The sequence below is a fragment of the Rhodamnia argentea genome, chromosome 1 (assembly GCF_020921035.1).
Source record: "Rhodamnia argentea isolate NSW1041297 chromosome 1, ASM2092103v1, whole genome shotgun sequence".
NCBI lineage: Eukaryota > Viridiplantae > Streptophyta > Magnoliopsida > Myrtales > Myrtaceae > Rhodamnia > Rhodamnia argentea.
The window spans coordinates 13,851,736-13,922,539 of NC_063150.1; the positions used below are offsets into that span (position 1 = coordinate 13,851,736).

Consider the following 70,804-nt stretch of genomic DNA (forward strand, 5'->3'; position numbering starts at 1 on the left):
GGGTTAGAACATAATACATCCAAATTCCTATAAAATCATCATTAAGTTGTTCTCACTTCATTTCAAGGGAAATTTCACCTTACCTTTAAACTCACTTGTGCTTACACATTAGTTAACCCAAAAAGGGATAATTCGTTTAAAATCATTTTCACAAACGTTTGTTTAGCGACAAAGATGGATGAATGAAAAATACTCATTATCCCTAAAAATGTTTGAATATAAGTCGTTGTTGACAATTACAAAAAAGAATTCATTGGCTATATGTTTGAACGTCATAAGTCGATTGTTGATAATTACAAAAAGAATTCATTGGCTATTTGTTTTAACGTCACAAGCGATCATCTTTTTGGAAAGTATTTTCCAATGCATTCATTTTTCGGAAGACAAATGGAGCATTAAACTTTAAATGCTTACACTTTACCTCTCGGAACTCTCATCCTTTTGCTCGTTAAGCCTATCCTTTAAATCCCTACACTCTACCCTCTCGAATTTGCAAATCATCTCATTCTCTCAACCCATCCATTTTTATTTGCCCTTTTTCGCTAAAACTTGCAAGTACTTGATAAAATTGAAAAAACAAATCCAGCAATTACAAATAATCGAACTCAACTTTACGTTTTGAACAATCTATAGATAACGTAGTTGCTCTAAGTGTTCCGCATTTCCGGTTCAAGAAGTAGAGGTCCTTCCTCAACAAACCACTTACGTGCATACTCCTCTAAGTTACGATCATTTGCAACCAGTTTATGAGGCTTGTAGGGTATTTCTCAAGTACTTTAAAAATATGAATTGGGTATGAGTTGGTTATGGATTGATCAGGTACGCGTCACTAGGTATACATTGTATGAAAATAAATCTAAATAGGTCAAATAAGTCTATTGGGACTAAATCATTTTCGACTCAAACCAACTGTTTGATGGTCTATCTTTTCCTCCTTTTACCCCAATTTCACTCTACCTTTCAACCTTCCGCTACCAATAATTGCAAATTGAACTTCAGCAAAAAAAAAAAAAATAAAAATTAAAAATTAAAAAAGCTCATTTTTTAAGGGGGCACGGACTTGTAACCCTAATTTTGTGGGTCAAATGAGATTGGGCCGGTGAGAGCGGGGCTCACATCAATAATTGCAATCTACTTCTTAGAGCCAGACCTTGCGTAAAAAGCCCGGGAAATTCCTCGATAGGACTTCAAACGTATTTGAATTGAAACGACTTCCATCTAAAATTTAATGTTTTAGCATCGTCCATCCATCAAATTTTTTGTTTAGCGCGAAACCCTAGAAATAATCCAAAATACTAACATATCAACATGTGAAATGGGGCATATATATAAACTATATATATATATATATATATATGGATATATTTGAATTTGAATGGTTGTTTTCATTTTTGAATTTGAAAAACGAAAGTCATCAATTGGATTAGTACTAAGTAGTTGATGAGTTGTCCGGAACAGACACTGTCATTTATCTGCTCAAAAGGCTGTCCGGACGATTTCAGAGCAATATAGCGGTCGTTGCATTGACGATAAGATGATTAAGTTGACAAGGCTTTTCGATTTATTACAAACGTTGAGTTGACGACATGAACTGTTAGAGCGCTAACTTATAAAAATCTAAATTAGGCTTACATATTTCTGCTTTTCGGGAAGCCAGCTCGGCTCTCTGATTGTTGTTTGAAGAAATTACCAAAAAAGTCTTAAACCTATTGCAATTATGTCGGGTAATGGCCTCGCTTGCCTAATGTCCTCGTTTGGCCAGATTTGGCAAAGGCGTTCCGGCCCTAAGGATTGGAAGAAAAAATTAAAAAAGAAAAAGAAAATAAATATATCACAAATAATTCAAAAAATTATTAAAATAATATTTTAAAAAGTCACATAATGTTGGTTGACCAAATTGACTAAATTGGCATAATTATAATAGGTTTGAGACTTTTTTGGTAATTCTTCCAATTGTTGTCGCATCCGGCGGGCAAACCAAAAAAGAGGTCGACAGAAATGCATGGCTTATTGCCCCGGGGTGGTCTAAACTTCAGACGAGAGGAGACGTGACTGAGATCGGACCTGTTGTTCGATATTCAGGAATGGAGCTTGGATGGAGTCATGAAAAACTAAGCGAAGGTAAGTGCAGGGAAAGATGAATCGCGTGAAAGTAAAATGGGCGAACGATGAACTGGTGCAATGAATAGATAGACATATTGATTGTTCAAGACGAGTGCGCTTCTCTACATGCAAATGATCCTCTAACTGAGAGCACAAAACCAATCCAATTCTTGCTAGGGCTGTCCTAGAAGCCCCCGCCTACCATGTTCAGCAATTAAGAGCGCAACCAGGACCACTCCTAAGTCTTTTTGGCCAACTCATTCTCGCTTCCGTGGTTCAAATTAGCAAAAACCACAAGTCGATCTCGACGCCATTCGGTCTCTCGTGTGGTCCAGCAGCATGTGTGTCCATCTTTGTCGAAATCTCGAGCGGTCGAGATTGCTTGGACTTTGCTTCTCATTAATTTCTGTCCTCATAATTGAGGTTGTATGCCCGGTGTTAGTGTCGAAAACGAATAGTATGAACCGAAAGGAGTGGTGCAGCAGATGAGTCTGCCGAATTTTACTGCGAAAAACAGCTCATGTGTTTGAATTTGGGCGCCCGTCTAACATTCCTGTGCGAAGCAAGGCTAGTATGGATCAGGCACGAAAGCCGGACTAAGATATGGCCCGAGCTCTAGTCGCTACAGAAAAACTAAGCTAGTATGCATCAGAACGACATATTGACAAGCCGGACGAAAACTTTTCTCGAACTTAGCTGTTCGATTACTTAGGAGATCTGATCATATCGTTCCAACGTATTCACAAATCAACATTGTTCAACACAAGTAAACAGTGCCATCACAACCCACAAAACAAGCGACTGAAAGGAAGCCAAAAGATAAAATAAAAAAAAAAACAGACCACAACCTAAACAAATGAGTTTCAGCTTTGAACAGACTCGGCGTTCGATCGAGAGTGATCGCTTGAATCAAGAGATGGAGAACCTCCTCCTCCTAGGCTTGGTGATATCGACATCATCCTCTAAGTTGGACGTGTCCTTCGACCCGTGCCGGAAGGGGTTCAACTTCCCCAGAGTCTTTGACATCGAAGAGAAGAAGGTGGGGCGCTTTTGGCCACCTTTCGCCGATGTTGCCCCGTGATGATTGCTCTTCTGCAAGTCTGAAATGTACATTTTCATCTTCATCAGCTCGGACCGCAGCTCCTCATTCTCCTTTATCAGGGACGAATCGGCTTGCAGCTGATGCCTCGTTGTTGTGGCGTCCGGCCCTTTACGGTCCTCCGTGCCACTCCTCAGCTGCAGCTGATCGTAGTAGAGTGCGTGCAGGACAATCTGGACTGGCAGCCGCTTGTTCTGCGAAGCATGGAGCCGGGCTTCGTAAGATAGCTTCAGCGGGTCCATCACGCTGCATGCCTTCTCTCGCTCAATCTCATCGAGGTTCGGATGACTCTGCAAAGTTCTCTTGATTGTCATTTCTAACACTATGCCCAGAACATGTCCTATGACTAGGAAAGGATCTATGAATGTGAAGAATAATGACGATCATTGTGCAGCGAAGATGCAGGTATTACAATGAAGATTGTAGCTATACAAAGCTTATGATTCTCACCTTCAGGTAGATATCAATTGCACGATAAAGATCATCGTCAACCTTTCGGGTTCCTTTAGGCACGATATTAGCAATCCCATTGAACTTTGCGATGCTGAGCTCGCCATAGGTGGCGATCTCGCTGAGATAAGCATCCACTGTCTTAGCAACCCTCAGCATAGCAGTGGAACAGGTCTCCCTGAAGTCCCCACCGTTGAACACCGCCATGCTCTTTTCCTTCTCCACAAACCCCGACAAGATCCTCCTCACGCTGTCCAGATCGAAGAGCCTCTCGCCATCATAGGTAAATGAAAGCACCAGAAGGTCATCGACCGTCACGTGCTCAAGGATGACCGATATTCGCTTTTCGAGCTCGTTCTTGCAGCTGGTGGAGGCTTTGAGAAAAATGGCCGAACGGAGGAGGCAACACAGGAAGTTGATTGGAAAAGCGGCTTTCTCCGAGGGCAAGAGGGAAACTATTGATTCGAGAAGCTCTCTTTGTTGGGTCCTAATGTTGGGGTCATCGAAACCCGAGGACTTAGTTCCATTGCCCGTGTGGTCTCGCACAAGATCTCGCAGCGCTCTTTCCGTGTATGTTATGATGGCACTAGCTAAAGTCAGAGATTTCGCGCCTCGTTGCTTCATCGCCGTGATGATCTTTCCAAAGAAAGTAACACTCAGTATTGATAACTCCTCGGTCCACCAGTTGGTCGGAGAGCGACTCGGGAAATTGGCCTCATTACATGCCTGCACAAGCATATCCTTCCTCAGTTAATTCCATCCAAAGAATGCATCTCCAAAATGGGGGACAAATCAAGAGAAGGGAGTTGGGTCTACATTAGAACTGACTAAGTCGACGCATCTCTGGACGATTTTAAGGTCTTCGGCCATTGGAAGAAGATCTTCACACGATTTGAGCACGACAATGGCGCCGGACAGGCTCGACAAGGCCACCTGCGTGAGGAAATCGTCGGTTCGTGCCGCGAGGTTGTTGCTGCAGTACTGATCCGTCATCTGGAGGTACTCCGCCGCACAGCGTAGAGCCGCCACGTTGTGGACGGTGATCTCGAAGTTGACGCCATAGCAAAACTTTGCTGCTTTCTCGAAGATCTCAGGGCCTCCGGGGATGTTGGACAGATCTATCCTCGCTAGGTCTGCTTCTTTGGTTTCCACGATCAGTTTCCTTATGAAGTTGCTCTTCGCCACTAGCATGAACTGCCATGAAAATTGAATGTTCAGCTTCCGAGGCATGACAAAAATTACGAAACATGATTCTTATTACCTTGTGAAGGGAGAAATTCGCTTCTCCTACTCGAACGACCACATCAGTCGGAATCTCCTGAGAGAAGACCCTGCATCCAAATTTCATCAGGATCGCTAATTAGTGACTGGTTATATATGGAAACAAGAACAAGCACGATAAGATGGCCGTATCCGATTAAACGGTAAAGTACCACTGTCCGGTTCTCTCCATTGCAATAGAGAGCCTCTCATTGGCCCGGACAGGCGTGGCCATGGCTCCGTCAATTCAGGATGAAAGGAACAGGAAATGAGATTCTCGCGGCTTCAACTGGAGATCATACAACCATGAGTCTGTTTGCGCAGCGCTTCCAAGGCTTTTAGCTGGTTTCTGAGGTCAAGCATTCGAGAACGAAATTTAGAAAAGAAGAATCTCACTTTTGATAGGAACATATATAAAGCAATCGACACCATCAAAAGCAGGAAAAAGAAAATCAGTGGCAACTTTTCACTTCATCGTAAGTACTGTCATAGATCCCAACATCTTGTGAGACATACTAAGGTTGCTGAGATCTACCACTTAACCGGTAATAGGACATCATAATAGACTGTAGGACTACACAACCAACCCGCAAGCATAAGAAACTAGCGAATCGCTCCGACTCCTTTCGACCCATGCCTAATATACTTAATCGAAATGAAAACCAGAATTTTGTTCGGAAGAATAAGTAAGCAGCAGCCCAACCAAAATGATATAAAAGACATGATTGAATTGCCGGTCACCGGTACCGCAGAAGCTTCTGTACATAGTCAGTAGACTTATATCCGAATCGAGCGCGATTTCTTTACACAAGCACTTCGATGAAGTCGAGCTTTGGGCTCTAAAGATTGCAACTGGGGTTCTTATAGCATCCAGAACAGCAAGATCTCATAGATTCATAGACAAATCTGGGTTATCAAATGATCATTCCGCGACGCACAAGCACTCTTTCATGTCTGCTACATAGAGACAGATCATCAACTAGACATCATCTGCGCTCCATTTCCCGCACTAACTTCTCTCTCTTCACCTAGTGAAAGAGCCCACGAATTCTTTTTCCCGTCTTTCTTTGTTGGTTTCTTTTGCTACCAGCTGGAAAGATCGATCACACCCATAATTTTTCCATGATCAAGAACCTTAATCCCAGAGATCCCTCCCCCACAAAACAACACCAGAACTAAACTGAAGCTCAAGCCAAGAACTCAGTCTGCAAGCGACGGCGGGCACAAAACTGATCTCATCACTGACTAATTCTACGTCAAGAACATGCAAATTAAGCAGAAGCTTTACCAGTGAGAAGCTAGTGAGAGAAAGCTGAGCGAGCAGACGGATGAACAGATACACCTTTCTCCCTCCTGATGCCTTCGTATTACCGGCAAAATCCTCGGAGCAGATAGTTGGATAAGGAAAAGTGCCATGGAAGATCCTGTCTTATAGAGCCGGGTCTTGAAAGAGAGATGACCAAGAACAGACTATTCCCATTAACGTCGAAAGGAGAAAAAAGAGCTGTGAAAACAAGCGGACAGAACTCGTCCAGCTACCCGCGGCCGGAAATCTTGGACGGCGTAGCGCCATGTCATCTTCTCCGGTCCCACTCGGACACCGGCGCCGACACATGGGCCCCCCCTCACGGTCTTGGGCTAGCCAATGGACGGGTCCCACGTGGAGAGGCCTGTCTAATCTCCTTGAGGAAACAGATACCCACCCTAATGAATAATGGAAATCGACGTCTTTTTGTCATTAGAATAATTGGTAAAGACTAAAAGAGCTCTTGGATTTGTGGACGGGAAGGAAACCGATCCGGAATTGGGAAAAAACAATTTGGGGGGGAAAGCAGTTCCCAAAATTCCACTTTAGCCTCGTCTCCATCATTAATTTGATTTCAGTACAAAAAAAAAAAAATCATTGATTTCATTTTGGGCGCTTTATATTGTGGAATAAGTTTGAATCATCGTACTGCGGATAAAATTCTAATTGCATGACCATAATATGCCACAAAGGCTGGTAATTTTTTTTTTTTAGCAGAAATTTCATTTATTGGCGGCTAGCCGAAATCATCATATGTGCTTGAAGGTAAAAATTTACGAAGTAGTCGTATAATTTTATCCGCAATTACTAGTTATTTAGAAAAAAAAATCAGATTTTTTTAAGAAAAAAGAAGAAGGTCAGATTGAGAGAGCTGCAAGAGATTAGAGGCTAGAAGTGAAAAAAAAAAAACAAAAACAAGAAATCCAATTGGTTGTATATGACGTATGATGCAATATATAATTACGAGCCATGTCGTATAAACTGAATCAGGACCACCTGCAGAGGACAAAATCAGAACTTAATCTCGGTGCATCATGGGATTTGTCTGGTGCTTTAGGAGTCTCCGAACAATCAAGGGCATCTACGCTCACATTGCTAGATTATAAAAATGCTAACGTGATTTTTTTTTTTCATTGTCCTACGTGGTGCTGACGTGGTCAAAATGACATCGTTTTGGTCGAAATTCGATTTTCTAATGCAGTTTTTTTTTTATTTAGGTTGTATTTAAAAATAAGTAAATTAAAAGAAATCTATAAAAAAAAGGGAAAGAGAAAAGGAAGATGCGGGTAAGCCCTCGCTGTCACCGTTGCCCCACCATCGCCCGGAAGTGCCGGTAAGGGTGGGGGAACCGCCGCCTGCATTTTCCTTCTTCTTCTCTTTTTTGTATTTTTTTCAACAAAATATTTTCTTATTTTTAATATTAGTCAAATGAAATTTGAAATAAAAATCAGATTTGGACCAAAATTTTTTTTTTTTTTTGTTAAAAGGATTTGGACCAAAAGTTAGTCGCCACATAGGATAAAAAATTAATAAAAATTTCACGTCATCATATTCCCTTAGCGAAATTGGACGAAATTAACGGAAGGACTCGATTGACGCTAAGTTCATAAGTTTTAGATCTTTCAGTATACTTATTTTGAAAACAAATGGTACGATAATTCTTAGGTTGACCATAGTTATCCAACATTTCAAGCGTGGTTGTCCATGCACCATCGCTTTCCAAACTTTGCGTAGGTTGCACGGGTAAAGTTTGGCGATTCACAAGTCTCTCCTGTTGTTATCGGTCAAAAGCCAAAATCCTAAAGGAGATATATGGTTCATCTTCTTTTTCCCTTTTCCTTTTTTGAGGATTAGGGGAGGGAGGGGATTCACGATGAACACAAACATGGACCGGGTCTACAATTGAAGGCCAACACAAACGTTGAAAATGTTGAAAATCCACGTGAAATCATCGAGCGAGTATGTTGTGGGATAATTACGCAAATGGTCTCTGAATTTTGGAACAATATGTAATATCGTCCTCAAACCTTTAATCTGTACAATGTGATCACCGAACTTTAGTTCAATATAATATGATGTTCATCTTTTGATTTCTTCAACATGATCGCTGAATTTTTAGTGTCTTTGGATTACCATATTCAACATATATCGAAAATTCATGCATTATATTTGATAAATTAAAAATTTAAAAATGATATTATATATTGATTTAAAACTCAGGAACTATTTGTTTCATTTTTCCTGGGCAGTGTGATTAGGCGGTAAGCTTTTGCACTTCTACCGGTAGTTTCGGCGCCATAATCCTTATCCGGACTCGAATCCGAGGCGCCCAATTAGATTGGGTCGAGATTTCTGACGGCGAAAGGTCGTTTTCGGGTCAGAGCTCACGTGAAGGAAGCTGATGAACCCAGACGACTTGTCGCTCCGATGTGGGGGCAGACTCCAAGCGTGTAGGCCGAGGTGCGCAGAGGTTGGTCCCGGACTCCAGGCTCCTCCACAGCAAACGTGTGGAAGCAAATCGTTCGGATCGCAATGGAGCGCCTTTCGATGTTCAATAATGGCAGGTGGGGTAGTCGAGGAGCTTGGCCCTTTGGTCATGGACCCTCAGCATTACCTTCAGGAACTTCCTATGCACGTCGAGTCCAATTGGTACAGCTATGATTCTCTCTCTTCATTCTCTTTCGATCTCGTGCTCGCCCGCTCAATCCGTACTCTTATCTTAGTTCGAGTTGGGTACGCGCCACTAGATTTGCAGTACGATAAATGGATAATAAACGGGTTAAATAATTTTATTTGGATTGAATCATTAATGATCCAAGCCGACCCGCCTGTCTTACTGGTCTAGCCATGACCGAACTGTTCGCTCTATCCTCCCTGCATAGCAACAGCTCACATCCGGGTAAGTTAGGCGGTTTCTTGAAAGCTGTGGAAGCAGCCGTAGCTTTGGAGGTGCTGTAACTGTTGAGGAACTGGCCTGCGGCAATGTTGTATCCGACAGCCTCATCGTCTACTTTGTCTACGCAGAGTTTTGATGCTACCGATTCACGGGGCAGCGGTCCATTTCGACCGAGCAAAGTGCATTATCCGAGAGGAAAATAGTGCCATTTCTTGTAGCAAGACGCAGCTAAGTTTTGGCAAGCTTGCGAGTTTCCTCAATCTCGACGGCGAGAAATCTTAAACGGAAGGACGGGGTTTATGTTTCTCCGTCGGGATGGCCTTTTGCAATAGTCCCTAGTACTACAAACTGCGCATCGCCTGCAGATTCGTTCTATTATTGAAGGGCCAAAGTTCTCAGTAGGGCCAATGTGGAACGCAAGTTTGTCAAAACACTCGCAATTATTTCTCTCAAGTAGTTCAGGTTTCAAAAGACAAGCTGTCCTGAAACTAGAACTGAGAGGCACAAGAGATATCTCCCTACTGGCAAGAAACAAATTGCTGAAGCATGAGGGACCTTGTTGGAGATCCTGATTGAAGATTTTGCTCAGAGATTGACATTGATTGATTCTGTACTTTAGGAAGATAAAAATCATGTACATTTACTTCCTTTTATTTTTCTCTCTTGTCAATACTATAAATGTACAATCGTTACAATGCGTAACACATAGAGTACACAGAATATTTTTCCTCGGGTCTTTGTTCTTGTTCATTATCTTTCATGGTATTAGAGCTATCATTCCTGGCCTAGCTTCCACTATTCCTCTTCTCGATTATTCTTTTGCTCTCTCTTGTTGGTGCAGGGCACCTGCAAAATAGAGTTAGAACTACGTGTGAGAAAATCCTTTATTTTCCTTTTACAATGGAGAACAAGCAACAACTCACCGAGGTCAGCCATTCTGGCTTGGAGAATGTGCCTCCCAAAATTCCTGAAGATGCTGATGTTGAGAGCAGTCACGTCACAAAAAATCAGCCCAGTCAGGGCAATCCCATTTAGGCTCAGCCCGTTCAGTGGCAGCATTTTCAGGCCAACCAGGGGCAGCCCATTCCGGGCCAGCCCATCCAGTTGCTGCATATGCCATCTTCATCAGTCCCATGGTACAATGTGCCTGCTCAGCCCGCTATTTTTGGGTCATCATTGCCATTGTCAATTGAAGAATCACAAGGACGTATGCAGCCCGGGGGAGGCTCATCAGCCGGATATGGGGCAAGACCAACCCCTGGGCCCAACTTTCCTTATGCGGGCCAAATACCCGAACCGGGTATGGCAACGGGTTTTGGAATGGATGCATATCTGTCAAGACCGTACCCCCGATCCTCCTCCTTGGATACCACTTGCAGCAGTCCGACCTTAAGCATCGGCTCCGATCCCTTAACATAAGCATCACCCCTATCCACCATCTTCAATGGCTAGCTAACCTACTCGATCACCTAAAAATGGTTAGATCCACAAGGGTGAGCCGAAGCTCCACAAGTAATACTTCTAATCAAACCACTAAACAATCTATTACTCGTTCGCTCATCTCAAGTCCAAGCAGACAACAATACACCATAGAAATCACAAAGCAAACATATCTTAGCCGATGGTTAGTCAATTATTAGAAAGAGAAAGTATTTACCCCACAAGGTCTCTGGAATAACAATCTGTAGCTTACCATCGAACCCCTTCACATTTTCCCGACTCCATTCACAATTGTCCCGGTGAGAGCAAAACAAATAGAATCTAAGGTTACTCACTTCACGTCCCATTGTGAAGAATTATCCAAGAATCCTACTTTCGCAAATCACTTGGAGCACGAGTAACTCCTCCGAAGCTCACGGCTCAATCTCTTGCAGATTCAATTTCCATTTCAATCTGCTTCCATCTAAACCACGCAACTAAATTTGCAGCACTAACCAGCCAATCACGAGCTACACACCTCAATTCCTAAAGTCCATGGCTGAACCGCCCCTTAACTACGATTCGCATAAAAAAAAAATGACATTCAGAACGATCGGTGCACGTATACAGACATTTCCGCTAGATTGAACTATTAAGGGATTGTCTAGTAGTAAGGTTTAGAAGTCCGCTTGCCTCAGATCGTTGCACGAAGAAGACGAAGCCTGAATCGATGTATGAACAAGTCTGGTTGGCTCTCCCTCCTTCGCACCGTGCAACCGAACAAAAGACATCTTTTGTTCGATACAAATTATCAAAAGACACCGTGCAATCTAAAGGTTAGACTATTTCCAAATTATCAAAAGATTTCGTGGTTGCAACGATGGCAAGGAATACTCACATTTCGGTTTTACTGAACAATTCAATCTGTCTCATGAAAATTTCACAATAACCAGAAATTACGGAACCTAAAATATAATTTCATTATACTTTTCAATGATTGTTCGAATTTCTCATGGTATACCTCATGAGATTTTCATGCATCTATACCTTTCTCATGCAATCAAATAGATGGTTAATTGTCGGAACGTAAACATAGACATCTTTTGGAGGTTGCAAGAGTCTCTCAAATACCAAGCTTTTATTCCTGAGCAATTCTTGGGTGATTTTGTGCGGTTCACTGCTACTTATTTGATTAACCGCATGCCGAGTAGAATCCTTGATGGTAGTGCTCCTTACAAATTACTTTATGGAAAGTTGCCTTCCATTGATCATCTGCGGACATTTGGATGCCTATGTTATGCGATAACTGTGGGGCCTCGGACTAAGATGGATCCTCGTGCCACCCCATGTGTTTTCATGGGATACCCCACTCTACAAAAGGGCTATCGAGTCATGGAAATATCTACTAGATATTTCTTCATTAGCAGGGATGTTATTTTTCATGAAGACATTTTCCCTTTTCAAGATGGGATATTTTTATCTTCGGCCGCTCCAAGTTGCCCGAATTTCTTTGAAGAGGATGTTTCAGCTTCTTCTCCTCCATATTTTATTGCTCCGCCAAGACCGACTGCACGAGCTCCAAGAGAACGTACGGAAGCAACATCTCCAACATCGGAATCATCTCATGCGAATGATCCCTCATCACTTGTTACTGAATCTTCATCGTCACCAATGGCTTCTTCACCGGTTTTTTCACCAGATATTTCTTCACCAGATTCACTAGTTTTTTCATTAGATATTTCGTCTCCGGTTCCTCCAGAGCAGCCATGACGTTCTGGACGCACTTTTCGGCCACCTACATGGACCAAAGATTATATATGTTCTGCATCCAAAGCTTCAAGTAGTCACTACCCCGCATCATCTTACGTATCTTTTAGTCGCCTTTCTCCTACATATATGTGCAGCATTAGCCGGATTTTCGAGGAACAAGAGCCCTCCTCATACCAAGAAGCTGCATGAGATCCTCGATGGCAAAAGGTGATGGAAGCAGAACTCAATGCACTCATTGAAAATCATACATGGGATATTATTCCTCTACTTGAACATTGAAAGCCCATTGGATGCAAATGGGTAAACAAGATCAAATTCAAGGTTGATGGGTCTGTTGAAAGCTACAAGGCTCGTTTAGTGGCACAAGGCTTCACTTAGAGGGAGGGTTTCGATTACCATGAAATATTTTCACCAGTTGCGAAGGAGGTTACCGTTCGCACATTCTTCTTAATCGCGATCGCTTGAACCGGTCTCTTCATTAAATGGATGTCAATAATGCTTTCCTTCATGGAGATCTCAATGAAGAAATTTACATGAATCTCCTACCGAGATTACGCAGACGGGGGGGGTCTCATGTATGTCATCTTCGCAAATCCCTATACGGTCTCAAATAGGCTTCCAGGCTATGGTATGCCAAATTTACAAATGCTTTAACAACAGTAGGGTTCTAGCACTCAAAACATGATTATGCTCTATTCACAAGGACCACAGGTACTGCGTCCATTTATTTGCTGATTTATGTTGATGACATACTTATCATGGGAAATGATGAGTCTAGCATTGAAAAGTTTAAGAGATATTTGCATTCTACATTCCACATCAAGGATTTAGGGGCACCAAAATATTTTCTTGGGATTGAGATTGCACGTTCTGATAAAGGAATCAATCTTAGTCAACGGAAGTTCGCTTTGGAAATTGTGTCCGAAGCTAGTTTATTAGGATGCAAACTTGCTATTATACCCATAGAACAAAATGTCAAGATGACAAGTCATGAATATGATTTGGGGATTTCTGCATCCATTGATGATTCGCTACTCAAGGATCCATCGGGATATCGGAGACTTGTAGGAAAATTGATATACCTTACTAAGATAAGATCGGATATATGCTATGTTGTTTAGATATTGAGTCATTTCATGCACCAACCAAAACAATCTCATATGAACGTAGCATTGAAAGTAGTAAGGTATCCGAAGGGATATCCAGGGCTCGGAATTTTCTTATCTCACCACCGCAACATGAAAATGACAACCTTTTGTGACACCGATTATGCCACTTGTCCAATGCTAGAAGATCTATTCCTGGGTTTTACGTAAAGTTGGGAAAGTCCTTGATCTCATGGAAAACCAAGAAGCAAACAACAATCTCCTTGTCATCTGTAGAAGCAAAATACCATGCCATGGAAAAAACTATCCGTGAGATAGTTTGGTTACGAGGATTGCTCTCTGATCTCGAGGTACAAGTAGAGGGACCAACTGAATTATTTCTGTGATAATGATGCAGCACTCAAGTTGGCAGCAAACCCAATTTTTCATGAAAGAACGAAGCACGTTGAGGTTGATTGTCACTTCACTTGAGATTCGAGAGGGAGTTCTAGTCACTAGAGGAATTGGGACAGTGGAACAACCTGCAGATATATTCACCAAACCATTATGTCAAAGGGAGCTTGTGTATCTCCTAAGCAAGCTTGGCGCCCTGGATATATATATAGGCCATCAACTTGAGGAGGAGTGTTGGAGATCCTGATTGAAGATCCGATTGAACCGATTGAAGATTGTGCTCGGAGATTGACATTGATTGATTTTGTATTTTAGGAAGATAAAAATCATGTACATTTACTTCCTTTTATTTTTCTCTCTTGTCAATACTATAAATGTACAATCGTTACAATGCATACCACATAGAATACACAGAATATTTTTCCTCGGGTCTTTGTTTTTGTCCATTATCTTTCAGACCTTTCAGCTCAGTGGGTAGATGAAAAGTTACACAACATCTAGATATCCTTTCTCAAGCTTTTAAAGATCAAGAGGTTTTCCTCTTCGTACAACTTGCACGGTGGAAAATTTCAGCAGCGGCACGAAGTCGATTGCACGATAATTTAGTGGGACCATAAGTCCCGAGGAATGCCATTTAATCGGGTGCCCTTCTCGAAAGAAGAAGCTTCAAAGGGAAGGTCCCTGAATTCATATACAAAAGGACTTCACCCACCTGATATTCCATATCTGTAGAGTGCATTGTTGCGAATGACCGTAATCCTTTGGCGGGATGATTATGATACAAAATTATCCCCTAGCTAATGTGTGCCCCTTCTCATGGAATGGGGTGTATCACTACCTTCCCGCTCGCTCTGTTCGTCTCGATGTAGGAGAAGGCCTCAGCAACCTGAGAAAAAGGGAAGGGTCCCTTGGGGTCGACTACTGGCTTCACCTTCCCGCTTTCGATGTACGGGTTCAACTTCTTCAGGACCTCTCCATTGGAAGTGACTACAAATCTGAATCCCGGTGGTACCACGGCGCCGGTTAGGGCCACCACGATCCCTCCCTCTTTTATGGCTTTAACTGCCCTATCACATTGACCTGTCGGAAAAAAAAAGGGTATTCCTTAACCCGATGATACCATAGGGATAGCAAAGAAATGCAAGATTTAAATCGACTTAACCATCATAAGCACGAGCTACCAAATGTCTAATACTCTTGACCTCATCAAAGATGTAATATATGAAAGCTTCTATTGTAAATTGGTTTGCATCCCTATACTTAACTTCATTTATTGCTGTCTTCACCACATATTTTCTTTTAAAAGGATAATTAGGCTCAATGCTATTGCTAACTAGGATAATGGCAACATGAAAGAACCCAATGTTTGAGATAAATCGAACCATCGTGAGATAATCACCTCCATATGCAGTAACGAAAGAATTTCGCTGAAGTAACATCCTGAATTTTTTGCTTCTAAGAACTGGAAGGGTATCGGATCAATGATCATGCATCTTACCAACAGCATCATAGACTACGTCAAACTTTTCTGGGAGGTCTTCGAAGTTTTCTTTTGTGTAATCAATAGCCAAATCAGCACCCAAGCTTTTCAACAATTCCAACTTTCCAGTGCTTGAAGTGGCTGCTACTCTTGAGGCACCGAATACATGCTTTGCTAGCTGCTCAATTCAAAGGAAGGTAAGAGTTACACATTTTTTTTCTGTAAATAGAAACTTTTGTGCATTTCCTCATGGTGGGGTTTCAGGGTGGAGAGAGAGAGAGAGAGAGAGAGAGAGAGAGACCATGGGTTGGTTGAGTTGACGCAGGCCAGCTTGCCAAAAAATTACGCTTGTATTCAAGTATCATATACCTCAACTACCACATCATCTAAATGAACAATTCAACAAGCGTAATTCAAAATTAAGTTGCTATACAATGGAAAGAACTGCCTTGCTTGGTTCTTGAATTATTTGGTGTCCTAGGCAACTGCAAGGCATAAAGCTAAAATAAATCAGACTATCTGATGCTACACAAGGATGAGGTGCAAAGTTCACAACTATCTCACTCTAAGGCCTGCGTTAAAATGGTTTTTCAAAACTTGGGAATGGAGTATCCAATCAGAACTATTTGATCCTCGTAGCTAGACGAAGGCCAAGTTACTAAATGCAAACATAAAGGTTGTTACCTGAACAAACTGCATAAGATCTGCCATGCCGCACCAGTATTTACATGAATTTACCCAATCACTGGCACAGAGCAAGTGCACAGATACTAGTGTTTTCACCTTTTTAGAGATAGAACTCAGTGCTTTCTTCTACTTGGAAACAAGTATCAGGTATTTATTAAAAGAAACAAAGTACTGCATGACTTAAGGTGGAAATGACCATCTCCAAGAAAATACCTGGATGACGAGACTCCCAACTCCACCAGCACCGCCTAAAACAAGAATTGATTTACCAGCGGAGAAGCCAGTCCTCTCAAGACCCTCATAGCCCGTCTCGATGGTGAGAGGAAGTCCAGCAGCCTGAACAAAATCGATGTTCTTGGGTTTGAGAGCCAGTAACCTCTCTTCCACTGAGGTATACTCCGCAAAAGAACCGAACTGCTTTGGCCCTTCCAAGGCCTTCTCATTTAGGTCCCCGTATACCTCATCGCCTTCCTTCAGCTCCTTCACCTGGCTTCCGACTTTTACCACCACGCCAGCAACATCGTAGCCTGGAACAGTCTACCAAAGGGAAAGAGAAAAGCATGGCGGAGTAGAAAATGTCAAAATCATTCGGTATCATACAACTAAATATGTTGATTGAACGGGACAAAAATTCTCTCGTTAGAACAAAGTAAGAGTATACTAATTGACGTTCCCGGTGAGAGATACAATAGAAGATTTATCAAAACAATCTCCCACAGTAAGCTGGTGCTTTGTTGGCAATTTATCCTAAATACCTCACGAATAGACAAGCAAAAGCACCACATGATATGTCAAATTTATGCCTGTTTCCTGTACTATTTAATATCTCCTATAGGTTGGACATCAATTTTCTTTTAGCTTGTGGATGCTTGACTTCTGCTCTGTCCCTGTTAATACGGACACTCTGGAAATAAAATTACTTTCCATGCAATCGAATTTACCAGTTCAAAGAGAATCCTGAAGGGAAATACAAATACAAGCTTAGAATTGCAATGTTGGCATTCCGGTTTACGGGACCAATCGTAATTCTTTAGTAATAAGGATGGAGAACATCAACAAAAGTATAGCTGACTGAAATGCAGCTGAGGATGCGCTGGGGAAGTACACAGTAAATGGCCTTCAAAACAAGGTTCACTACTGGTGATACATATGGGACAATGCTTGACCACCTTATTTAACATCTACCGACAACCACCAATGGACAACTGATTAGCTCGCGCTACTGCGAGAACCAGAATCATTCCTATACATTGTCCACTAAAAGGAACACTGGAACAGTTCACATTTAGAAGACGGTGTCTCAACTAAAGTATATTCTCCCCTCAGGTCCATTGATGACACTTAAACTCCCATATGCTCGTATCATACGGACATTCCCCTATGCTCGGCCTTCGTGGCAACAAGTGCTGCGACAGAGCCACCACATAAACAGGCCAGGCAAGCGAGCCGCTGATCCTCCCAACTTCAGGTGGGATGCCTAAATTGTTCCGGCACCAGTTAAGCTCTCGCTTCACCCACAAATTCGAACCAGCTTGTACAGTCTGTACATTCTGCTAGCAGTATCCACTAAGTGTCACTATGTTGACTGGCTATTCAATTCCCCTCTCAATCCTCACAAGTGTAAAACTTTCACCTCCCACATCTTCTCTACAGCCCACCAAATTTCTCTCCCCTCACCGAATTTTCCCTCCAACCAACTAAACCCAAACTGTCTAAAACAAGATTAGGAAAAAACCGAGGAAGAGCAATTCATTACCGGGAGGGGAGAATCGGTGGCCTTGAACTTGCCCTGCCTCCTCTTGGCGTCGACCGGGTTGAGCGCGGCGGCAACCACCTTGATCAGCACCTGATCCTCCTTCACCTCCGGCACCGCCACTTTCGGGTCAAACCTGAGCACGTCGACCCCTCCATACCTCGCCGTACACCCACGCCTTCATCTCGCTCGGCGCCCCGGCTGCCTTGGCTGCCTCAGCGGAGGCAGGGGCGGCTTGGGAGTCAGCGCCGACTCGGAGCGGGACGGCCGGGTTCGCCGGTCGCCGCCGCACGGCGGAGGAGGGGGCGACCGCTTTCTTCCTGGTTTGCCGGAGAGTGGGAGCGACGGAGGAAGAGAATTTGAGAGGGAGGGAGGAAGAAGAAGAGGAGGAGGAGGAGGAGTGAAAGGCAGTGAGTTGGCAAGTTGTGGATGTGAGGATGGTCTCCATTTCACCAACTGTTTCTCGTTAGCTTATCTTCAATGCCCTTTTATACTTTCCGTTGCTCCCCTCTTTTCTTTTTTTTCTTTTTTTAAAATTATTCTCATAAAATTTTCATATTTTTCATTAGAAATTGTTAGCTTAACAGTACTGTCATTATTTCTGATTCCATAATATTTCAATTAATGAATACTTTATGTAAAATACGCGATGATGATACGTAGATTTATGGTTAGAAATAATTAATAGTATTATCATACTACCAATGAAAACATTCACGTTTTTTATTTGGGAAACAAGATATAACATTTTGATGGTAGGATAAGTTATCTTAGGAGCTAATCCACTATAAATTGCAAAAATATTTGAACTTTGCTTTAATCTTTTTTCTTCCAATTAGAAGCCCACGCATTGGATCCGTAGTTACTAGACATTTATATTTGGCATTCTCTCAATATCCTTGCTTTTTATGCGCGTGTGATAAGAATTTATCAGACCGATGGCATGTAACTTTGACCTAGCTCAAGATATTTCACCCAGTGCAATTAATCTCGTTCGAAATTGTTGAGCTCAATGCAATATGAAAGCTTTGTGAGATGATCATCGAATTAATGTGCAAGATATCGACTATAAGCCCTTTTGCATGTCCAATTTAAGGGCAGAGGCACGAACGTCTTCTGAATGCTTTTCAGCATGGAGATCATGTTTCGTTGCCTGCTGCTTTGAATAGCTACAGCACGAACGCGTGCCTTATTCTTGTCCCTCCCTCCCCATTTTAGCCGCCACAGATCTCAGTTTTTCCTGCTAAATCTTCACTTTCTTAAAATTTTCACTTTGGAATATCTGCAGATTTAAGCTGCATTTGTTTGTACTTCACATCATTTTTTTTTTCTTTTTGGGACAAAGTATCCGCCATACACGTTCGATAACATTTTATCTAGATAGTCTAAGCACGCGGATCTCGAGCACACATAGAGAAAAGTGCTCGATCAGTCACAAATTTATTGTACATATATCAATTTAGTTCTAACTTCTTCAAATTGAATCAAACCGATCCTAAATTTTTGTGTGAAATTTCAATTTCTACATGAGATCTCGAGCAAAAATTGGCCGGAGAGATTACACTGAAATTTCGGACAAAGATTTCCGATTAAACCGACAAAATTGGAAAGTTTATAACTAAATTGATATATGTACAATAGGTTTAAGATTGATTGGACAATTTCCCCAACATATGCTTCAAATTGTAGATTTCAGAAATATCAAGTCCATTATCATTATATCCCTAGTTAGTAGCTGCCGGAAATAGCGGATTCTCTCCAGATTTTCATGTATCACTTCTTAATAACTTATGTTCATGTTTAAATTTAAAGGAGATTCTGTTTTTATGTTCACTATACCTTATATTTTTTCTTGTGCAACGCGAAAATAAAATACTAATACATAATTGAATGGAAAAATATAACACTAATATTATTGAATGGAAAATAATGTTTGATATTGTTTTTACTAATTCACTATTTCTTTTTATAGAAAGCAAATCTGTGAATTAACGTGTCGTTGTCATTCCAATAACTGGATATAAACATTTACTGAAAATTTTGGAAACGGAAATGAGTGAAGGATGAAGTGGGAAGTTACTTTCCAAGGGTAATTAAGGATTTCATGAATGACTCCGTTTGTTTTGCGAAAAATAAATGATTTGAAAAATATTTTCTTAAAAATGATCGGTTGTATTGCTTGAAATAAATACAAGCGATTATTTTTAGGAAAATATTTTCTACATCATTCATTTTCCGCCAAATAAACGGAGCAGAAATGCAAGTTTAATTGGAAATTGAATAGTTAATTATATGAAGATGTTCAATATAGTTCTTTCACTAATTCAAGTTTAAGGGATAATTTTGAACATTTTCTTATAGTTTAGGGACTAAGTTAAATATGTTTCAAAAGTTTAGGAACCATATTGAACAAATTGAAAGCCCATGGATCACGTTGCATATTGGGCTAAAGTTCATGGGCTATGTTGGTCAAATTAAAAGTTTAAAGATCACATTACACATCGACTCAAAGTTTGGGAACCATTTATGTTATTTTTCCATTGTGTGGGCATACATATATGACATGTAGACACTAGATAAGTAGGGAAAAATTACATTTTTTCATGTAATTTTGGAGGAATCTATTTTCTTTTTCCTTATAATTTGTTTGGCTATATTTATGGCTAATAGATTGTTAATCCGACGATATATTTAAGTTAATCCGTCAAATTTGTGCTCGAAATAGGCCGAAAATTCACTGGGCGAGCACAAGTCATTGAATGCGAGTCTTGCTAGTGCGAATCTCTTAACAAAAATTACATTTTTTGTGTTCCTGTGCTTTTGAGAATGTTCAAATTCTATCTATGTGCTTTGTTTTTTATAAACACGGATGACTCTCGTAAAATTTATTACCAAATACGATTTGAACGACACGAGCCTTTTTGACAGCCCTTCAACAATAAATGACACATATTTGTATAAGTCCTTAAGATTAATATCGACTTCTTTATATTATACAAAAACATAATTACGGAGCATTTTCCACTATTTATTTATTTATTTATCTCTCATCAATGCTTCGGAAAACGCACCGTTTTTCTCGCGTCCGTCCGAACAGGGAGGCCACAGGGCGAGCCCAAGACACGTGCTACGCACGTGATCCAGACTCCGAACGTGTATAAAACCCCACTGTTTCTCTCTGTCGCGCTCCCTTCGGACGATCCCTCCCGCATGCACCCGAATCTCTGTCTCGGTCGCTTGATTCATCAAATCGATTGATTCTAGCCAGAAGGAACTCGGATCGATCGATCGAGGTAGGTGTCCATTCCTTTGTCGATCGCTGCACGAGAGATCGGTCGTTTTTATTGATTTGAGCTTCGGATTTGACAGCCACGGCTTCTTCATCCGGATCGACGACTTTCGTTTTGCTCGAGCTCCGTCGATATACACGCGACACCAGGTAGTTTCCCCGCGCGCTGTCTATCCCTCTCCCTATTTGATCTCGTTTCGGTTGTTTCGCCGTGCACGGGTGGCGTGTGTGTTTTGAAATCACTAAATGCGGTATGTTTCGTCGTGCTCGAGAGATGTATTCCAAAGGGAATCAGAAGGTAATGACCATGTGCTCGTTTATTTGCTAGAGCGTATAAGCTCTGCATGCTTTTGTTGAATGGATCGGACGGTTTGAGGTCCCAGTGACGTGGGAGACCCGAAGAAGTTCGAGTCTTGTTTCTGTAACGATAAACTCTTTTGCGATAATCAAAAGAGAATAACTTTATTTCTTGAACCGTGAGATCCGTGAATCGGGATCCAAATGCATGGAGATTCAAAATGGTCCTATGGGAGAGCAAGAATTTGCAGAAATTTTGGGAACGTGTCGTTTCTGTGAATGACCAAATCAAAGTCTGAATTACTTGACCAAAAGCATTCGAAAAATAGACAAACATGGCGATAAATCTGCAATGTTTGTTGTCCAGCAGATCTGCTGAAAATGGCTGAAGCATCCAAACCAGAAATGAAAAAGGCTGTATTCAAGAAGGTTTGTGAGCTCCGTCCACTTGATACTGGGATAAGTCTCACAGTGAAGGTTGTTAACACGAAGGTGGTTGCACCAAGGGGTCGACAGATGCGAGTTGCTGAATCCTTGGTGGGTGATGATACAGCCATGATAGTTTTTGTTGCAAGAAATGATCAAGGTACATCAATTGTAACAATAACTTTTGGTTTTTCTGATGATACCGTGTCATACTGTATTCTTCTTCTGCTGCTAACCATGAATAGCCCGTGATCCTAACTTGTGGTTGTGAGTAGATACATAATTCTTTCTCTAATAAGTTATGTGATTGATGATGCATGATTAAAATGTGTTCCCATTTCTATGCTTATGGTTGAATGAAGCAACTTAGTACTTAAACACCTTATATTATTTTAAGAGAAGCGACCATTATTGCTCATGATATTTTAGTGGAAAGGAAGGATTATATTTGAGCTGATTAATATATTCTAATAAATGCTCCCACTGGATCCAATGGAAAAGGAGCATGCTTGACATTAACATGGCTATTGCTGCTTCGTGTTGCTAATTAGCAGCCTGTCAACTTCATTATCTGGATTTTTTATGGGATACTTTTATCTTTAACCAAGTATATCCGTGTGAAAGAACTCATTGTGTCCCATTTTTTGGAACTTATTGGCATTTTCGTCTGGCATACGCATGTACTTTTCCTACATTCTTTTAAGTCACGTGTATAACAAGAGTAGAAAATACTTCTCTTTCACTTATCCTTGTTTGATTCTTGTTCCATAATTAGGAATTGGACTGTATGCTTTACTCACTTGTTGCTTATGGGATTTAGCTCTCGCTTCTGAGTTGACTGTCTCGTTGTTTTCCCTTTCAAGTTTTTCTGCTATGTGGACTGGACGTTTTAGATCATTGATTGAGTCACTCTCTACCTTTATCTTTCCATTTATTTAATGTCACCTTTAACGTTGTTTGAACAGCTTAGATACTTTGATTTCTTTTTGTTACTTCCATAAGTCTTGACGAAGGATTGACCTCAGGAACTGAATCCCTGATTGAACTGGATAAGCAGAAATGTGGTTAATTATCATAAATCTTATTGTTAATGGCCAAAATACGAGCAAACAGGTACTACTAAATTGCAAAATGACATTTTGTAGATATATACAAATAAAGCTTAGGTTAAGAAGCATGGGATGCTTCTGTCTTGTGGTGACTGCATTCTGTGGTCAGACCATTGCTTGTGATATTGCTTGTAGTGGGTCAGAGGCATAGAGAGATCAGAGAGTTGGAAACCCTAGAGCTTAGGAAGAGGATCACATACGGGATAAAGTGCTCGTGCACACTTAAGCAATCAGGATTGCCTTCAAAAGCTTTAGTAATTGGCTTTGTTGTAAAACTAAGATTTGTAAATGGGTTATCCCTTTAAAAACTTTGGGTGCAAAGAAGGCAAGTCAAGGACCAAAATAGAAAACATATGGGCAACCTCTTTTGAGACACAATTGATGAGGCTCAAGTGGCTTAATCTTTGTATCTGTTGAAAGCAATCAATAGAAATAAAGGTTCTTCAAGCACTCAATTTGTATGTATCATAAACTAGATGAAGTGTCCACTACTGCATCTATTATATGGATACTTATCAGATAAATCCCTGTGTTTGATTTTTCGGAAAGCCAAATCAGACGCATGGATCTGCACCTACACTTGATCCTTGCACCTGAGTCCAGTTAGCTTGGATATGGAGTAACGTATTCAAGTAATCATACAAATTGTTGCAAATCATTACTCTGTTGCTAGATTGTCAATCTGTTACCGTCATCCAACAATACGATCTTTTATTCTCTCCATGTCTGGCATTGAAAATAACCTGTCTGAAACATTTAAAGGAAAACTACGAGGTTAAACCTGAGTATATTATGTCGGATCCTACATGATATAATAGGTTTGAATAGGCTAGTGCTGAATTGAATAGCTTGATACTTTTAACTTGAATTGATTGATTCTCTTCTTGTTCAATCTTCCATATATTTTTTCATGATATTGCATTCAATTAGGCCATAAAGTTCGGTGTATTTTATCCATCGCGTTGTGGATATTTAGATTCTGGTTACAGTGGCTGCCTTTGTTGGACCTATATTTTCTATTTGAGTTGTATTCAATCTGATTGCATCAAGGATGACCTATAGATCTCGAATTCTAACAAACATTGTCGGGCAGTAATTATTGTAGCTGATCATATCATTCTTTGCCATGTCTATGTGGTCAATCTTACCTGCTGTGGAGTATTAGTATCGTTCTCTGCTGTCAATGTCCTGCCTGCATTTGATGAAGTCTTGAAGGGTTCAAGTGCTAATCGGGCAAAGTTTCAAGGCCACAAAATTGACATTGAGTATTTACGCTGTGTTATCTGAACTCCGGTTTGGGGATCGGGTGTAGGTGCACATGTGTAAGACTGCCGTTTAGAAAATCTTAAATCACGGGGATTCATCTGAAAAAGGATCCGTAAAATAGACATGGGTACATGAACACTTCATGTAGCATGTGACACATACATATAAAGTTCTTGAAGAGTCTGTATTTTCTGGTAATATCTTTCAAAAGATGAAAAAAAATTCAGTCCTTTGGGTCTTGTCTGGCAAAATAGAAAATCGGGGTGCTGTTTTGAGTAGGGTTTTACATAGCCTATTGATAGTATTAGGCTTGTCCAGTGTTTATAAAGGGTAGACCATATGTTTCCTATTTCGGTCCTTGATTTGAATTTTTAGGCCCAAAGTCTTTAAAATAGATGATCCAATTATAAGTCTTAGATTAAAGCCCAGCCTAATCACTTAAAATTTTATAACCAAGCCTCATTGCTTAAGTGTGCATGTGATTACTTTTTCCCCGTGTGATCTTCTTCCTCAGCTCTAGGGGTTTCGAACTCTCTGGTCTCTTCGCCTCTCACTGTCTGCTTGTTTGAAGAACTATCATGCTTGCAGCAGGAAAAATTTAGCCAAGAAGGCCACCCTTAGTCTAGGAGCTGTCCCATGTTTTTCCAGAATTGCATAGATGGTTTTCCAAGAAACATGCTGCTAAACCTATTTTGGGACTAATAGGAATACTGAAGTTTTAACCTTTTGCCTTTTCCATGTGGGCTTTGTCTTTCACACGTGCACGCGCATGCGCACTGTCGCGCGTGCACACACACACACAGCGACCACTGTCATACCCCACAGCCACCATCGACTCCTCCCAGCACCATTCCTTTGTAAAGAAGTCACAAGTTGCTTGTGGAAGGCCCATGAATGACAGACACATATGCCTTGATTAGAGCGCCACATAGCCCATCAATGTTTATGCATAGGCTCTGCATAATATATCCTCAATTTGGTATTGAGAGGGGCCATGTCTGTGTAAACTTGTTGCTGTTAGGGGGTTATTTCTCTGATACACTGCAATGGTAATGTAGATGGAATGCAATATAAACTTGTTGTTAGGGTCAATGTTGGGTCATCTTGCCTGTTCTTAATAGGAAAAAGCGTCCCAGTATTTTACAATTCTGTCAATTCTGGGTTTTACTTTTGAATCGTCTTTTGCTACAAATTCTATGTGAGGAAACAGGATGGATTCTTCAGGGTAAATATACATATATTCTTGCAATTATTTTTATGGAAATGATGCATTTATTTTATGACAGTATTGTTTCCCTTTTTCTGATTGTCCTTTCTGACACTCAAGAATTCCTCTCGCTGTTTCACCACTCTTTACACTAGAGGTTGAAACACAAATCCTAGGTTAACACTTTTTCTCTTGAACCGAGACGTGAATTAATGTGCACTCGCAAGCATATGTTTCGATTTTGACTCCATATCAATGGGCGACAACTAAGCATTATGCTGTCGTTCTCTAGTTCGGAAGCATTTGTCTGATTCATCTTTTTTTTTCCCCCCTGTTCTCGATGTCCAGTTGACCTGATGGTAGAAGGCAGTACCTTAACCTTACGAAATGCAAAGATTGAAATGTACAAAGGGTCAATGAGGCTTGCAGTAGACAGATGGGGCAGAATTGAAGTTGATGAACCTGCCAGTTTTTCCGTGAAGACCGACAACAATATATCGCTGGTTGAATTTGAAATGTTGAATGTTGTGGAATAGGGAGTTCTTTATTTATTTGTCTGGGTAGCTACTTCTCCCTTCATCGTATCCAATGCATTCTAAACTGATGGAACTTTCATCCAAGTGGATGTGGTGGCTTTTTGCATCAGAATTCAATGTAATGTGCCTGTTTGGGCCTGATCTTTTACCAACTTCTTAGCCTAGATGTGAGGCTTTTTGTATTCATTATACAATAATATCCCATGAAGTCACAAGGTTCTTGCAATCTTATCATGTTCCAAAGAGTCCATATTGCTGATGTGGATGTCTGTTTATGATTTCAAATAGTTTGCTGGCCATCCATCGCTTGTGTAGTTTCTGGACCCTGAGGGCTGAATGGCGAGCTGATCAATGTTGCAGTATATCCACATAGGTATATTATGATCGGAGTGTGGAGTTCATCGGTTTATCTGGAGTTTGTCCAATAAGAAATGTAATTTCTTTGGTTTGAGTAGTCTTTTAGGGTGAGAAATGAATGCTTGAGCTATCGACTTACTATTAAGTGATCAGGCTGCTTTGTTGATAGATACTGTGCTAGAAGCTCGAACACAGATTGGTTATCCACAGTCTTACACAACACGACACGGTTAAAGCTAGTTTGGCTTCTAATGAGCGCCAACAAGCCCCTTAAGCTTAATTGGCAGATATCGACCAAAGTTGTAGCTTCTATCTTTTTGACAGTTTAGCTCCATTGGGTTTTCTAGAGCTCTTGGTAAATTTGTAAACGCATTAGAATTGAACAAAGCAGGTGATACTAAGGCCAATTTCTTCCCATGGAGGAAGAGGACAAGAAGATGGCAGACCCATCAAAATTTGCACTGATTTGTAATAAGGAGTCCCTTCTTTACAAGAAGTGTGTACAGTCATATTTGCTCAGTTACACTCGAATGTATCATTCACTTTATGACGTGAGGACAGGTTTGTCTTACATTTGGACATTTGGGGCAAGAAAATCCCCTAGATATCTTATTAGTTCAAGTGCACAAGTGGTAGATGGCATGTTAGAAGTATTTGCCTTGAAACACCCATCGTTAGTACTATGGATTCTCCAGATCTATCGTCGGTTGCTACAGCATTATCTTTCATTCGGATTCATTGCAAAACTCTGTTAAATACATAAATTATCAGTTAACTTATTTTATGGTTCTGGCCATTTTTGCGATGATCGGTGACCATGGAGGTGGTTGCTACTCCCTGGCACGACAGCGGTCCTAACCCACGAGGGCTTCAGACATGGTCTGCTGTGCAGGTTGCGTCAGATCTATCCCACTGGAAATCACGGTGATAGAGGCGACCACCATCGATGATAGGTGTAAACCGGCGGTCATATATGTGGTTGTCGTCGATAGACCCGATCATAGGCCTGAATGGCTGGCGTGTTTGCTTAGGCTTAGCCCAAGCCACGAGCCTGAAGGCCTTTTGGGTGGGCTTGGGCTAGGCATTTAGTGAGAAACCCACCATAACCACAATGAGGCCCAATCCAAGCTAAGCCATGTCCGAAGATTGGTCTACAAAATTTCATTCTGGACTATCTCGGGCAAAATTTTAGGCCAGACCTTAATTGGTAGCTTCCCGAGTAGATTGACCAGACACCAAGAAATTTGGACAATTTTCTTATCTCGTTTTATCATGTCTAAGTAAAATAATGTGAAAAACAAACGAATCTTAATATTAAAGTCAAATATGAAAAAAAGAAATTTCCAGAGAAATCAATGATGAACAATAAAGAATACAAGAGATGTACATGTTCGATTTGAGTATCGGTACCTACTACATGGAGAAATCTAGCCGCAAAGAGCCCACTAATCAATTAGAGGATTATGGAGTTGTAATTGCCCAACCACTCGAGTATTTCCCCAACTTATATTATGCATAAACCAACCGTGTTTAGTTTCACGCAATTGCTCGATAAAATAAGTCACGAAGTATAATCTAGCGGCTTAAAGCACTCATGTCTTCACGAAGAAAACAACCTATATTGCATTTAAGATCCTCTGCACAAGTCAATGAGTACAGAAAGCTTCTCTTGTGGCCTTCAAAAATAAGTTGAATCCACATAGAGAAGTAACCGAGTCGGTGAAGAATTCGGACCAACTCGAAGGACATCTTCTAGTAAATGCCACACTTTCAAAATTGGTCATAGTTGCCCATCGATCTACATACTCTAATCATGTCGACTGCCGTACACGAACTCAAACTCAAGATAATTTGACAGTACGTTTTCCTAATCTTTTGTAGTGGCGATCAAACACAACATACATGGTTTGAGATGGATTGGATTTAATTACCGACAAAGTGGTCATTGGGTGGGCTCAACCCGGCTTCTAGATAAGGCCTAACTGGTTAATATTTGTGATATTTTAGAATACATAAGGTTCTCAGATTATTAAAACTAACCCTAGCAGGCGAAAACTTGTTTTAGAGATCCAGGGATGAGTGCTCCATAAATTCTAAAGCTTGTCGCGAAAAAACCCAACACCGCTCTTCAACCATAGCGAGCACCTCTCTTCAATTGCACCTACTTTTATCCATGGTAGAGAGCACCCCCTTTCAAGTTTTTCTCCTAAAAATGACTGACGTAATTGCCATGTTAGCTGCTCTCTCTTCGAGAAATAATATAAAAAGCCACGCTAGCCTTTTCTATTATCCAAATTAAATGAAACTAACAAAGGGACTCGATGGCGACAACTCGATACGTTTCAAGATTCGATTGCACTTTTCTAAAGTTTTAGGACTCGACCGCACTTCCACGATAAGTATTAAGACTTTTGATACGCTTAAGAGATTTATATCTCTAGCAGCACCTCCAGTTATGCACAATATCAAGCAACTAAAAACCAAACCACGATTCTTAGTTTACGCACAATTGGTTCCCCCACGCGCAATCGGGATAGTTTCGAACTCCATATAGGAACCATCTTGGGTTTGAACACGAAGGAATGTTCAGATTGAATTTGGGACCTGGACGAGATTGATTACTAGCATGGACCCATGTGACCGCCATACCTACAATCCGACATGGGTATATTGTCATTGAAAGTTGTAGTACCTGCTTTGAATAAACTTAAGATATTTTGAAGTTTGAAATTATTGCTTCTTATAAACCGATTTCTTTACATGTCATTGTTACATGTTGTGACCATCGTACGAAGATAATCTCTTCAAAAAGTACGAATTTAACTTGTATGCGCCTTGTTCTCCTCCATCATTTCCTCCAATCATATTGGTGGGTCATATGTTATGGACGAACATAGAGTTACGGATGTAAACTCATGTTTATATTGAGTAAAGTATGATGTGAGCGCTGTTTACAACCGGTGATCCCCAATCAGAGGCATGATCTAAAGAAATTTCCACTTATAAAGGTTGATTGTCAAGTGAAATTGTTGCAAGATTTGGGTTAGTTTCCGCACGTTATATTTCAACAATTGGTATCAGAGCATTAAGTTCAGATATTCTGGATTGTGATTTGGGGCTTTTGCTTGTTTGATTATCTGGATATTCTGTGATTGTAATTATGTATGGAGTGAAAGCTGAAATTGAGAAGTTTAACGAGAGAAACAATTTTGGGTTATGGAGCCTCAAGATGGAGGCGTTATTGATAACCTAAGGTTTAGTAGAAGTATTAGAGGGCAAGGCTGAGTTGCCTGAAACGATGACAGATCTTGAAAAGAATGTGGTAATGAGGAAAGCTAGAAGTTTAATTCTGTTGAATTTATCGGATGGAGTGTTAATAGAGGTAGGCGAGGAGAAGGATACCGCAACATTGTAGGCAAAACTTCAAGCGCTCTATGTAACGAAAGGTTTGAACAATCGCTTATACATGTTGAAGAGGATGTTCCAGTTCGGATATATTGAAGGTACGCCTATCAGAACCCACCTAGATGAATTTAATAAACTCATGATGGATTTGAAGAACGTTGGTAAGACACTTGATGATGAAGAACATGGCATGATATTGTTAGCTTCTCTACCAAAATCATGGGAGCACTTTACCGATTCACTATTGCGGGGGCGTACTACAATTACTTCGGAAGAGGTATAGTCCGCCTTATTTTCTAAAGAGTGGCAGAGAAAGTTGCGAGATGACAGTCTAGCGCAGGATGTAGCGCGAGAACTAGTGATTCGGGGTAGAGAACAATAGCGAGGGTCCAGTAGCAACATAGGTAAAAGCAGATCTAAGTCACACCATAAAAAGTCCAAGGGATGCGTGAAGTGCTTTGAGTGTCACGATGAGGGGGACATTAGAAGAGATTGTCCTAAGTTGAGAAATAAAGATGATAAGCGGAAAGCCACAACCAATGTGGCGAACATTGCTGAGGAGAGCACTAGTGATGTAGAAGCCATCTTATGTGTGACTACGGGTTCGTTAGAAGACGAATGTGTGCTAGATTCGGGGTGCTCTTATCATATGACGTCTCATAAGAACCGGTTTACTACTTACCAAACTGCAGATGGTGGTAGAGTTATGTTGGGGAATAACGCATCCTATAACATTGTGGGGATAGGGACAGTTCGGATTCGGATGCATGATGGTGTAGTACGCACATTGACAGACGTGAGACATGTACCAAAGCTCAAGAAGAACCTTATTTCTCCGGGGACACTCGATGATATCGAGTGTAAGTACACCGCTGAAGATGGAGTGCTGAAGATCTCTCGAGGTGCCATGACGGTGATGAAAGGGACGAAAGAAAGTTCTCTCTATCATTTATTAGGAGAGACCATGATAGGAGTTGCTGCAGTTTCATCGGGTGAGTCAGATTTTGATTTAACTCGTTTATGGCATATGCGTCTAGGGCACATGAGTGAGACATGTATGACAATGTTGAGTGATAGAAGGTTGTTAAAGGGTCATAAGACAAGTAAGTTAGACTTATGTGAGCACTACATCTTTGGGAAGCATCACGCATGATTAAGTTTGCTACGGGTATTCATTCAACCAAGCAATCGGTAGAATATATTCATTCGGATGTCCGGGGCCCATCTCCAGTTCCTTCGAAAGGAGGTGCCCATTATATGCTGACATTTATCGACAACTATTCCAGGAAGGTATGGGTATACTTTCTAAAGCACAAATCTGACGTGTTTGATCAGTTCAAGAAATTTAAGGCATTGATTGGGAAGTAGTCAAATAAACGGATCAAGTGCCTAAGAACCGATAACGACATGGAGTTACGTAGTAAAGATTTTATTGAGTTTTACGAGAAAGAAGGGACTGTGAGACACCGCACAGCACCCGGGATACCACAAATGAATGGCGTGATAGAACGGAAGAATAGAATTTTACTTGAGCGGGCTCAGAGCATGCTTTCGCATACCGAAATTGGCAAGGAATTTTGGGCCAAAGTAGTGAACATTGCATGTTATTTGATTAATCGATCTCCATCATTTGCTATCGTGTGGAAGACTCTAGAAGAAATATGGTCGAGGAAACCCGTTGATTACTTCGGATTAGGAATATTCGGATGTCCTACGTATGCTCATGCGAGTGATGGTAAGCTTGAGCCGAGGTCGAAGAAGTGCATATTTCTAGGTTATGCACATGGGGTGAAAGGCTACTAGTTGTGGTGCATTGATCCCGGATCACCCGGATTTCTAATCAGTAGAGATGTGATCTTCGACGAGATTACAATGCTTCGACAGAGGAGTTCCGAGACACAACCAGCAGAGTAGACAGGTCATGATGTTAGTAGTGAGGTGAGCTTTAGGTGGAGACTCCGGAGACCTCAAAGGTAACAGATGTTGAGGCATGAGATGAGGCCGCAGGTTCGGAAGTCGGCGACGGTGAACAACCAGTACAACCGCAGCGTAGTATAGCCACAGCCAGACAGAGAAGGAAAATTAAACCATCGGTACGTTATGCTTATACAGATTTTTTGCTTATTTTTTGACAGTAGGTGAAGAGGTGGAGACAGATGAGCCTTCGTCTTACTCCGAGGCGATGGTTAGTTTTGAGTCATCGCAGTGGCTAAGGGCTATAAGTGAAGAGATGGAATCACTCCATCGAAATCAGACATGGGAGCTAGTTAAAATACCCAAGAGCTAGAAAATTGTCGGAAGTAAATGGGTCTACAAACGGAAATAGGACATTCTTGGTGTCGAGGTAGTGAGATATAAGGCGAAGCTTGTTGCGAAAGGGTATACCCGGCGGGAGAGTATTGACTACAATGAGGTGTTTTCTTCTGTGGTAAGGCATATTTATATTCGTATTTTACTTGCCTTAGTTGCTGCACGGGATCTCGGAGTTGGAGCAGCTTGATGTAAAAACGGCGTTTCTTCATGGTGAGTTGGAGAAGTAGATTTACATGAGGCAACCCGAGGGATTTGCTATTCCGGGTAAAGAAGACCATGTTTGCTTGTTAAAGAAATCATTATATGGGCTGAAACAATCTCTTAGGCAATGGTATAAGCGGTTTGATGCTTTCATGACTAGTCAAGATTATTTAAAAAGTCGGATGGATAGTTGTGTTTATTTTAGGAGATTGGAGAACGGGTCTTTGATACATCTGCTATTATATGTTGATGATATGTTGATAGTAGCAAAAAATATGTCTCGATATCGATATGCTGAAGAGGCAGTTGAGTGCCGAGTTTGAGATGAAAGATTTAGGTGCTGCAAAGAAAATTTTGGGTATGGAGATTTTGTGTGATAAGACTGCAGGATTATTACGTCCGTCTCAAAAGAAATATATTGAAAAGATTGTCGCACGTTTTAATATGCAATCAATGAAGTCTGTGAGTACACCATTAGCAAATCACTTTTGTGACATCCAAATTTCGACGCGATTCAGAACTAATGAATGAATGAATATCCGACGATGTATTCCAATTATATCCCGCCCTGAACTGATCAATCATGGGTTGACTAACCGAAGGGGAAAGGCTGATTAGGAGGTAAGACGTAGACCAAGGAAACTCGCGTGAGAAATGGCACTTAGACCCTATGAATTGTCGAGGAAAAGTTTTGGGACCGTTAAGGACTGGTCTAAGAACGATTAAGGAATATATGGCTAGTGTTGTACGATTGGGGGTGGTTCCGTCGCAACGTACATTTGCAAAATCTCCTTAATTCGAACTATGACGATCGGGATAATCGGAACTAGCGACGAACCCTTGCATTCCGGGACAATCGAGGTCGCCAAATCTCGAGTATTCTAAATAGTGATGAGAATCACGCGGTTGCTACGGACGTGCCTAATAAGCCGCCCGTTAGTTCGAGATAAATTGGAATCAAGATCTGTATTCGGAGTGAAATTGGAATTGGTTCGGGATCGAATTTGGGAGGTCCAACGAATAAATTTTTGGACATCGTCTCATCGAAGATTTGGACCTTAGAATACCCCTTTAAATTTTGGTTAACCCTTAATCTCGATCGATTTAGGGCCTAATTACTTAGGGTAGGTTAATCGCGTTTAGGGAATATTAATCCCCATGTTAGTGAATTCTAGAAGCCACCAAACCCTATGTGCTTTTAGATTTCAAGATAGGACAACCCTTGACCCATGGACACAAATTGATGGACTAGGGGATAATACCCTTGATTGACTAGAATAGTCCTCTTGATTAACTTGATTGACTAGAATAGTCTCTTGATTGACAACCCTTGATTGCTAGAATAGTTTATTGATTGACAACCTCCATCACTATTCACCATGGAGTTTGTGAAGCTTTGGAAACACTCTCCTTCTTTTCTTTCTTCTTCTCTTCTTTCCTCCTCATTGCGACCATCTCTTCCTCACTTTCCCTATTTTTCTTCCCTTCTCATTCTCTCCCTCTGGCCCTCTCTGGCCGCCCTCCTCCTTGCTGCCCTGCCGCCCCTTTCGGCTTTTGCGCGAGGAACCACCACCACCAGCACCCTCTTAGAGTTCCTACGTGCCGGCCGTTGAGTCGCCGTGGGGTCCGAAACCCCGGAAGCCGAGAAACCTCTTAGCGCCGAAGCCGATCGAGCTAGTGTTCCTAGGGCCCTGTGTTTAAAGCCTATCTCCTTGGTAAGGCCACTTTGAACTCAGCATGAGGTTGCTTTTCCTTGGTTAGTTGTGGTTTCACTTTTAGAGAGTAAGGGTGTTTTTCTGGTTTTTGGCGAACCCTTCCAAACCGCCGTTGATGAACCCACGCGCTCGTTGGCGCCTCTCCGTGAAATCTCCTTGGCCATATCAAGTGTAAGTGGTTCTAATCATTCCTTGGCTTGAGTACTAAAGAGCATGTTAGATGGTGAGTTTGGACCTAATAGAGGCGTTGTGTGAGATTGGAGGAGAAACCGGTTGTTTGGAGTGCTGTTAAGACCCAAAATTTTGGTGAGTAAAATGGCTTGTTTCTATGTTAGTTTGGGGGTGAGAGGGTCTAAGTGGTGGTTTGGGTTGTGATGTGGGATTCTTGTTTGGGTGTGTTTGGGTCAAAATGACTTGTTTTGTGGAGATGTGTGTAATGGCCGACTTTAATGAGGGATAATGGTGAAATTGCTGAGTTAGGACCCTATGTAGTCCATTGAACATGTGTGATGTGGTATGGAGCGTCACAATGCGATGGGAAAATTAAACTCAATTCGGACTAAATGGACTCCATGTGATTTGTTGAACCAAGTGGAATTTCTTGCATTTGTGTGCCATGACCATTCTAATGGTTATGTGATCCCTGGTTATGTCATGATTGAATTTGGTCTAAATTGTGATGCGTGGACCTATGTTGGTAATACGTCGGATTGTATGTTAATGAAGTTGTAAATGGAATTTCCTAGTGGATTTGTGTGAATGTCCGATGCGTTAACGGGGTTTATGGCGATGTTATACTATGACATATCTGTATGCACATTGTATCCTTATGCGTTAAACGGGGTTGTGCGCGATGCGTTAACGCGGACCGACGGGCGCTATCGCGGGTGAATTGAGCTCATTTATATATATGTATCGTATGTCGTATAGCGATGCTTTCGCGGGCCTAGTCGTTGAATCTTATGCTTGAGTGAGCCTGAGACGGCGAATGTTTGAATTGTCGAGGTTGATGCCATGTGTGGTTGAAATGTATGTGAGGTTTGATGATTGAATTGAAAGTTTGTGTTAATTTATGTTCTAATTCCTTATTTGGTCCGTCGGGGGGGGTATGGTATGTCATGTTGCTTGGAGGTTGTAACCTAGGGTTGGTTGACCTACCTTTTGGGATGTTATCTCATCCCTCGTGGGACCACATTTTATCTCGCTTTGACCGCCGCGATGCCGTACTTTTTGATGACTGGTTTGGCCGTGATCCGGCTGAGTGGGACCCGATGCTATTATCGAGGTTAGACCTGGATGGCGGGGACTCCGCCCTTTTCTTTCTCTCTTGGACCTATAAGGATGAGACTTTGTATCCGGGCCACTAAGGGAGGAAGTGATCCCTGATATGTCTTGGATGGCCGGACCTAGACTTGACTCCCTCGAGACTCCCGTCCTTGGCCGTGGTGGACCGATTCCCGCCGAGGTCCCCATCCCGGCGCCGCTTGGATGGAGGGATCTTGGCCGTGGACGCGGATGGACCCCCGATGCTTCCGAGCTGTCCCGAACGTAGTCCATGTCGTAGATCCGGGGACCGGCGGATGGGCGGGCCCGTGGAGAGTCGAGGCGAGGCGAGTGGAGATCGAGGAGGACCCGAGTCCGGAGGGCTGGCGGGCGGACGTCACCCTTGAAGCGATTGCCGAAGATGCTCCCCGCCGATGAGACCCGATGGGACGTCGACCCTTGGAGTTTGAGACCCTCATCCCTCTTTGTATCCTGTGTGCGCACTTTTGTTTAGGTGGTTTCTTTGTGTTCTCCATGTCGTGTCTCAGTCGTAGTGTTGTTTTCGGTGGTTGTATGAACCTTGACTTACTAGTTGTGTTCATGTCTCGTGCTCTATGTCTTCTTGTTGTTGTATGGGTTGTTTTTTTGTGTTTTTTGCATTCTATTCTTTGTTGTGGATCGTGGTTGTGGTTCTGTGACCTTACGGGTGTGGGCTGGGCTGGCGGACAACTTTAAACTTTTAGTTAAGTTATCGCCCATGGTCGAGGAGGAGAAGGAACATATGTCCCGTCTTCCTTATTCTAGTGCCGTGGGTAGTATTATATATGCTATGGTATGCACTAGGTTTGATATTTCACAAGATGTCAGTGTAGTTAGTCGTTATATGAAGCATCTTGGTAAAACTCATTGGGAAGCTGTGAAATGGATCCTCGGATATTTGAAGGGGACAGCAGACGTTTGTATAGTATACCCGAGGGACAGTAATGGCAGTGAGACTACCGATTATGTGGATTCTAATCATGCAAGTGACTTGGATAAGTGCGGGTCTTTAGCGTGGTACGTATTTACGCTTGCGAGTGGTGCGGTTAGTTGGAAGGCATCCTTACAAGACCACGTTGCCTTGTCGTCGATCGAAGTAGAGTACATGGCACTAACTTTTTGTAGCGAAAGAGGCGATATGGTTACAAGGTTTGCACTTGGACTTTGGATTAGAACAGAAAAGTGTTGATATACACCGTAACAACCAAGGTGCGATTTATCCGTCATATAAGCTAGTTTATCACGAGCGGACAAAGCATATCAATATCGGGTATCACTTCATCCGAGATGTCTTAGCGAAGGGTAAGGTTGTTGTGAAAAAGATTGCTACAACAGAGAACCCAGCAGACATGATGACTAAGCATGTTCCTTTAGCGAAGTTCAAACTTTGCTTGAGCACTATTGGCATCTACAGAGAGTGAGCACTGTGGGGGCGTTGGGAGAGTTAGCATGGATGATGAGCATTATTGACTTGGTTTCAAACCTCGAGCTAAGGTAGAGAATTGTTAAATTATCTCGAGTTTAAACTAGCTTATGAAATCGATTCGAATTGGCTGATGCAAAACAGAATTATAAATCGGATCTTCGGATATTGAAGAATATATTGTGGCCTTGTTTATTATCCTCAAAGAAGGCGTGCAGTAGCTTCTGTTCTCAGAGCCTCATCATTAAAGGAATGAGATAATTTGGTGAGTCCCAATCAAAGTTAGATTTGTTGACTTTCTTTTAAAAGAGGCACAAATAAATAACGTGGGGATTTGCTTTTACTTTATGATGAAGAAGCCGCACAAGCGAAGGAGCTGCACACAGGAACGCTTCTGATATTCGCACGAACTTTGAACGAGAACGAAGAGGACGTCTGGGTTCTCGTTTTGTTGGCCGTGCGAACGTGCTTCAACACGATTGATTTGTGTTTGTGAGTTCCATTTATTATATCCACTTGTGAGTTGTTTTATTTGTAAACACTTAGGGTTTGGGTATAATCTAGGTGCGGGAAACACAAGCGTATTGAGTGATTATAACTACGATTATCCTATCATAGTGGATTATTTTTGTTGAAGCTCACACGTGAGAACCCACCTAGATGAAAGTATCGGGCTTCTACTATACACTCTCAACAAATGGTATCAAAGGCGATGGTTGATTGGTGATTGGTGGGCCTTCAATGCATTTCGGTGTTTCGTGAATATCTCAATGAAGGAATCCGGTGACTAACGCGATTTCCGGGCAGGTGTGGCGTTGTGGTGTAGCAATGTGAACCGGATAGGCGTTGATGGAGATTCAAGTTGAGATATGTTGGTGCAGAAGGATACTTGGATTAAGGGGGAGCAGACATAACACTAGAGCTCACATCCGAAGGGGAGATTGTTAGAATGCACGTGTGAGTTGTGTTAGAGAAGTCCAACATTGGAGAATTAATGTGGTGTAGAGCAATTAATAGATCCAAGTTGGTCCATAACTCATTATCTTAAGCTTTTGAATGAAGGTGGATCCAACTAGATATGTTAATGGGCTTGGACTTAGGCTCCCTCTTAGCGATCTCCTCGGGTAAATGTATTGGACTTCTGCTACGCGCTCCCAACAGAAATCATCTACACATGATGCAAAGCAAACCGGGCCTCCTACCTTTGACCGAGAGATCTCAATTATTAACTTTCTTTGTATTATGTATTTTACCAAAACTATTTTTTTCAATATTTAATGATTCAAAATATTTAAGGCAATTTTGCTTATAATTTAATAAGATGACATTATCATTCACAATCATTCATATGAAACCACATAATTCTCTTACAGTGTGGTCATACCGTACTTTACAAACATGCATGAGTTGTTTATAGATTTTTTAAATAAAAATTGAGATCAAAATTTTTATAGGATTGCTTCATTAATAGTAATACAACAATATTTCTAGAATGGATTTTTTTTAAAAATAAAATATTTGAAAAATGAAAGATAAATACCCACGGCGACCAACCAATTTGGTCACAAATGAAAAAAGGAAAAAAAAATTAAAGAAACACATAATCTCTCTCTCTCTCTCTCTCTCTCTCTCTCTCTCTCTCTCTCTCTCTCACACACACACACACCACACACACTCAGCTGTCTACCTCCAGTTGTACCACCCATCATCTCTGCTGCCGATCGTCACCATCGCCCCTCGATCACCTAGAGGTTATACCCGGTTGGGTGAACCCATGGAGAAGCAAGCACATCGAGAGGAATTTCACTTTATTTTTAAGTTGGATCGAGTGAAATGTTTATTTGATGAATTGAATTGTTTTGCTGAGTTTATTCAGATTTGACACAATGAATTTATCTTATTTTTAAAACTCATGAAGCAATTTTCAAATACACCAAGAATAAAAATATGATTATGATCAAAATTATTTTGAAAAAAAAGTGAACGAGGTCTAAAGCGGTGAAAGTAAATATATTTATCTCCATGTCTAGTCTAAACGGTTAACCTAATGCAACAAAAAACTATCGGTCGCCTTTGGAACCTAGTTCACCTTAGAAATTGAGCGAAGATGACAAGTTTTTGCCACCGTAGACTCAACAAATGAATATGTGTCGCCTTTGAGCAATACAACCTTATTTTGTCACCTTCGACTTTCAAAAGCGACAAAAGTTATTTAAAATTATGTAAGGGAAAATTTCAAATAAGGCCTGAAGTGCGATCATCTTCTCAAATAAGGGTTTGAAACGGTCCTTATTTCAATAAGGGCCTGAAAATGCCATGATTGTTTCAAATAAGGGTTTGAATTGCCATGATTATTTCAAACAAGGCCATGAAGTGGCCATAATTGTTTCAAATAAGGGCCCGACCTGGCCGGTTAATTGACCTTGCCAAATATTCCGGCCGGTTAAGGGCATTTTTGTCAAAATAAAAACTAAACCTAATTTTTAGTTAAATTAAGAATTAAAAAAAATAAAAGTCACAACAAAAAAAGAAATACACTCGGGAGGACGGGGGTGATGGTCAATGACCCCGACAACTAGAGGGAAGGGCCAACAGGCCCTCGCTAGAGCAAGGAGAGGGTCGCGATGGGCAGCGGCCATAAGGAGAAGGCTGCCTTCCCACTTGTGTGTGTGTATACGTGTGTGGGTTTTTTTTTTAACTTTTAGATTTTTTAATTTCTAAAAAATAGAAAAAGCAAAAAATAAAGAAAAATAAAAAAATAAATGGCGAAAATGCCCCTCACCAACTTGTGAGTCGGGCGCTTTTTTGAGATTGATGTGATCACTTCAGGCTTTTCAAGCCTTTATTTAAGAAAATAAAGGAACTCCATGCCTTTATTTGAAATAAGGTCAACTTTATGTTTTTATTAGAAAACATAAGAGTACTTCGGGCCTTTATTTAAAATTTTACCATTTTGTAACCTTTGAACAAAATTACAAGAAATTGTTGCCACAACAATGGATTGATGCGTGTCGGCAGGATGTATGCAAGATCAAGCTCGACGAAAAGGATTAGGGCTAGGCCAATCTCAATGAGCTCGCTCCGACTCGAACAAGCCACAACTTTCTAAAATGACCCCGTTGGACAGGTGGAAAAACTCGGGATTCCACTACCAATCCTAGTTTATCCCGAGTTTAGCTTTACCTCGGCGGATCAATGCTCCATGAAACAAACCAACAACAAAACCCGGGAAAAGTACACTAGAAGTGCCATAACTTGTGTACGACGTTTACTTGAGTGCCATAACTTTCAAAACGTTCACTTAAGTGCCATAACTTTCAAAAATCGTTCACTTGAGTGCTATATCGGACCAAAATTGTTCACTTGAGTGCTACAGTAACTTTTTCGGCATGCCACGTCAACTTTCCGGTGTGCCACGTCATCTTTCCGGCATCTACAATAACTTTTCCGCACGTGCTACAGTAACTTTTCCAGCGTCTATAGTAACTTTTTCGGCTGCCACGTCAACATGGCACTCAAGTGAACGATTTTTAAAAGTTATGGCACTTAAGTGAACATTTTGAAAGTTATAACACTCAAGTGAACGCCGTACAAAAGTTATGGTACTTCTAGTGTACTTTTCCCACAAAACCCTAAACAAAGAGCATTTGCGATAGTGGTTTCGGACAATCCTTACGTGCTATCAATCATTTATGGATATCATCTTTTATGGAATCGATCCCCTTTAGCTGTACAAGAATATGTGGAGCTCAGCATGTCTGGAAACACAAAAGAATGTTGTTTTGAGGATATTATTACCAAACACGAGAAGACGAACGAGATCCATAAATTTGACGTGGTTTGAGAATTACGTCAAGGCAACAGAATCGAGATCTGCATGGGCGAGTCCTTCCAAGTACCAGAGACAAAACGTAGCAACAAACATTTAGGTGAAGAGAACATGATCTTCCTAAAGTCGTCCTGATCCATCTCTTCTGTTTTTCCGTTTTGCCTTAGTTTGATATAAAGCACCGAGTTATCTTTTGATGTGCTTGTCCTCTCATTTTGCCACATTCACACAAGCTACATACAATCCCTCAACTGGAGCGATTCCTTCGAACAAAAGAAGAGTGAAGAGTAAAGATCGATGTGTTTGCAATCTCAACTTGCTAACTTCACGTCTCTTTCGATTCTCTACAAGCTACCCTCAGTCTGTGACGACCTGAGTATCGTACCCCCCGTTCTTCATGAAGTTGACAAGGAACAAAGTTGTGTGTATTGGAATGGAATCGAAGTGATTTTAATCTCTTTGGTGTATTATATTGCTAGCACCAGCGTCAATTTTCCTCTCCATATTATATTGTTATGTGAAGTATCATGCATGATAGAGTTAACTTTATGTGGAGCCAAAGTATTATTGTATAGTACGAAAAAACATAAAAACAGATTCATTAAAAAAAACTCACATTCTCGCGGAGTTAATTTTGCTACTTGGTACTTTAGATATTAGTACTTAGTTGATCAAATATCCATGACAATGTTGATATTTATTTTTTTTTTAATTTTCCTCTGTACTTTCACTGTTTTCTTGAAAGTACCCTTAAGTTTTCACTTGGAAAAGAAATTACTCCATTCATTAAAATTCAAAGCATTTAATGAGCGCAAAAGTTACTTTTAGTATTAGGTATATTTTGCTGCTTATTACTATAGATATTTTAGCTAAATAGATGTAATATCTATAAATACGTTGGTATTTTAAAAAAGTACGTCTTGATTCTTTTAAAAACATTTTATCGTATGTGCAAAAGTCACTTTTTGTTTATGTATTAGATTAGATTAGATTAGATTAGATGTTGTACACAAGAGTTTGTGTAAATACTCACAAATTTAATAGGAAAATTACCAAAAAAAATCCTAAACCTATTATACTTGTATCAATTCAGTACTAAATCTTTCAATTGTACCAATTTAATCCTAAACCTTTTGGGGATTTTCTAATTTAGTCATAAACTTTTCAATTGTGTCAATTTAGTCCTAAACCTTTTGAAATTTTGCCAATTAAGTCCTAAATCTTTCAAAATTTTGCCATTTTAATCCTAAACCTATTATTTGAGTAATTGACCGGACTAAATTGATTACTTGTTAAAAGGTTTAGGACTAATTTGGCAAATCACTAAATCGTTTAGGACCAAATTAGCAAAATTGAAAGGTTTAAGACTGAATTGGCAAGTTGTCAAAAATATTTATGACGAACCGGCCGCAAGTACAATATATTTAGGACTTTTTGGATAATTTTCCCCAATCCCAATCATACATATATTAGCCATGCCTCTTTAAAATAACATCTGTTTATAGTAGTCCATCTCTTTTAACACAAAAAGGGGTCAAAGCAATTATCTTCAAGCAATCGGTAATTGGTATAACATATGACAACAAGATGACCTAAGCTTTGCGTCATCATTTTTTGTTGGTGGGGGAAAGGATGTGCTATATCATACAGAAAGCCCATATGACATGGTGCTCTTATTGGCTACATTGGTGTACAATCTTATCTTTGGCAGTCCTGGCCAAAAGTAAGATCTAACTAAAATAGGATGAGATATCGATCGATTTGTTTTTTTCAAAAAAGAATATTTGAGATCTTGTGGTTCGAGGCAATATCATTAGGTTAGATGGTCCTCCTTAATCTTTCTCGAATCAAATATAATTACCGGCTAATTGAAGCATAGTATGGAATAGCAGCAACTGCCGACTAAAACCTCATCTTAGTAATTACTCAGCGTGTGTAGGACCAAGGGTCGGAGAAAAATTATCAAGAAAATCATAAACCTATTGCAATTGTGTCAATTCAGTGCAAAAACCTTTTTTTTTTGTCAATTTAATCATAAACATTTTGCATTTGTGCCAATTTAGATCATGCACCCAATCTTGGCTAAAAATCGTTGATGTGAACGCTGATTATTCTACGTGGCACGGTTCTAAGTGTAGAAAAATAAAAACAGTAAAGAAAAAGGAAAAAAAAATATAATTTTTTTTTATAAATTTATAGAAATATTGATAAAAATGTCCACGTCAGCGCCCATCATGTTTGAGTGGGAGATATTATATTACAATAAAACATTTGAGATCTTATGGTTCGAGGCAACATCATTAGGTTAGATGGCCCTCCTTATCTTTACCAAATCAAATGTAATTATTGGTTAATTGAAGCATAGTATGGAATAGCCGCAGCTGCTGACGGAAAACTCATGTTAGTAATTATTTGGCATGTGTAGGACCAATGGTTGGGGAAAAAATTATCAAGAAAATCATAAACATGCTGTAATTATGACAATTCAATCCTAAATCATTTTTTTTTTTTTTGCTATTTCAATCCTAAATCTTTTGCATTTGTACCAACTCAGTCCATCCATCCAATCTTACCGAAAATTGTTGATGTGGACACTAGTTGTTCTACTTGGCTTTGGTCCTACGTGCAGAAAAATAAAAACAGTAAAGAAAAAATTGAAAAAATCAAAAATTTATTGCAATATTGATAAAAAAAAATGTCAAGGTCATGGCCCATCATGTTCAAGTGGGAGATATTATATTACAATAAAACATTTGAGATCTTATGATTTGAGGCAACATCATTAGGTTGCATGGCCCTCCTTAATCTTTGCTGAATCGATCGTAATTATCGGCTAATTAAGTGTACTATGGAAAAGCAGCCGGTCCCGATGGAAACCTCGTGTTAGTAATTACTCTTTGTGCGTAGGACCAAAAGGTCGGCCACGTTAAAAAAAATAAATTGTATGCATTTTCATAGCCACATTGAACTTTTCCTCTCTGCTAAGTGGACGCATTTTCATAGTCACATTGCGACTGTAGATCGTGCACATGTTCCCACCATTATTGTAACTTTGACTTTGGAAATCTGACGGATCTTTCTTTACTTTTATCGTGGCTTCGCTGCTTGGACGATTTTTTCTTGTCAGGATGATGATCCATGACCGTCTTGGTATACCGGAGAACATGGCACGTTCAGAAGCTGGGCCGACCTATTTCGCACTGATTAATAAAAACGATTTCCAGTCATTGCAATAATGTGGACAAACAGACTTTCGAGGACGTCCAGATTTTTTTGGGTGTGCGTTAACGTGGGAATTGATAAGTTCGACGCCAATGTCGTTCAGAAACTTAGGTCAGAAGTTGAAAATGTTGCGGATGTAAAAGATTATGGTTATTCCAAAGTTGGACTCCACTGGATTTTCATATAAGAAAACCTTTGCAGCGTGCCTCCTCTACTTTTAATTTTTCTTTTCTTTTTTTCAAATTTGGTGGCGCATGCCCTTTGATTCTTTTCAATCGTAAACCCTAAAAGATTCACAAGATTAAGTGTTGTGCTAATTATCTTATCGACATTGTTATTTTTATTATCCTGTGTTTGGAAACCAGCTTATTTCAACAAAGCAACTAGCAGAAAAACAGACAAAAACTCTAAACATATATGCATAAATACAAACATAAGTTCCTGCATTTTCGTGTGTTTGATTTACATTTTTGGACACAATGGATGCATTATGTGTAAGCCATGAAAATGGCACTCCAGGAACACCATAGCTAGAATCCATAAGCACAATAACAGGGAAAAGAAATTTGTGCACCTAATTTGGAATCCATTGTTTTTAATGCGGAATAGTAACGATCCAAAGCTCAAGTATTTCTTCTCTATCGTCCTCTGTATCACTGGCTCAATGAGAAAGCCTCTCACAACGTAATTCTCAAGCTACTTCTTATGTGAGGTGGTTTCTATGCTTGTAGAGTTAGAAGAGAAACTTGAACACTATTTATAGAATTTTGAGCCAGGCCTTCTCATCACCGGCTAGGCTCAACTCGGCCCACACAAGCCATACTCATATTTGACTAATTAAAAATCATTATATCTTAAATTATTAGACCAATTCCGTAAAACGGCAAAATTACAATCTTAATTAATGTAGCCCACATCGGACAAACTCTTACATCATGCCCAAACATAAAAGCATAAATCCAAACATAATCTCATGCATTTTTGTATGTTTTATTTGCATTCTCCAGAAAGTGATGCATGCATTACAATTTAACTTTGTATCTAAACGATATGCAAGCTTTACATGTTTCTCTCTACACGTTGCTCTCTTTTTGTTCCCTTTTTCTTTTTCTCAAAAGGAAGTGAGAGGGCCTTGCTGAGATACTCTGCAATCTTTCATGCGCACATCCTTTTTCTTTGTTTGGTTCTTTTTTTGAGTTTTTGGGAAGCAGCAGCGGCACATGATTATCAGGAAAACCGTCGGCAAGGCCCAGTAAGGTTTGGTAGAATCTTTCTGGATTTAACTATATAACTAAACCTAAATGGGGTTTGTCCTTATCCCAACAGATGGCTGTTCTTGTCGCTTAGCATGTGATCAAGGAGATGACCCTTTGGTTTAAAAATCATTTTATTCACAGAATCACATCTAATCTAAGAACTCTCCCCCAAAACACAAAAGTCTTCTAAGAGGCTGTGTAGAACTAAATGCTGAACTTTTTAGGGGTGAAATGTGTCAAGAATGTAGAAATTCCATATTTTAAGTTATCAAGATAGCTTAACAGTTCCAAAGGTATAAAGTCAACAAACGTGTTAGAACAGGTTGACGAGGATCTGCTTGCGCTGTCCAACCATATGATTCTCGATCCGGAACATTTTCAAGAACAGGTTGAGCCGATCACTTTGTGATCTGTTACAGACAAGGGTCAGAAATCCAGCTTGTTTAACAACTTAAAATAAAGAGAAAAAAAACAAGGGTCAACCTTTTTGAAACTGTCTTCCTGTCACTTCATGTGATCCTTGAATGTTTGCAACAAGAGAGATTGGATTAGGTATGCTGTTCAGGTTGGCTGCTGCAGATTTCAAGGGAAGAACACCCCAACCATGTGAGTTTTGCCGGAACTGTAACTTACAGAAACAAGTTTCTGATTTTCGCAAAGAGAGACAAACGTGGACTCGCTTGCTCATTGTCCAATGTACATGTCAGTGAATCTAGCAGTTTGTCTCAGCTGGTTCTTTCGATTTCTGTGTGCCTAAACAGGACGGTTTTTTCTATGCATACAACTAGAGAAAGATGAATATTTTACTACATGCGACGCAGGGAACAATGGGTATGAATCTTGGGCTCCAGATGCTTAAGAAACTTAGGGTTTATGGCCATTAGAACACTTTGAGAGAGAAAAAAGGTCAATGTTGTTGGGAGGGTGCAGCACAAACCCAATATCTTCACCTGAAAAATCGCTGAGAGGAAGGAAAAGCCCAAGTCCGACCCTATCAATATATTAAGTTCAACCTTTCTTTACTCAAAATTTTAGATCATTGAGTTATGGGCTACTCAGGATATATTAACTGCTCAACGTCACATTAATTTTTTTATATAGGACTTCTATAACACAGCTTAACGTGTATCTCAACGAATGTGGGGAGCGGGAGCATGGCGTATATCCAAGATAAAGTTAGGAAACAAGTGCACAAAAACTGATGATCACAAGTGGCAGTGGTCAGGAGAGACCAGTAGAAATAAACACAGAGAGAGAGAGAGAGAGAGAGAGAGAGAGAGAGAGAGAGAGTCAACACGGTTTGAAGGTCTCAGTGAGCAGTGGGAAGAGAACTGATTGTTCATTATTTTATTTATTCACTTACTTGTTGATTTTGATTTCTATTTATGTGTGTATTTTATGCATGGAAGTGTACGCATTGCACAAGTTGCATCACCAGCTCCTCCATTCTTGCCTCGACTTTCTTCACCTTCTCCTTTTTCTTTTCCTTTCTTTTTTTGGCATTTTTCCTGAACTTTTTAGCTATTCCTTTTAGTCTATGCTTCTTAGCTGCTACCGTTCAGATCGCTCACAGAAATTATGCGATGAGAAACCTCATGAGCTTCTTGCTGGGGATCGGGATGAAGGTCCGGGAGAGAGAAGCGGCAAGTTGCGCGTCGTTTGCATCGCGTGTATGGCTTACGATACCTTAGATTAGATGAGACGAAGCCAGTGGATCGTCACTGAGAATAAGGTGGTGTGGTTTGTCTGATGTCAAGGTCGAGGTTTGGGAGCTAGTAAAATTAAGAGCTGTCCATTAAGACAATTTTTTCCGTTTGGGGTGACGTGCATGGAGCTCCCCGTTCCCTTGAAATCTGCAGTTTGACTGGCCTTTCTTTGAATAGAATTGGAGTTTAGAGGAGTCTTTATCTCATAGCAGACAAATGCTGTTGAAGGGAAAGTGCGAGGATTTTAAGGATAGTCATTAATACAGAGGTCGTATCACTTGCTTTTACATAGGTTGTGTCACAGTCAATACCTGTGTGATAATGTTTTTAAGTATCAATTTACTGCCACGTGTCGTTGCTTTTCACCGTAACAAGGCCCGGCAGAAGAGAGAATTAGGTAATGCCGAGTGTGATGGCCACGTGGTAAAAATATCCCGTCTTCTTTTACGAGGTCATAACTTCGAGTCATGTCGTGAGCCCCGTAGCTGACTCTTATGCTCATCTCTTACCATTTTTAGATTTTGCAAAAGGAAAAGAAAGGGAATTGAGCAGCAGGCACAAACATTGATGACGTGATATTTTTCTCCATATTTGCCTCAAGATTGTAAAGAAGTCACAATTTTGGTATTTTTAACAATTTTTTTTTTCAAAGTTTGAGGGAAACAACATAATGGAAAAATAAAACACTAAAGAGCGTACATTAATCTCTTTTTGAGATGAAATCACATGCTAAGTGCTTAGTTAACTCACGGAATGACTTGCTTTGAAAAATAACAATACTGAATAATCTAATCATAACCTACTTTATCAAAATGATAACGAGCATAAGAAAGTTAAAGATGACCGGATCTCATATATTTTCTAAGTTATAACATAAATTTTTGAGAGATGAATGTATGGTTCCCATACGTTAGTTAATTTAATTATGCACCTAAAGATAACATATGTGGTGCATACTAAATGTGCCCTATCGATTAGTACGCATGTTTAATTATATGTCACTAGTATCTATTTTTGGCTAAAATCTAGCAATTCAATAAGCATAAAAATATGCACTTAAGCTAAGAATACCATGGAAACATGTAGTTGGATTGATATGGAACTCATAACGTAGAACAGTAAAAAAGCAAGAAATCACCTATGATTTATGAAACGATAATAAATTAACAATAATAAAGAAATAACTTGACAGGATGTATTGATAAATTATGCAAATTCATCTATCATGGAGCACATAAAAAGAAAAGGAAAAGTTATGTGAAAATATGAATGAATTCATCCATCAACCGACCGCTTCCTTAAAAAATGTCGCGGGGGGAGGTCCGTTACGAGACGACAAACGTAAGCTCGAAAACAACCAAAAGTCAAATAATGTCGTTGCATCTGTTCTACACAAAAGTCAAACATTTACGTTGGATTTGCCTTAGTCAGTCGGCGTTTCTCAAGGTCTTCACGCGCATCACGAGGAATAATTGTTCAAAAAGTTTTAAATTTATTATGCGTTAACCAATTCAGTTCTAAAATTTTCGATTGTGCTAATGTAGTTCTAAATCTGTTAATTTAGTCCTCAAATTTTTCACAATTTATCATAGTTCTAAATTTTTTGACAACATGTCAATATAGTCCTTTAGGCTAATTATCTTAATAATAGATTTATGATTAAATTAGTGAAATTTCAAAAGGTTTAGGATCAAATTGAAAAAAATTAAAATTTTTATAATTATATGTTTTTTTTTCCGTTCCTGAGGGAGAGAATCCCCCCCCCTTCCTTCCTCTTCCTTTAGATCTCCTTATTCCTCTATCTTTTAGATTGTTAATTTCTTGGATGAAGCGATCAACATCCTTGAGCTCTGAAAGATCGAATCACGAGTGTCTTGCAATAATTTGTTATTTTCGTATCTACTCGGTCGTTTTGGCTCCGGGTGTTTGCTCTAGATTGTCGAGCGCTCTGTAAGTTTTCGAAGCTTCTTTTCCTGTCTTCAGCAATTGACTTATCTAAAAGTGATTTTGTGAGCAACCGGTATCTTTTTCTAGCTATTCTCTTTCGATCTAAAGTTAGAATTAGATTTGAGTGCTCTTTTATCCAGATCTAGTTATAGATTTGGGATTCATAAGGCGTTTTCTGTACTTTTTCAATCTATTTATTTTGTTGTTGCCTCTATACGTTGATGGTGCTAGGAACGCCGAACATAGGGGCACGCCGCCTCTTGGAAAGGGATTTCTCATGTGCTCATCACCGATAATGATGCGAGATTCGATGATCGATCACAGGTTGTGTCTGAATGCTGCGACAGATTCGTCTTTGAGGAATGAGCGAGTTTCTACCGGCTGTATCAAGTCGATTCACTTTTTAGATTTACTTGTTTTGTGAGATTTCCGTTTTCATTTTGAAGTGATATATCTTTCTTTCATGTGAAATGGAATCTTCCTTTATGATACACCAATTCAACGACATGGCGAACAAAATAGACCGCCATTGAAAGCACGCCCACCTTCGATCATTCCGTCAAACCTAGCATGTGCATCAGAAAGCAGTGGCACCCGATGGACCCGGAAAAAAACATGCGAGAATGAACGCGACGAGGGTCCATCCACAATCATCGCGAGCGGTATGTACGAGCGGGTCGATTGAATGCCGGTCGATTCCGAATTGTCCATGCCTTGTCGGTGTCGTCGAGTCGGTTCACTCCGTCAAACTTCGATGGATCAAAGCATTGAAACGGCAGTAGGAGAGCGATGGCTCGCTCTGGAATGCAATGTCAATCAACGTACCAAGCTTGGATTTTTGTCTGTCGCGATGATACGCTAGTAACTATTCGGCGACATGTGGTACCCGATTTCGAGGAAGTGACGACATAAGCATATGGTGCGATCGACCGGCCATTCATACTTATCCGCCCGACATGCATCCACGACCAACTTTTATGTTAAGTGTCTTAAAAACGCTTGCTTCCTATTGACAAGCTTGACCCACGTGTCACCGTCGTGTCATTACAATACGTAAGGAGGGATCTCTAATTTTTTTTTTCTCAATCCCGACAAACTCAAGGCGTGCATGACAACACTTATGAAGTAGAATTTGTGCTCCAAAAGCAGTTTTAGAGCCATTTGAAGAAGTAAAAGAAATTTATTTCTTCCCGAAAGTTGATTTCAGAAAAGAAGTGTTGCCCCGCGCGTCACTCGTTGGTCGGAGTTTTTCATACGGATGCAAATGGAAAATTCAGATTGAGCGTACATAGTACCTATGGTCCACGTGTCATGATTTGTGACCATCATGACCAAATAGTTCGTGGACCAAACCCGTCCTGAAACGAAAATTACGTAAAACTCAAATTTCAATGTGGGCAATGGCACATGGACTGATGGACCATTCTTTTTCTTTTTTTTTTTTTTCGAATTTCTCCTCAATTTTAGAATTCAATTATCCAATTAACTCCAAACGCACGCGTCGCCTATACAATGATGATCATCGGCGGAGGACCAACACTGACGATCAAAAGTCCCAAAACTCACTGAATTTTCAGCAAAAAATACTGCAGACCCGACCCGAAAGGGGGCCTATTGTCGAAATTGCCAAATTCGCCACGCATTTTTCTGTGTAATTGCCAGACTTGCCACCGTCATGAGGTCGTCAGTGTTCGCACATTCTAATGAATAAGGGCACGGTGGGAAAAGATGGATCTCGAAAAGGATCCGACCCGAAGAGGAAAATGTTAAAAGAGGTGGAACTAAATAAATAAAATAAAGGATTAATACTGTCAAAAATCCTAAACTAGTACATCTATTACAAATTTACTTCAAATTATTATTTTATGACGAAAACTCACAACCCATTACACATTTGATAAATTTATCCCAAACCATCAAAAATCCTAAACCGGTACACTTGTGACAAATTTATCTTAAACTAATTTTTTTTACCGTGAAAAATCTCAAATTGATACGTCCTTAACAAATTTACCCTTCGTTAAATTGGGTTAATATTACTAAAAATCCCAAATTGATATACCTATAACAAATAGAGGGTAAAAACTCTAAATTGGTATACCTATGAACTGTCATGTGTCATTTAATTCAATAATTTGATGGTTAAATTTAACGAAAATTAATGAATGGTAAATTTATCGTAGGTGTATCGGTTTGAAGTAAATTTATCACAAACGTATTAGTTTGTGACTTTTTATGGTCAAAAAAATAATTTAAGATAAATTTTTCACAGTTATATCAATTTAGGGTTTTTCCGTGATATTAACCCTAAAATAAAATGGAATACAATAAAAAAAATTAAGAGGGGAAATGAAATGAAGAAATTGGGGAGAGTTTCGCAGCGTAAAACAAATTGGGCTGAGTTGAGTAGCTGCCGCGTCAAAATCCAAGGCGAAATCGACGCGCGGACCAATCGGAGGGCGCCACCTCAGCAAAACGCGGCATCGAGAAAGACACGGGCCCGTGTTGATGCTCACTCAGCAGCCCACTTCAATGCCCTTTTTTTTCCTTTTTTAATTTTTTTAATGGGGGAATTTCGTTTTTGTGCCATCTTTTTTTTTTTTTTTTGGGGGTCAAAAGTTTGTGCGATCTTTCAGTCGTGGTTTTACAGCAGGGGTAGTCTGTCCTGTCCTCGCGCAGAGTCCCACTCTGCTCGACAGTTGGTTCATTCGATCCCCTTTTAGCATTATTGGTAAAAAAGGAGAAGATAGATTGTATTAACTGAGTGTCCTAAATGCAAATGCCTAAACATTCGTGACGCTATCTCGTCGACAATCAGAGGATGTTCGTTCCGACTAAGATGTTTCTTAGTCAGAACGTATTACATGTGTAAACTTTTCGATTTCCAAACTAGTAAGATCTTTTTTTTTTTTTTTTTTTTCGGGACGCGTGTTGTCGGCGTTTAAGAAAGTCGAGCGAATTTTCTTTTTTTGATCGGCATACTTAGACGGCGACGTTAAATTGCCCACCAGCACAAAGCGTGATGGTAACGTCTATTTCGTTTCTACAACTGGCGCTCCCAATTCAATAATTGTGTAACTAATATTTCGTTTTCGAGCGTGGTACAACACGACTTTCTCTCGGCGAAATGCAAAATATGTGACTCGGACACCGTGAGTGGGGTTAGAATTCCCTCATTGCTCCGTGGGGATTGAGGTCCTTTTCCAATCAAGGAAAAGAGTACGCTCTAATTCGAGGCGGAAGGTTCTCAATCCATCCGCCGATCCGATCCCCTAATTCAATAATCGTGTGTCTTAGCATTTCGTTTTCGAGAGTGGCACGACATGACTTTGTCGAAATGCAAATATGTTACTCGGACAAAGCGTTACCACGAGCGGTAAAATTTCCTCATCTTTCTATGGGGATCGAGAGCTTCTTTCAATTAGGGAAAAAGGGTATGCTCTAACTTGAGTTGGATGATTCTCGCCCCATTCATCGGTCCGATCCCCTAATAACAATTTGCCACTTTAATGCTCCTCTTGGCGGTAAATTCTTCTAATCGACGGGACGCACGGGTGCGGAAATCCTTAATGGCGGGATGACCAAGTACATTAGGTCTAATTTTTTTTTTTTTTTTTTTGGGTCTAACATTAGGTCCAAATTCACTTCCCCCAAATTTTGAGGTAATCAAGGGCGTAATTTTCGATAATGCCCTAAATATTGGACACCGTCGGTGGGGGGTTAACGATAACTTTCGACCGTTCTACTTAAGTACGTGTATTTCCCATTCAATGCTCCTCTAAACCCTTTTCGTTTCCCAGCCTATCTTTTTAATAACTCCTCTCAAAGCAAGACGTCATTATTTAAGCTACGCTTTGCCTCTCGCCTCCACATTCACACAGCAACAATTGTAATAATCAGCGGTTCCACGAGAGTTCTGCACGAATTTTGCCCCGATTAAGGAGGGGATAAGGCCAAAAGAAAAAAAAAAAAAACGAAAGAGCGTGTTTGGAGTCGTCGTCTTCTTCTTCTTCTTCACTGGATTCATCCCCCATCTGGCCCATCACATTCTCTGCATTCTTCACCAGCCTCTTTCTTCTCTGGTGGGAACAATGGCTTTATAAATCCCTGGCCGACAGGAACAACAGACGCCAACATAACATCCTCGCCATCGCCGCAACAGACCTCGCTCGTTCGCCCTCCGGAACGATAATGCTGGTCCGAGTCAATCCCGTCGACCCGCTCTCACTCCTCTGCTGCTGCTTCTTCCTCCTCCTCCTCTCGCTCCTCTCTGTAAGTCTCTTGCTCGTTCTCTCTCTCTCTCTCTATCGATCCAATCTCTTCCTATGTTGAATCTCATTATCTCCTTGGCCAATGCAGGTGGATCTGGCTGGCGCCGGAGGGGCCTCCGACAGCCCGTTCGCCCCCAGGGCGTACCTCCTCCGGTACTGGAACAAGGAGATCGCCAACGCCCTCCCCAAGCCCGCGTTCCTGCTCTCCAAGGCCTCACCGCTCGGAGCCGTCGACGCCGCCGCCTTTGCCAAGCTCGCCGCCAAGGGCTCCCTAGCGGACCACCTCCCGGCCTTCTGCGCCGCCGCCCGGCTGCTCTGCTTCCCGGAACTCGGCCCGAGCCTCGAGAAGCACCCGACCGACGCCAACTTCGCCGTCTACAGCAACAAGAACTTCTCCAACTACGGCACCGACCGGCTCGGCGGCCTCGACTCGTTCAAGAACTACTCCGACGGCGAGAACGTCCCCATCGACACCTTCCGCCGGTACAGCCACGACTCCTCCGGCCACGGCGACCAGTTCGCCAACTACGGCCCCGATGGCAATGTGGTCGACCAGAGCTTCAACAGCTACGGCGGGGGCACCACCGGGGGGACGGGCGAGTTCAAGAACTACAACCCCGACGTCAACGTGCCCAACCTCAACTTCAACAATTACGGCTCCGACGCCAACGGCCGGGCCCAGACGTTCGCCGCCTACACCGGCAGCACCAACGCTGGCTCCGAGAGCTTCAGCAGCTATGGCAAGAATGGTAACGGGGCTCCGAACAAGTTCACCGAGTATGCCTCCGACTCCAACGTCATCAACTCGGGATTCAACGGCTACGGCCAGGGCGGCAACGGCGCAAACAACACCTTCACGAACTACGGCAACAACGGGAATGTCCCGGAGAACGACTTTAAGAGCTATGGCGACGGAGGGAACGGGATCAGCGACGGATTCGCGAATTACAGAGACCAGTCCAATGTGGGCGACGATTCGTTCGAGTCGTACGCCAAGAACTCGAACTCGGCGAAGGTCAATTTCGCGAATTACGGCAAGTCCTTCAACGAAGGCACGGACAAGTTCAGCGGTTACGGTCAGGGCGCGAAGGGGCAGGCGATTGGGTTCAAGACCTACGGCGTCAACAACACCTTCAAGGATTACCGCAAGACCGGCGTCACCTTCGCCCAGTACGCGAACGCCACTGGGGTAGCGGCGGCGGGCGATGGCGATCCGCGGCAGAGCTGTGAATAGGTGGGTGGAGCCAGGCAAGTTCTTCAGGGAATCGATGCTGAAGAGAGGGACGGTGATGCCAATGCCGGACATTAGGGATAAAATGCCCCAAAGGTCGTTTTTGCCCCGTACAATCTCGTCCAAATTACCCTTTTCGACCTCGAAGCTCGCGGAGCTGAAGCGGATCTTCCATGCGCGGGACAACTCGTCGATGGAGGCGATGATGGCCGACGCGCTGGCGGAGTGTGAGCGGGCGCCCAGCGCCGGGGAGACCAAGCGGTGCGTGGGGTCCATCGAGGACATGATCGACTTCGCCACGTCGATCCTAGGCCGCAACGTCGCGGCCCGGTCCACGGAGAGCACAGCCGGGTCAAGGCACGATGTCATGGTTGGGACGGTCCAGGGGATCAACGGCGGGAAGGTGACCAAGTCCGTGTCGTGCCACCAGACCCTCTTCCCCTACCTGCTCTACTATTGCCACTCGGTCCCCAAGGTCCGCGTCTACGAGGCGGATCTGCTCGATCCCAAGACCAAGCTCAAGATCAACCATGGCGTGGCGATCTGCCACGTCGACACATCGGCGTGGAGCGCCACCCACGGGGCGTTCTTGGTCTTGGGGTCGCGGCCGGGCCAGATCGAGGTCTGCCATTGGATCTTCGAGAATGACCTGACTTGGACGATCGCCGACTGAAAGACTCGGAATTATTGGTGGGTTTATTGTGGTGCTCGGGATTTGACAATTTGGGTCCGGACCATTGGCTAAAATCATAAAAAAATGAAGAGACATTAGCTGCTGGCACGAGCCCATTTTGTAATTACCTCAAGTAATTTTTATGGGGAAATTAATTACCAAATTACTGTTCTCTCATCACAGGGATTAAAAATCTAAATCGTGGGTTCTTTTCCAATTTCTATCTATCTTCTGATTGGATTCCTCAATCAATGGAGGGCTCAAACGAAACGAGCCAAGAAGATTTTTGAACTTCCTCTGAGCCTCTCTGAACTGGCTCTCAGCCTCCTCTCACTCTTTGGTCATCCCATTCCCATACTGTCCTGCGAAAATGTCTTTCTCCCATGCTTTCGGGGCGTTCGAACGGCCTGCGAAAAACTTACAACGAGATGCGGTTTTCGGCCGAGAATGTCGTGCCGCGAAGGTTTGGTTCTGCTAGAGAACAAAAGGAGAGGGAGACAGAAGAGGATCAGATTTCAATTGTTGTGAAGCAGTAGGGAGGGGGATGAGAGACCAGCCAATCAACCAGGGAAGTGTCCAAAGAAGTTTGTGGCTGAAAGATAGGGGTTGGTCCGGATAGAGCAGCCAAAGTCATTTGCTGGTGCCCCCTGTAGTATTGTATTGAAAGGAAAAGAGTCACGAGACTCTTGTTGTTTTGGGAGGGGGTTGCAAATTGCAGCATTTTTTTTTCTGTTTGCCCTTTTGTTCCCATTTGTCATAGAAGATATTGCAAATTTTTTTTTTTTTTTGGAGGGGCCGCGACTTGAGTTGCAACAAAGGCGCCGACCGGGTCATTCGTGCCTTCCGGTTTCATTTCAATTTTGTCTTTGCCGGCCAAATGAGAGGGACGGGGGACAAACGAGATTTTAAGGTGGAATAGTTGTCCGTGGTCTAGACCTGGATGGGGTGTTAATTCATCTGAGAGTTGAAACCCGGCATCATGTTCGGATTCGAAAGTAAAATGAGGTGGTAACTTTAGTTGTGGGTCATCTTGCTTTATTCTTTACCCACTTTTAAGACAATGAAAAGGAGAGAAAGGTGAGAAAAAAAATAGATAGAAGGAGAAGAGGGGAGACTCCGCGAAACCAGGGCCACAATAGAAAGAAGAGAAAGTCATGAGGCGGGACATGCGAAGTCTCTGAGATCTGCTTTGCCTTTTGGGAGTAACATAGTCATAAACATAAGTGGGTACAAGGAAGAAGAATAAAGCCACAGTAACGTTCATCATGTTTCTTGGTAAATGTCCATTTTTGTCAACGATTCTCGCAAACAATCACTAATTCTAGCGCCCACTTGGCGCTAGGGGCAAGCGGTCATACTATCGGTTTAGGTTCTACTTGAAATCTACCGGTCATCACCGATTCTTTGATTTTTGGTACCTAAAGCCTATTATGGATTCTTGAGAAATATCTATTGAATTTTCATTTATATTCTCAATCTAACAATTGCAGTGAATCCTTATTTTAACGCTCATCATTTGATGCTACAATCCACGACAACAACTCATATTTAGACGCACGAATAAACATTAACAAAGTAAATCTCAGTCATGGATATCACCTGAAATGGAAACATAGACTAATGATTTCCAGATTACACACTCATTATCGGATGTCATGAAATCTCGTAGGATCAATCGAAGACATAGAATAAGAAAAACACAAAAACTTGTTGTAGGTACTTGGTAAACCTATCCATTAAAGCATGTTCCCCAAATTTTAAAACCCGAAATCTACCATGCATAGCCTAAAACCTATAATCGGACTGGCTTTCCACCGGTTTGGTTCTTCGATTCCCGATTCTACACGTGGAATCATACTCACCCCTAGTTGGCGTAGCTTGTCAAGGCGTCAAGAGATTCCCAACTTAGAAAGTTAGAAGTCACTAGTCGAAACCCCGCCAAAGATCAAGGCTTCATTGGTTCACGAGGTTTGTAGTGTCTCTAGGCTTGTGTATTCGTACCAGAACCTACCCTAGAACCTAGAGTTTGAAACCGGATCGGTTCTTATGGATCCGATTTCCGATTCGACCCTAGAACTATGCTCACCCTCTTTAATTGGCGCAACTCGTTAGGAGATTCCCAATTCAGAAAGTCGGAAATCACCGATCCAAACCCCACCAAAGATCCGGGCTAGATTGGTTCACGAGGTCTGCAGGGTCTTTGCGCTCGTGTATCCAGACTATAACAAAGAAAAAAACTTCCACAAATTGACACTTCAACCTTTGAAACATTGTGAAAACAAAATGGGCGGTTTGGTCAACACTTTTCTAGAGGGAGGTGAATAGCAATTTCTCTTCGAGGGCATCCCAACGTGCTTAATGGGGTCCAACTTGGAAGCAGAGCACAAACACAAATGCTAATCTATCATTATACCTCTGATCCTCATCCAGTTCCACTGCACTGTGCTTTACGTGTCATAACCCTCATGTGATTTAATTATTTTATCATTGATTAAAAGCTAAAGTAATCGCGTACTTTTCCAAGAATTTGGTGGGGGGTCAATTCGGATTCTCTTGTTCCGACGTTCTTGTTCGTTGAATTCCAGTAGTTAGTGCATGAACCAAATCCCTGAATCTTATGTTAGGTGTGATGGACAAGCATTTGGAGGGAATCCCAAGACACAATCGCATGTCGAGAGTGTGATCTTCTTCAAGATTAACTTACATTGATTAATCCCAGCCCTGCTGGTTAACTGTCAAGGTTCAAGACTAAGGGTATGTTTTGTTTCAAGGGAAACGGTTTTCCGGGATATTATTTTTCGATTTTTCGATGTTTGGATGACGGAAAGATGATCGATCTATGAAATACGTTTTCTATGGACCGAAAACAACAAGATCGGATCTTTGTAAGAAAGAAATCATTTTGTTTAAACCACCAAACAAACGAAAACAAACTCATTTTCCTAGAAAATAATTTTTATAGAAAATATTTTTGTATACCACGAAGTTTTTTTTTCAGTGAAACAAACGCACCTCAAGGCTCCATTTGTATCGCTAACATGAATGAACGAACGAAATTATTATCAACTTCCATTAACTATTTCAAGCGATACATTGATGAAATCGAATCCTGGGTCGCGAATAAATGGAGTCTAAAAGTATAATGACACCCGGTGAATTTCAAATGCTGCCGGTTTATCTAATTGTGCAATGCTTATGGTCATAGGCTTATGAGTAAATGAAGAACTGATGGTGATGCCCATTGAGTATATCTACAATTTGCAATAGCCAAATAGGCCCCTCTTAGCCATCAAACTCTTCGGAATGGTCCCTTTCATTTTTTTCATAATTTCGTCACACCTTGATTGTCCCAACAAGAAATCTTAAAGCCACCGATCCGAATCCTCACCCTTATTCATCAGCGCACATTTTGCTTGAGTACCACATGAGAGAATCATAGCGGGCTTCACTCCGACTCGCATCAGGTGATGCGGCGGTGATGGGTTCGCTCAAAATAACACGTAACTATGTCCGAACTAAAATATTTCAGTCGCAAATGTGGAACTCATATGATTTTGTCGAGGAGGGTCGCCAATGTTGATTTTTCTTTTCATGCTTTTTGTCTTAATAAGAAAAATAAGCAATTCTATAGAGTTGAATAAAAAATTGATTGATGATTCGGACATCTTATTTGAGCTACTGGATTTACGTTTTTAATTTCCCTGGCATCAATTCTTAGAAAATCTCGAATCGGACCATTTGTACCGTTTCATGGCTTTAACTTGACCTATAGATCTTACTGCCCTGCCGTACTCCAGCTTAGTAGTTTCCATCGTATGTTCAAGATTTAGCCATGGGCCTCATTAACCCATACTGCTCTCGAAAGAATACCATAGTTACTCTTAGAAAAAGAAAGAAAGTACTAAGCGCCATTGAGAAAAAAATTTGCATAGTGTGAATGTCCAACAATCAAGGCAAAGCAGATGGTGGGTACTATTTTTAAATTGTAACTTAGAAGATGAAAACATAGGAAGAGACGCCCTGGCAAAAGAGACGCGCATCCACACGTGGGCTCATAATCCCATCACGGGATTTCTTGCTTGACCCGCTTAAGTAGTGCGTTGGGAGATTAGGGTATAACTTTTAAGCGTCGTTGATATAAAACAAATTAATTTTCGTGACAAATCTTAAAATATTAATAATTACATCATCTAACAATCATTTGAGAACACTTATAAACAAAACCCCGATATATGGTCTGTGCAATATGTTGTGAACTCGGTGCAGAACTAGACTAATTATGAGCGCGAATGGCAACTATTCTTTTCCCAAATTCTATTTCTATTTCTTTGATGAGTTTCTGAGTAGAGATACGTGTTTGATAATGACACGGAGTTTTTGTTCCCGAAACAGCAATTCATTTGATAATAGCAAAAAATTTATATGGTTGGGCGGTCGGCGACCGGTGGATGGAGATTGGCAATCGGATGACGAGGACCGACGGTTGGCAAATAGTGGCCACCGAATGGTAGCCGGGGATCGGAGATCAGCAGCGAGCAAACGGCAGCAAGGACACAAGAGAGGCGACCGACGGCAAGGACAAGAGAAAAAGGGAGACCGCATGCGAGAGAAAGGGAATAGGCAATGAGAAGAATTCTTATTTCTGTTTTTGTTCGATAAATAAAAAAAGCAGAAAATTTATACTTCTGATTTCTGTTTCCAACTTGTTTCTAGGCCAAAAATTTATTCTTGAAATAGAAAAATAAAATTGCATTATCAAACGGATTTCTATTCCAAACCTATTCATCAGAATAGAAAATGGGAAAATAGAACTAAGTATCGTTTTCGACCAAAAAAAAAAAAAAGAACTAAGTATCATGGTATTTAAAATTTAAAGGAAAAATAAGCTAAAGTGCATATCTTGCAAAAAACTATAATTCGTATTCATTACACAATGTCCTCCTATTGTAATTTATAAAGATGATTTTTTTTTACCTAGAAAATGAATATTAAAAGAATAATCACTGAAAAATTTAATAAATTCAGTGTTCCTCTTTTCGCGTGACGTTGATAGGGACTCATGCAACATTTTATTGGATCATGATTAATTTCATTTCATTAGAATGAACCAAATAATGATAATTTATGTGTACTTTTGGACTTCTCAAAAACTAAGATTAAAGTTGTGATTGGCGATTGGGTAACGAAAGTAACCAAAATCGAGGAGCCGATGATCCTCCTCTACCTAAATACTAGCAAAAATGCAAACACGCGGTATAATATGCAACAAAATCGATATTTTTAGCAAATTTTACGAAATTACTTTCTTCCGAAATATTTGAATTATGGCTAATGAAAAAATTGTTGACCTAATCTAACCAAATATCATACTTATATTTTGAAAAAGGAAAGAAAAGGACTGCGGTCCCATAAAAATAGTAGGTCCCTATATTTCATACAACTAGTATATATATATATTAATTTTTTATATCACCACTGAATTTCCTAGCAAGCTAGGCTTTCCAGTCAAACATATCATCATTAGTGGATATGATTAGTATAACTTTATCTTATTTGTATTCTTGTTTGTGTCATTGGGATTCCTACAGCAATATTAAACATCTAATCAAGAAATTTTTAGTTATTCCGACAAATAAAGCTGTAATGATGAGGAAGCTTGTCGTTCATTCAATTTGCCAATTAATCAATGTTATCACTTCTCAATTTTAAAATGGGAGAGAGCACAAGCACCCAAGGGCAAGAACACAACCTAAGCATCCGCACTCAATTTGGTGGATTCCCATCACGTATCCACCAACTTCCCTACAGGTAGAGAAGCAAAGCAACCACATCATTAAGCGAAAATGTAAAAAGTATTCTTTTACTTTCTCGTCAAAATCCAAAAATATTTTTCAAAATTTCGGGAAATCATAAGAAAAATTACGCGTGAAACTGTGTATCGACATTCTAAGTGTTGTGTTAGTTTCAGATTAGATGACAAAAAAAATTTCAAGGAGCGAGAGGTGGAAAATTCGAACGAAGTAAAAAGAAGGAAGTAAAAGTAAATCTAGATAAATCCTTAACTCTATCTACTTCTTTTAGCATACATCATGCAATTTTTGAAGTTTCATTTTTTATTCGGCCCAATTGCACTCCAATTTTTTTTTTTTACAAAACTACCATTTTATGTTATGGAGTGCAATATATATTAGATTGCAGAAGATGTAAAAAGGCCGGTCTCCTTTTCTCGTCGAACCTTGTGTAATTGGTTAAATCCAAGAAAAATATTTTCCATCAATGAAAAAAACACCATCAAAAGTGAGGAAAATGATTTTCTCTTTTTAAAAAAGAAGGAATCATTTTTTGTGGAGACCAATCTCTTTCTTTTTTCTTCCTCTATCTACATGCTTGGATTCTTTTTATATATAATTTATTTATTTATTTTTTAATTTTTTCTTCCTTTTCTTGTCTTTTTTTGCTAGTCATTGGGCCTCGGTGATTGGCCACGGTCGACGCTCGGCTAGCTCTAGGCTCACTAGAGGTCGACGAGTCCCGAGCTCACTAGATCCCGATGATCTTGGGCTCCATCGAGGTCGGCAAGCTCAAGCTCGCTTGTGGCTATCGTCGGGCGAGCCTTGAGCTCACTAGCGGCTGTTGTTGACTAGTTGCGGTGGAGGAAGGAGGAAAAAGAAAAGAAAAGAAAAGAAAAGAAAAGAAAGAAAAAATAAAAAAAAGAGAAAATTAATTAAAATTTTGGTTTTGGAAAAAGAATAGAAGAAATTATTAAAAAAGAGTGTACGGAGGAAAATCAAATTTGATTTTCCATATTAAACAGGTGAAAAATATTTTCTAGTTCATTTTTGGATTTCGGCCAAACACTCAAAAATATTGATATTTTCCTGAAAAATAACTTTCTAAAAAATATTTTCCTGAAATATCACATTTTTCGTGAAACGAACGAAACCTAATGATAGTTTCACTTTCATTTCCTTGTATTTCTCATCCAAATCACCTTAACAAATGATGGTAAAGGTAGAATTTCATCACTCTTGTTTTAAGAATGCCACGCATATGAAGACGGAACTCTTAAATTGGTATACTTAAGCAACATAACAAATTATAAGTAAACATTCAAATAAGTTGACCATATTCTGCCTTCAATAACAGTTTACCTATCTCGAAACAAACATAGCGTTTCTCTTCGATCTTTAACCGAAAATTCTAGATAATTTGCTAATTGGTAATTTCACAACTCGCAAACACTTTTGCTTTGAAATATTCGACCAAATCCGTAGCAAGTGCAATATTTGCTCTCCATTGTTTCAATATGGTTCTTTTCCCCTTTCTTCTTTCAACATATTACAAGTTAGACCATCCTTAAAATATATTTTCTAACTTTGAAACCCCTCGGTCGAAAGTTTAATTGAGGATAGGATCGAGATCCTCTACCATTTAGGAGGTAAGCTGTGTGGATGACACGTCAGCCCAAAGGGAAAATTGCAACATATTCCAAAATGTCAAGGGCCAGATTGCAAAAAATTCGAAATGTCGGGGGCCAACTTGTCATGGCTAGAAACTTGGGGGTGCAAAAATGTAATCAGGCTTCTTCGGTCTCTCTTACTTCGTAGCAGAACATGCCCGTCGGGCCGACAAAGAAGCGAAAAGAGGCCAAGCCCAGAAGCCACAAGACAACCCTTCCCTTCCGGTTTCCTTCGGCTTCGCAGGTCTCGGGGACTCGGCTCCGAAGCAGGCGAACATGGCGGCTGCCTGCGCGAAGACGGGAGTGCGACTCAGTTCTGCTTCTGCTAAAACGCTGTTGAGCCGTGCGTCACCATCGTCTTCTTCGTCTAGTTTTTCCTCGGCGACGAGTAAGCTCAGGGGTCTTGCCTCTGCTACGCCGGTCTCTTCCTCGTCACGTTTCTGCACGGCCGGACGAGTTACCCTCTCGAGGTTAGTTCCTTCTTGATCTCGGTTTGCGGGTCTGTTTGTTTTTTTTTTTTTTTTGGTGTGGTGATTGATGCATAGGACAGTAGAAAAATTTAACTCGTGGACCTCTAGTTATGAAGTACGATCTTGCAAAAAGCTCGCATTTTTTGGTGCGTTTCGAAATGCACTCGTGATGAAGCCTGGTGGGTCGGGTGAGAAAGTTTGAATGGAGCTGGTGTATCTTGGTGGACCCCAACTCTATTGAATCAGAGTTTGTTCTATCAACTTGGGAGATTGTTGGGAAATGTTAATCATCAAGTTTCGCTTTTGTCTCAGGCTTCCCGTGGAGTTGGGAGGAGCATTGTCGATGATGCCATTACACAATGTTACGGCGTCTGCTTTGTCCACTTCATTGCTGTGTTTGAGCCGTCATAGTTGGGGTTGTCTATCTGAAGGTAGTTTCTTTTTCTTATTGCTGGTGTTAAGCTGTGTATGTGGCGTTTTTCAATTGACTGGTCTCTTCATTCTTGTTCTTGAAGTACTTGTATTATCCAATACCGTCATGAATTTCGTCCCAAGATGTTTTTCAGCTTGGCCTCTGTTTCTTATTTTATATCTTAGCCAAAGTTAGCGGTTTACACTACCCTGTCATTTGTGATACATGTGCTAAAATATTCAGTGAATCGGACACTGTCCGAATATAGAAAAAGGTTTTCCTTGAAATGAGGCTTGTGCTTGTGTCTCTGCCGCACGCTATGAAGTAGTTGGAATTTAGATTCATTTGTTGTATTTATCCTAGATGTGGAGGACCGTGTGTCATCTTCTGTTTCCGTATCAGGATGACATGGAACACATGTCTTACACGAACATGTATGGCTCTTGTGCTTTCCCTATGGTGAAGGGCATGTCTTGGCAACTAGCATTCCATAAACATCGTGGCTGAAGCCTGAATCCCTGTTTTCTTCTTCTGAATTATTTCCATTTTTAAATTGCCTCAACGGTGCTTACCAAGGTTCTAAATTTTGGTAGTGGCCATAGAAGTGGTCGCATGACTTGCATCGTGATTTCTATGAAATGTTTGCCAAATTGCAGATGCTGTGTGCTGAGTTTTTTTCAGTCATGCATCACAATGCAGCTTCTGATGTATTCTGTGAAAATGATATACTCTTAATGTTTACTCAGTTATGGGGTTTCTAGAAAGAAAAAATTCTTCCGAAAAGTATGAGAGTGACAGATTTCATGTCTATGACTTTGACTTGAATGATATATTAAAATAGAAGACAGGTTAGAGATGCTAGTATTGAATAATTGTGATGACCATTTCAAATGAGGTTTTGTTTCTTTTGTCATGCTTTGGCTACAATAACAAGTTGAAACGATGCAGCCAATTTCGGTTACTCTAGGTAATCTTCGTTGGTATTCTCTGTTTAATCTAGAAAAAGGTCTTGTTTAGAAAAGGTTATTCTGGAAAAACAGGACAAGTAGTATTGTCATGAGTGTTTCCGTGATCACTGTCCTGTAATATCTAGAGCTACAACGCCACTGTTTCTCCATGACATGCAAATTACATCTGGAAGTGATAAGACGGCTCATAGCGATGGCGCTACCCTCCCCACCCGGACTGAGTTATATTGATCTGCTGCTCAGTGATCAGAAAATTGGAAACTCTGATGAGTTAACTTACCGTTTACCGAAAGCAAAAAATAGACACTGCTTTATCTATAATGTTTTTTCTGCCCTTAACAGACTTTCTACCTAGCTCCTACAAGTAATACTGCTTGCTCTTCATATTACTGCCTTTTGGTAGTCAATGATAGGTTCCGCCAGTTATATACCACTTTAACTTGTGTTTTGCTCAATGTTTGCAGGTTTCGCTACACCTCTATAGCATGGCAGCTTACTTTTCTTCTTCCGAGTTTCATCAGGTTCAGGGGCTTTAAGACTGTCAATTTTGCTTAAAGATGTTTACTTGGGTCATTAGTGTCCGGCCTTTTCAGATTGCAGCAGTAATAACCGCATACTTTCACCATCGTTAAGCTTGTTTTGAGCTCTTCTACGGGATAACTTAGGAGATGGGAAAAAGAGCATGCCAAATTATCTTTGCTCGGACGGTTCAGCTTTTCTGACATCATTTGATGCTTCCAGAATGTCGATAGCGTTTGGTTCTTTTCATTTGTCATCCCTTTCTATCTCTGTAACTTGAATGACTAGAGCCATTGCTGATTCAGTCACAATGACTGGATCTCTGTAGAACTGTTCGTATAGAAACACAAAGCAGAAGTCTTACGTATGGAGAGATGCACGGTGGAATCAGACAAGTTTCATGAAATCAATTGATATAAGTGATCATTTTGTGAAAAATATTTTTCTCATCATTCATTTTCCGTGAAATAAACACATTCATAGTTTTCTCTTTGTTTCCCCCTCTGGAAGTGGAAAGATAGGACATTGTATGAGAAGCTCCGTTGGATAGTTGGATTATTGCGATCCTGTCAATCAAAGTTGTGCTGGTGGCATTAGGGGTGTCAAAAAAGCTCGAGCTGACCCGGCCCAAAAATTCACCAAATTTTTAGGACTTTTGGGGCTAGGCTTCGGTACTTTCCATGTAAGGCTCTGGTCGGGCTGGACCGACTTCGGCTTTTATTTTTTTTTTTTTGAAAAAAAAAAAAAAAAAAAAAAAAATGGGGCATATATAATTCGGGCTTAGGTCGGGTCCAGCGAGACTCGTGTTGACACTTCTAGGTGGCATGACTGTCCAGCGATGAGGGCTGGTGGGGCTGAGAGTGCAATTGTTCAGTGAATCTAGTACGTGCACTCAAATGATTTTGGATCTATAGATCTAACGGAATGGGAAAAGGAGAAGCAACCAATGATGCTTAGGATTAGATTCCTCAGTTATATGCAGGAAATTGACCTTAGACTTGGTGATCGCTTGTTCTTTTTTGCCGAATAAATTCCTCTAGAAAAGAAAATTCTCTGTTAAAACTATTTCTACTCGATTTTTTTTTTCCTATTGGGTTAAGACACACCCTTTTCAGTTCACTGACCAAAATGACTCTCTAAACATCTACTTCCGACCCCAAAAAAAATCTACTAAGTCATCGATCACCAAAAAAAAAAAAAAACATTTACTAAAGTCAAGCATGAACCAAGTATTCACATGTGTGATACGATTAATAAAGAAATTTTCAAAGGAAAAAAGTCACTAAAAATACTAGGCCGACAATGACATATTTACCTTGATTTTTTTTTGACATAAAAAACCTCAAACTATATCTACTGTAAGACATTTACTCTAATTTTTTTCTTGTTACATAAACAATCTCAAAATTATACCTATATGGCACATTCATCCTTGGTCAAGGTTCCGTCAGATGAGTTGTTAAGTCACATGGGCATCATGTCAATATTGTTTGCTTTCCGGCTTTCATGTAGGCAGATTTTTAGCAATCCTCATTGATGAAACTTTAACGAAGGGTAAATGTGTCACACATGTATAAGTTTGAGATATTTTGTGTCACGAGAAAAAGTTTAGGGCAAATGTGTCATAGTGAGCATAGTTTGGAGTTTTTGGTGGTTTTTACCCAATTTTAAATAACAGGTAAACAATTGATGCCGTAATAATAATGTTATATTGTATGATAAAATATTAAAAATATTCATAATGCAGTGATTAGCATGATATAAGTTGTTCACAATTAGGTACGATTATCCCAACTTTCATAATTTATGGATTGTCTTCATTCCTAATCATATGAATTAGTGCTCGAGTGGTTATGTAATTACGGTTCCAATCATACTATTAATTATGTAATACATAAAGAGCATCGTTATATGATCGAATTTAAATGATAGTCATACTACGACGTAACAATTATTACATCACAACCTTGTTTCATTCCTTCAACTGGTCAATTAGTACATTCAGGAAAAATGAATCTACGGTGCTCATTCGAAATTCACTCTTTTCAATTACATTGATGTGCATTTGTCGGGGTTTTGCTAGTACAACCGTTTTTTTTAAAGGGAGTTTTATAAGAGAAGCCACATGTTGGGGGCTACAAATTCATGAAAGAGCAGACCCCATAACGATTTTTAATCTTTTATTATTATTTTTAGATTGTGGGCTACAAATTATTTTTTTAATTATTTATAATTTTCTTCATTGATCATGCATCATTTATGGCATTGATCGTGAAGCCAAGGTTGACGACATAGGGACAGTCAGTCGAATCCTATTTACTACCGCATAAGCGAAATTAGACGAAATTGAGCAAAAGAAAATTTTAGACCTATTGCATCTGTGTTAATTCGGTCCTAAAACTTTTAATGTGACCGATTTACTCCTAAATCTTTTGACAATTTACCAGATCACTCCTACCGCTCGGTTTTGATCGGATATTGCGGACGTGGACAATATCTAATTTTTTTTTATTGTTTCTTCGCTTTTTTCTTTTTATTTTTTTTATTCTAATCCCGGCGAGAGCCGACAGGTAAGGAATGGCCGACCCTTGCCGACCACAGTCGAGGCAGCGACCCTTGCTGGATTTTGTAACAAAAAAGGAAAAGAAAACAAGAGTTCGGATTGTAGCACGAGTGTTTCACGTTCGGACAATGAGAAAAATCTCCGTGATGGAGAAGTCTAGTTGGCTTTGGAAAATGATTTTGGATTATTATGAAGCGTCAATCCGATTTTTAGGATTTAAGCAAAGACATTTCTCGCTTTTTTTTTTTTTTGTCATGAAAAAAACACCAAGTTTAGTTCGTGCTCCAAATCCTGGCCCAATTTTTTTTTTTTTTTTTGTCTCGTGAAAAACAACTTTAGGTCAAAGTCCCGATTCCGACTCATAAAAAAGTACAAACTTTTGGTACTCAAATCTGGTATCGATTAAGTTTCCATCTAGTGATGACATTAAATATTCGACTTGTCAGTTTGCACATATTCGGCGTAAACTTCATGAAAAATTGAGGGGAGTCAAATTTGAGTAGTGATTGAAAGTTTATGCTTTTTTATGAGATAAAAGAAGTTCGGCCTAGAGTTTTTTTTTTTTTATTTTTGGGTCAACTTTGGGCCAGAGTTGAAGCGCTGCCTAAAGTTAATGCTTTTTTATGAGACAAAGAAGGTTTGGCAAGAATTGAGTCTGGAACTAAATTGTTCATTTTTCTTTTCAAGGAAATTGGGCCCTTTTTCCTGCACAACACACACGATAAAAAATGGAGGAATCGATTATTAACGATTTGCTTTCCACGAAACTAATAAGATCTTAACTTTGAACAATTGGTACGGGAGCCAAGTCCAAAATTTCCCAATACTTAGGTCGAAATGATCCAAAAAGCAAAACATTCGAATATGAGATCCATAAAACAAACAAGCAGAGACCGAAATGACCCGAATTCAACCCCAACACCGGAATTTTAAGAACCGAGATGACTCGTATCCAAATATGATCCAGAATCAAAATAATCGAATCGACCCGCCCCGATTAGAAGAGATCCAATATAGAATAGGCCACCTTAATTTCTTTGGCTTAATTTGTGTTTCTTATATTACTAGACAAAATTGTTTAAGTTGATGAGAGACATCAATCCAAAGTTAGGGAACTCCTAAATCGCACTTGTTTTTAGAAGGTAATGACGCTTAGCGATCTTTGAACATGACCAGATTGTTTCGGCATGATCGAAAGTATAAAAAAAAAAAACGTTCCCCATTTCTCCATCGAAATTCAAAACTCTATTGAAATTTCAAAAATTAATTGAAACATTGCAAGTGAATTTTACATGTCGACTTTTGCATTCTGTGAAAGTTCTAAGCGTCTCAGAAGTAAGAAAAGTCAAAGTGCCTAGGCAGAAAGACTTCGCTTTGAAATTAGAAATCAATTGGGCCCGACCATGTTAATGTTTCTCGCACAACAGAAAACCCTAGTAAGACACAAACTCTTACTATAGCCTTACTATAGCCGGAGGTATAATACGTGGTACGTTACTAGATTTTATTTCTTCGCATAGATCAAATCCATAGGGGAAGGATTTCTACACTTGTGTTTTAACAAGAACTCCACGTGCATATACCAAAGTTATCTTGCGATTTTTCTTTCCTTTCTAGGGCATGGTTCACTTCCTATGATCTGATTTTCTTCCACATTAATTACTATATTGCGAATCATTAAAGTTAACAAATTCAAAACATATGTAATATCCTCAAATAGACCTAGAATTAATTAAAAGCAACGAACGTAATATTCTCAAATAGGCCTCGCCGAGATTTGGCAAACCTTGCCATAAGTACCACGGATATAAGATAAGAGAGCTGCATCACCCGATCACAGTGGAACTTGGAGCTCCACCGCCATGAACTGTGCATGGCCGGCGGCCAGACCTTGGTGGGAAATCGACGGAAGTGAGGCTTACGTGAAGGACATGATCGCTGTCGGGGGTTTCGGGACGGTGTTCGGAGGAACTTATAGAGGGAGAGATGTTGCAGGTTGTCGTGAATACCGTGTTTTTCTGGAATTATTAGTTCTTGCTTATTCTAATCCGTCATCTTTTTGGCTTAATGCTTGTTCTTTTTATCATTGAATTACGTCGATGATGAGTGATCAAGTTTCAAGAAACTTCTTTTTTTAACGTTCAATGCCTTGGAACGTCCTGATATATCTACAGTGGAGCTTACTGTAAGAGTAATTATCATGTAGACTTAGAAATTGTTGGGTTGACTTTTGAACTGATAAATTCTTTTGTTCCATGGAAATTTTCAGTCAAGTTTCTGGAGAGGAATTCAGAGGGTCGATCCATGTTTCATCGAGAGGTGTCCTTCTGGTGCGGTCTCAACCACCCTAACATTGCTAAGGTAGCTCTCTCTCGGGTGATTATGTCGGCATCGTTACCGACTTTCTTTCGTTCAAAACCTCGCACTCTTTCCCTGGTCATAAGCTAGTGATTATCGCATGCCCTAACTATTTTACTTTCCCTCAGTTCATAGGAGCTACATACCATACGTCGCGCATCGGATTTAGAGGGCCGAGGCTGGCAAATGTATGTTGCATAGTCTCGGAGTATTATCCAAGAGGTAGCTTGTCTTCTTATCTTTCGAGGCACCGGTCCAGCATGCTCTGCGAGGACGTCATCCGGAGAATGGCGCTCGATGCGGCGAGAGGGTCGAAATCTTTCCCCCGTGAACTATTTCCCATGTTATGGTTTCATCCAAAAACCTTTCTCAATCTGCGTGTCGACTGACCCTTCTGGATTTAGCTTCTCTCAAATCACAGGCTGAGCTACCTTCATGAAAGGGGAATCATCCATGGAGATGTGAAGCCATCCAACTTGCTCATGGATACGACTGGTACCGTGAAAATTATCGATTTCGGCCTATCTCATAGAGCAGATCATTACAATTCGTCCGAAGTAGGCGGGACCATCTATTACATGGCCCCCGAGGTATCCCCTCAAATGTAATTCACTTCAATGAGAGTTCATGCCTTTAAGATGCCTGATGAAGTGTTTTAACTTTTATGTCCGATATCAGGTCATCAAGGACGGGACGTCCAGCCCGAAAGCAGATGTCTACAGCTTCGGGATCACCTTGTGGGAGATTTGCCACAACGAGATGCCGTACAAGGACGTGAAAACCAAGTACATCGATCAAGCGGTTCTCCATTATGTAATCAGCCCACCCGTGACTCGAAAATACTAAGTTACTAACTCATGCTTTGAATCAAAATGGTTGCTCACGAGTTTGGTTGGTTGTCAAAAACTGGCAGAACGTGAGGCCGGAGATATCCAAGAGATGTCCGAGAAAATTCGCGAGCTTGATGAAGAAGTGTTGGGACGCAAACCCGCGAAAGAGACCGAGTATGAAAGACGTGGTGTACAAGTTAATTCCCTGAAAACGTTGCCCAGAGAGTCCAAGAGGAGCAGGAACATGTTCGATGACTGGGTCTTTTGGGGCCATGTCTCTCCCTCCATGTGTATTAGTAAGTGATCTTCCATTGATGAAGACGAACCGAGACATAATCTGTTCGATTCCTGCGAGGCTCGTGGCGTTGTTTCGGTCTTGCTTTTCCGCATCTGCTATTTGATTGTGATAAAGGAACTCTCTTAGCTAAAATCTGCAAAAAAGTTCACAAAAATGGTCAGTTGCATACACAGAATTGGCTACTTGGTCGCTATATGTAATTGCATTGAGTCTGAGTGATTTTT

At 40.7% G+C, this 70,804-nt stretch overlaps 6 protein-coding genes and 1 long non-coding RNA gene across 10 annotated transcripts; 5 read left to right on the forward strand and 2 right to left on the reverse strand.

The window, feature by feature from the left end:
• Positions 1-2,789: 2,789 nt before the first annotated feature.
• LOC115757187 (root phototropism protein 2) lies at positions 2,790-6,374 on the reverse strand. The gene is made up of 6 exons (XM_030697311.2): positions 6,201-6,374; positions 5,086-5,261; positions 4,914-4,983; positions 4,469-4,846; positions 3,653-4,378; positions 2,790-3,492 (listed from the first exon to the last, which is right to left on the reverse strand). Exons 2-6 carry the CDS (start codon positions 5,145-5,147, stop codon positions 3,013-3,015), a joined length of 1,716 nt encoding a protein of 571 aa, XP_030553171.2. The 5' UTR covers positions 5,148-5,261; positions 6,201-6,374; the 3' UTR covers positions 2,790-3,012.
• Positions 6,375-9,956: 3,582 nt separating this feature from the next.
• On the forward strand, positions 9,957-30,011 carry LOC125314968. The gene is made up of 4 exons (XR_007198308.1): positions 9,957-10,298; positions 13,724-13,731; positions 13,889-13,893; positions 30,001-30,011. It is a non-coding gene; the product is annotated as an uncharacterized LOC125314968 (long non-coding RNA).
• Positions 14,398-18,200, reverse strand: LOC115757188 (2-methylene-furan-3-one reductase-like). Its single transcript, XM_030697312.2, is given in 5 exon segments — positions 14,398-14,882; positions 15,301-15,460; positions 16,183-16,506; positions 17,726-17,881; positions 17,883-18,200. Coding segments are annotated over 5 exon segments (1,194 nt in total). The 5' UTR covers positions 18,171-18,200; the 3' UTR covers positions 14,398-14,616.
• LOC115757190 (uncharacterized protein At4g28440-like) lies at positions 20,919-26,095 on the forward strand. 3 transcript variants are annotated; one of them, XM_030697318.2, is made up of 4 exons: positions 20,919-21,015; positions 21,092-21,161; positions 21,676-21,894; positions 25,665-26,095. In XM_030697318.2, the coding sequence occupies exons 3-4, from the start codon at positions 21,690-21,692 to the stop codon at positions 25,850-25,852; spliced, it is 393 nt and encodes a 130-aa protein (XP_030553178.2). In that variant the 5' UTR covers positions 20,919-21,015; positions 21,092-21,161; positions 21,676-21,689; the 3' UTR covers positions 25,853-26,095. The 3 variants fall into 3 exon arrangements, with proteins under 3 accessions (XP_030553178.2, XP_048134379.1, XP_030553177.2); XM_048278422.1 differs by having other exon boundaries at positions 20,945-21,009; positions 21,090-21,161; positions 21,679-21,894; XM_030697317.2 differs by having other exon boundaries at positions 20,951-21,015; positions 21,679-21,894.
• A 22,565-nt stretch (positions 30,012-52,576) lies between the features above and the next one.
• On the forward strand, positions 52,577-54,705 carry LOC115757195 (polygalacturonase 1 beta-like protein 1). The gene is given in 3 exon segments (XM_030697325.2): positions 52,577-52,800; positions 52,888-54,012; positions 54,014-54,705. Coding segments are annotated over 3 exon segments (1,896 nt in total). The 5' UTR covers positions 52,577-52,719; the 3' UTR covers positions 54,704-54,705.
• Positions 54,706-62,327: 7,622 nt separating this feature from the next.
• Positions 62,328-64,894, forward strand: LOC115757196. 2 transcript variants are annotated; one of them, XR_004017295.2, is made up of 4 exons: positions 62,328-62,632; positions 62,945-63,063; positions 64,477-64,580; positions 64,616-64,894. XR_004017295.2 is itself a non-coding variant. In XM_030697326.2 (3 exons), exons 1-3 carry the CDS (start codon positions 62,439-62,441, stop codon positions 64,494-64,496), a joined length of 333 nt encoding a protein of 110 aa, XP_030553186.2. In that variant the 5' UTR covers positions 62,328-62,438; the 3' UTR covers positions 64,497-64,894. The 2 variants fall into 2 exon arrangements, 1 of the variants encoding a protein (XP_030553186.2); XM_030697326.2 differs by having other exon boundaries at positions 64,477-64,894.
• A 4,062-nt stretch (positions 64,895-68,956) lies between these two features.
• Positions 68,957-70,586, forward strand: LOC115757202 (serine/threonine-protein kinase STY13-like). The gene is made up of 6 exons (XM_048277021.1): positions 68,957-69,089; positions 69,364-69,455; positions 69,581-69,762; positions 69,874-70,042; positions 70,131-70,237; positions 70,340-70,586. Exons 1-6 carry the CDS (start codon positions 68,957-68,959, stop codon positions 70,584-70,586), a joined length of 930 nt encoding a protein of 309 aa, XP_048132978.1.
• The last annotated feature ends 218 nt before the right edge of the window (positions 70,587-70,804 follow it).

Bases quoted from the DNA above. Each gene is read 5' to 3' on its own strand.
- LOC115757187 (XM_030697311.2), bottom strand. From the start codon at position 5,147: ATGGCCACGCCTGTCCGGGCCAATGAGAGGCTCTCTATTGCAATGGAG. The intron at 4,984-5,085 runs GTACTTTACCGT...ATTTGGATGCAG, and splicing joins ATGGAGAGAACCGGACAGTG to GGTCTTCTCTCAGGAGATTC. The intron at 4,847-4,913 runs GTAATAAGAATC...TTTTCATGGCAG, and splicing joins CGAATTTCTCCCTTCACAAG to TTCATGCTAGTGGCGAAGAG.
- LOC115757190 (XM_030697318.2), top strand. From the start codon at position 21,690: ATGGCTGAAGCATCCAAACCAGAAATGAAAAAGGCTGTATTCAAGAAG. The intron at 21,895-25,664 runs GTACATCAATTG...CTCGATGTCCAG, and splicing joins TGTTGCAAGAAATGATCAAG to TTGACCTGATGGTAGAAGGC.
- LOC115757196 (XM_030697326.2), top strand. From the start codon at position 62,439: ATGGCGGCTGCCTGCGCGAAGACGGGAGTGCGACTCAGTTCTGCTTCT. The intron at 62,633-62,944 runs GTTAGTTCCTTC...CTTTTGTCTCAG, and splicing joins GGACGAGTTACCCTCTCGAG to GCTTCCCGTGGAGTTGGGAG. The intron at 63,064-64,476 runs GTAGTTTCTTTT...CAATGTTTGCAG, and splicing joins TTGGGGTTGTCTATCTGAAG to GTTTCGCTACACCTCTATAG.
- LOC115757202 (XM_048277021.1), top strand. From the start codon at position 68,957: ATGAACTGTGCATGGCCGGCGGCCAGACCTTGGTGGGAAATCGACGGA. The intron at 69,456-69,580 runs GTAGCTCTCTCT...ACTTTCCCTCAG, and splicing joins ACCACCCTAACATTGCTAAG to TTCATAGGAGCTACATACCA. The intron at 69,763-69,873 runs GTCGAAATCTTT...CTCAAATCACAG, and splicing joins GCGCTCGATGCGGCGAGAGG to GCTGAGCTACCTTCATGAAA.